Source organism: Eptesicus fuscus, chromosome 4 (genome assembly GCF_027574615.1).
Source record: "Eptesicus fuscus isolate TK198812 chromosome 4, DD_ASM_mEF_20220401, whole genome shotgun sequence".
NCBI classification, from domain to species: domain Eukaryota; kingdom Metazoa; phylum Chordata; class Mammalia; order Chiroptera; family Vespertilionidae; genus Eptesicus; species Eptesicus fuscus.
In genome coordinates this window covers 6,851,009-6,913,263 of record NC_072476.1, presented here as the reverse complement: position 1 = coordinate 6,913,263, position 62,255 = coordinate 6,851,009, and the positions used below count along the sequence as shown (strand labels likewise).

The following is a 62,255-nucleotide window of genomic DNA, read 5'->3' as shown; positions in this document are numbered from 1 at the left end:
CCAACAAAGTACCACACACTTAGTGGCTTAAAACAACACAGATTGGTCATCTTACAATTCTGAGGGTGGGGTCTGACACTTGTCTCGCTGGGCTACCGTTATGGGGTCCTTAGGGCTGTGCTGCTTCCCGGGGGCTCTAAGGGAGAATTCACGTCCTTGCCTTTCCCAGCTTCCAGAGGCCGCGTTTATTCCTGGGCGCCTGGCCCCTTTCCTCCGTCTTCAGATGCATCAACATTGCATCGCTCTGACCCTTTCCTGTCTTCACATCTTCCTCGCTGACCAAAACCAAAAACGGGCTCTCTCCTTGTGGCCACTCCACACGGTGCTGGTTTGCAAATTGGCCTCCATGCAGGGAGCGCAAGGAGAGGCTGAAGAGAGAGGCAGACCACTCCAACCGGGTGGTGGCAGCTTAACAAGCCAGGGAGCTGACATACAAGGCTGGCCTTGGGTGACTGAAAGGAGCAGCTCTCTGTCCCATTCACCCAAATCTTCAACGTTTATGCAGAGGCCCCAGCCGGTTTGGCTCAGTGGATAGAACATCAGCCCGCGGACAGAAGGGTTCTGAGTTCGATTCTGGTCAAGGGCACGTGCCAGGGTTGCGGGCTGGATCCCCAATAGGGGGCGTGCAGGAGGCTTGAACTGGGTTTAGTCACATATACTGTCCAGGTGGTCTCAACAACACATTGCTCTCTCAAGTCTGCATCCTACAAAACCGCTCCCACTGTGGAGCTGGTGGGCAGGACGTACATCCCAGGGACAGGGGAGGGAGTGAGGAGCCTCTGGTTGCCTGCGTCCAGCTCTAAGGCCAGCTGGTGCTCCTGTCCTCTCGGTGACTCCTCCAACACACGTCTCTCCAGCAGGGCAGAGACTTCTTACTGGTGCCCTGGCCAGTTTGGCTCAGTGGATAGAGCGTCGGCCTGCGGACTAAAGGGTCCTGGGTTTGATTCCGGTCAAGGGCCCGTGCCAGAGTTGCGGGCTCGATTCCTAGTGGGGGACATGCAGGAGGCAGCCAATCAATGATTCTCATAATTGATGTTTCTCTCTCTCCCCCTCCTTCTCCTTTCCTCTCTGAAATCAATAAAATAAGTTAAGTAAGTAAGTAAATAAATAAATTAAAATACTTCTTACTGGTGGCTCAGAACTCCAGAGCCCTCCAAAGCAGAAGCTGCCATGCCTTCTGAGGCCTGGGCTGCAAGTGGCACAGCGCCATTTCTGCAGCATTCTGTAGCCCAGATGCAACGAAGGAAGAGACTACAAGGCTGTGAATCCTAGAGGCATGCATGCTTCACTGGGGATCATCTTCGGAGTGGGCTACACAGACTTTAACAGGTGCTTTAACAGGAAGAGCTTGCACAATTGACAATACGCATATGAAAAGTGGGGCAACATCACTTGAGAAAAATGGAATTAAAAAAATCTTCACCAGGGGATATGTTTTCTGATTTTAGACAGAGGGGAAGGGGGAGAGAGAGAGAGAGAGAGAGAGAGAGAGAGAGAGAGAGAAACATCGATCAGCTGCCTCTCGCTGACAAGGATTGAACCCATAACTTAGGTATGTGCCCTGACCAGGAATCAAACCCGCAACCTTTCGATGTACAGGACACTCCAAACCACTGAACAACACTGGCCAGGATGAGAGAAATGGAAATTTAAATCACCAAGAAATACCACGACACACCCACTAGAATGATTAAAGTTCAGAAAGCTGACAACACCACATGTTGATGAAAACGTGGAACACCTGAAATTCTCGTACATTGTTGTGGGGTGGGGAGGGTGGGTAGAAAATTGTTTGGCAGTATTTAAAAAAAATATGTTTTTATTGATTTTTAGAGAGAGAGGAAAGGAGAGGGATAGAGTGATAGAAACATGGATTGGCTGCCTCCTGCACGCCTCCTACTGGGGATGGAGCCCACAACCCGGGGCATGTGCCCTGACAGGAATTGAACTCGGGACCCTTCAGTCTGCAGGCTGAAGCTCCATCCACTGAGCCAAACTGGCTAGGGCTATATTGTTTTAATTCTCACCTGAGCACATCTTAGAGAGAGGAAGGGAGGGAGGGGAAAGAGAGAGAGAGAGAGAGAGAGAGAGAGAGAGAGAGAGAGAGAGAGAGGGACATGGATGTTTTGATTGGTTGTCTTCCACATACTCCTAAAACCTAAGCATGTGCCTTGATGGGGGGTGGAACCAGCAGCCTTTTGGTGCCTGGGCTGATGCTCAACCAGCTGAGCCACTCTGGCTGGGCTGCTCAGCAGTACTGACTAAAGCTGAACATGTACCTTCATTGTGACCCAACAATTGACAGGGGGACTTACAATCTGATAGACAGAGCACCTGAACCAAGCTGAAAAAATAATCACAGTATTTTCAATCTTAGAGCACATACTTATGTGAGTAGGAGGTTAAGTTTCTTATATGTGAATGGGGGGTTAGGTTTTTCTTAAGTTTCCTTTTCAAGGCCTTCGCGAAGCAATTGAGGAGGTGACTCAGCTGTGAATCCAGCAAGCAGAACCGGTAAGCAGGCTCAGATCGACCCACCAGGAGTCAAAACATCATCTCACCCACATCATCTCATCCCCTGAGGACTAGAGGACAATGGCTGACGTCTGCGGACCCCCAGGGCTGCGTGTAGCTGCACTCTGTTCCCAGCCTCACCCCAGCCCCGTCCCCTGTATGACCCTGACCCCTGCACCTGCTGGAAGGCAGGATTTGATGCTTGAAGCGCCCTGTCTTCTTGGCTGGCCTTCCCAATTAACGCCTTATGGGATTCAACCCCGCCTTCCTTATTGGCCACAGCGACAGGCAGCCCTAGCCCAGGGGGTCTCCCGGGAACAGTCATACTTCTGTGACTAGATGCAAGAGAAGTGAGTGCACCCAAAGGCCTGAGCATAGCGGTGCCCTAGCTGCTTATTCACAAGAGCCAAACCCCCAAATGACATAAATGTCCAGGTAATTTTTAAAATATATTTTATTGATTTTACAGAGAGGAAGGGAGAGGGATAGAGAGTCAGAAACATGGATGAGAGAGAAACACCGATCAGCTGCCTCCTGCACACCCCCCACCGGGGATCGAGCTCGCAACCCAGGTACATGGCTTTGACTGGAATCGACCCCAGGACCCTTCTGTCTGCAGGGCAATGCTCTCTCCACTGAGCCAGACTGGTTAGGGCTAGGTAATTTGACAAATAAATCATGAGGGAATACGAGGCAGCAATGAAAAAGATGAATCACTGATATGTGCAACATGGATGACGCTCACAGAAATTATGTTCAATGAATACATGTCATACTGTATGATTTCAATCATATGAAACGCAGGAACAAACAAAACTAATAGCTGGTGATAGATGCAGGGTGGTGGTTGCCTTTGGTGGAAGTGTTGTCTGGCAAAGAGCACAAATGAACTTGCCGAGTGCAGGAAAGTTCCACATCTTGATCGAGGTGGTCGCTACCCAGGTGTATAGAAATGCAAACTTGGATTGAGCGGTACTGTTGCGATTAGTATACTGTACGCACGTTACTGTGTGGTCTTTATACCGGAATAAAAAGAAACAAAACACATTTTGCGGTGAAGTGGATCCCAGGGTCAGTTAAGGAAAAGCTAACTGAACCAGCTCCAAAAATGCTTCCCTAGACCACAAACCTTGGTCAACGGTAGAGCATTACATCAGATACACCAGGGCATGCGTGTTCCGTAGCTTCTGAAATCTAGGCAAAATAATGAAACCCTTTAGCAACTGGAGGAACAATAAAAACACGCCAAAACAGAAGTTGTTGATATCACATTCCCGATAAAAAAGATACTTTATTTTTTACAAATTTGGTACCAGGCTACTTTTTCCTGAATTGGCCTTTTCACTGAAAAGGTGGATTATCACTGGCCTAGAAAAAGGACATTCCTCAGATAATCTTCTAAAAATATTGTTTCTCTTGGCCGAGCTTTTGAAGGTGCTGAACCAGCTGAGCCGGGCGGTCCTGCATCTCCTGGTGGAAAGAGGATGCCCAGAAACCGAAGTCATTGCACTTCTGGGCAGGGCTGTTCTGGGCAGACCTGTGGGCAGGGCCATCTGCCAGCCCAGGTGCCAGCACAGAGCAAGGCTGCAGACACTTCAGCTTGGACAACTTTTAAAGCACATCTAGCCCCGGGTAAGCTCGCCAGGTCTTTAGTTAAATCTGAATTTCCTATAATCAACAAATACACTGAGTGGCCAGATTATTATGATCTCTGAACGCATAATAATCTGGCCACTCAGTGTATATCCTATATAATAAAAGGCTAATATGCAAATTGTCCCCTCGACCAGGAGTTCCACCAGCAGGCAGGCCGGCCAACCGCCCATGTCCCCTCCCCCTGGCCAGGCTGGCCAGACCCCACCCATGCACGAATTCATGCACTGGGCCTCTAATATATATACACACTGAGTGGCCAGATTATTATGCATTCAGAGATCATAATAATCTGGCCACTCAGTGTATATTTTTGGTATAACTATGTACCATGAAATATTCGGGGAATACTTACAGTGAAAATTTATTTGTGTTTATTTGAAATTCAGATTTAATTGGGCATCCTGTGTTTGCATTTGCTAAATTTGCCAACCCTATTGCCTTGGCCATATGTCGTCTTGATGTTACTGTACATTCTCTGGAAGAACAAGACTTTCTGGAATGTGCTCCAAATAACTTGAAGTGGGGTCTAACATGCACACTCCATGTTACCGAATGGAGTGACCCTCTGAATGGGCATATTTGAAAGACCTTTGATAAAAGTTGAGGTCATATTGACTATACTCCGTAGTAGAAGCTAATTAATCGGTGTGATCCAGACCTTCGCACTGGCACTCCCCCTTGTGGCAGGAAGAATAACAGCGGCTCCTTCCATTTCCCGGTGCCGGGCACCCCGACGCCTGCCCGTTATCACCTGGCCTGGCCTCCAGGGACCGGCTGGCACCGTCCCCACCGCCCTTTCCCGCAAGGCAGCCGGACACCGCGCAGGACGCAGCGCTTCGGCCTCAAGCGAGCAGCCCTCCTTCGGGAGAACCTCAGTTCAGTGCGATGCGCCAGCGCCACGTGGAGGCCGGTTCCTAGAAACAGAGGGGAAGGGAGACCTGGGTTGGGGCCGGGGAGACACGGACCCTGCCTCTTGGCCGTGGGGCTCTCCTACACACACTGGACCGGAGAGCCGAGCCCGTGCAGCCCCTGGGGGTGCGGGGGTCCCAGGAGGGGAGGGGGAGTGGTTGGAGGCAGTAAGGCCCTCCCTCGGGGCATGGTGGGTCCTCACACCAGAGCAGACGTTACACAAAAACTTTCTGGACCAAAACCTTTTCTGAAAGAAGGGCTGGCGGAGCCACCTGCCAGCCGGAGAGGGCAGGCCTGGGGCGCGCAGCCCGGCAGCAGGCCCCGCGGAGAAGACAGGCGTGCCTGCAGCTGACCAGCGTTTTTTCCGGCTTTGATAGGTTTTAGCAGAGCAAGATTTCCATGAAAGGTGGCTTTTATTTATAGAACTCAATGCGTGTGCGGACTTGCCAACCCATTTAGACACAAGTGAAGATAACCTGTAAGCTTGTTTATGTATTTTCTCATTTTCAGTTTGTATACAAAGAAGTTATTTGCTTCAGATTCATAAAAACCCCAATATTTAAATGCCAGATAAACCCTCCCTTACCGATCGATCCCTTAATTAAATATAAAGCAGCTGACAAACACTCAGAACTTAGATTGGTTTCATCTTGAAGTGTAATCCAATAAGACTGAAAATGAAACTTTTCAGGTCCTGTACCAAATAGCAGAATACGAGGATCCTTTGACTGATTTACATCAATAAGATAACTTACTTTTTTAAAAATATATTTTTATTGATTTAAGAGAGAGAAAGGGAGGAAGGGAGATAGAAACATCAAGGAGGAGAGAGAATCATTGATTGGCTGCCTCCTGCACGCCCCCTGCTGGGGACTGAGCCTGCAACCCAGGCGTGTGCCCTAACCAGGAATCGAACAGTGACCTGGTTCATGAGTCAACACTCATCACTGAGCCACACCAGCCGGGCAAGGTAACTTATTTTTGATGTAGTAAAAGAAATGTGTTGTCCTAGCCGGTTTGGCTCAGTGGATAGAGCATCGGCCTGGGAACTCAAGGGTCTCAGGTTCGATTCCGGTCAAGGGCATGTAGCTTGGTTGCAGGCACATCCCCAGTAGGGGCTGTGCAGGAGGCAGCTGATCGATGTTTCTCTCTCATCGATGTTTCTAACTCTCTATCCCTCCCTTTCCCTTCCTCTCTGTAAAAAAATCAATAAAATAAGAAAGAAAGAAAGAAATGTGTTCATCTGCAATTACAATTTCAAGCTCCTGTCAGCCAACCCTGTCAGGGGGAGGCCACGGATCATCATTCTTTTTTGTAAGTCTTCTGTCTACACGGCAGGCAGGTGGAAATCACCGGCTATAGCACTTTTGTTCCTCAGTGAGCACTTTTGTACATAGTTTTGGGGAAGGAAGATGTAAGTTGTTTTCAGAGAATTCACGCGGACTACAGGTAAGGGTGACGGCAGTTCTAGGATAGTGCGCAGTCCGCAAGGCAGAAATGCTTCCTATTCTCGGTGAGGTACAGGCGACAGTCCTGAGAGTTCCGGCAGAGTCAGGATGTGGTGGCGGCTGCAGATGCCCGGAGCTTGAGTCCAGGCCTCGCACACCCAGGAAAGCAGCCCGCGGGGCGTCTGCTCGCGGCCCCGCCGTCCTCACTCCCGGGGCCAGCACCGCTGCCCCTGCGCTCCCTCTTCTGCCCACTGTGATCCCACTTAGGACGTCGCAGGATGTTCTTTCTTGTCACAGACATTTCTCCTGCAGCTCGTTTAGAATTTTTCTGAATTCTAAACATCTAAACGAGAGTGTGCGAGGAGGGAAGCTGTCGGTAGCTGTGGGTTTCAGACTAGCTTAATGAAAAATGGGTGCATTATTATAAGGATCTTGAGGATTCCTCATTGAATCCCAAGAGTTCCCCACGGACTAGAGCTGCATGTGCTGGACTTCTAGACCTCCAGTGTCCACTATAGAGGTAGCTAACCACATGTGGCTACTAAAATACAGTTAAAATTAAATAGAATTTAAATTCAGTTCCTTAGTCTCACTAACCGCATTTCAAATGCTCAGTTCCCCACGTGCTAGTGGCTACCACGCTGGACAGCACAATACAGAACATTTCCATCACCCCAGAAGGTCCTGAGCGGGGCTAGCCACCGTTCTAGATGATTTGTCCAGTTTAAGGACAAAACTAAACAAACAATCCTTTTCTATAAATGGTCTTAAATTTCTGATCCCTAGCCCTAGCTGGTTTGGCTCAGTGGTTAGACCGTTGGCCTGCGAGTGGATAGAGCGCTGGCCTTTGGACTGAAGGGTCCCAGGTTCAATTCTGGTCAAGGGCACATGCCCAGGTTGTAGGCTTGATCCCCAGTAGGGGGCGTGCAGGAGGCAGCCTGATCAATGATTCTCTCTCATCATCATTTCTATCTCTCACTCTCCCTTCTTCTCTGAAATCACTAAAAATATATTTGAAAAAAAATTCTGATCACTAAAGGCTACTGTCTTGGTTAGGTCAGGTTACTCTGGGGTATGACAGACCAGCTTGTACTGAGCCCCATTAGCTCATAGAAAAACTGTGTGGCTTTCTGATCCCTTTTTGCTAGGGACCATTCTGCAGAGGGCTACATCTTGGGAGATATGAATACAGCTAGGGTTCTCCGATTTGATTTCTACCTTGCTTTTAGGTTGATTTTTATAATACACCATAGTTTAGTGGCTTTAATGCTAGTTCAGGAGTTGGCAAATTATGCCCCCTGGGGCCAAACCCAACCATCAGCCTGTTTTTGTAAATAAAGTTTTATTGGAACACAGTCACTCCCATTCATTTACGTATTGTCTATGGCTGCCTTTGTGCTATAAAGTCAGAGTTGATTACTTGCAACAGAGACCTTTACAAAGCCTAAAACATTTACCATCTGCCCTTTACAGAAAAAGTTTAATGACCCTTTTCCTAGATAGTCAAATTGTAGACCAAATTCCCGTATAAACCTATTTTAAAAAGCTAAAATGTGATCATTCTAAAGGGATTAGCAATGAATTTAAAAAAAGATCAGCAAAGTTTAAAAAAGCCCTGGCCGGGTGGCTCAGTTGGTTGAGCATCGTCCCACGCACGGAAAGGTTGCTGGTTCCATTCCTGGTCAGGGCACATGCCAGGGTTGTGGGCTTGATCCCCAGTAGGTGGTGTGAGGAGGCAGCTGATCATTGATGTTTCTCTCTCCCTTTCCCTTCCCCTCTCTCTCTCAGTAATAATAATAATAATAATAAATGAAATTAAAAGTTTAAAAAAGAAAAAGGCTGAATGTACTTGCCTGGCAAGGGCACTCACCAGTGCAGAAGAGAGTCACCGGAAGGGATGCTGAGAGGGAGAAGTCAAGAGAGCTTTGAGTACTAGGAGGAGGTTTTCATGGTAATATGCTAATGAATAATTAAAAACTAACACTTTGGAGAGAATGGAATGAATTCATGGGTCTGACCCAATTGGTTAAGACAAGTCCCATTGCTTCTTAGCCAGGAAGGAGTTAGGTCTAGTAAGGGTCTGGTACCCAGGAGTCGCCCGAAGTCCACACCTGTTTATTAGCTTCAGCCGGTTAGAACTAGTTGTGATGAAATACAATATTCAGTTTTGATATCTCTTAGGCAAGTGTTGCTTTGAAGGGAAATCTCCCTTTTAAGAGATACGCCCTAAGTAGGTTTCCTGCTTTTTTCAACAAACTATTTGTGATTACTGGTGTGAGAGCAGACCAAACCAAGAGCGAGAGGGAAAGGCTGTGAAGCCATTTCTTTCCTTCGTTCTTGCTAACTAGGCCCCAATTTTCTTCAGCCATCGGGTGGGCAGCAATATGTTGATGGACGAAGGGCCCCCAACCCCTGCCCAGGGGGTGTGTGGTGATGGGTCTGAGCCTCTTGGGTTAACACTACTTCTCCTTAGCAGCAATTGGTCAAATTCTGGTCCAGGGAAAGTCTGCTGGGGCTTCTAAGAAAGACATTTTTCCCATATTAGGAAGAAAAATCTCTTCAAGGAGAAAGGCTCATTTTCACATACTGTAGGCAGGATTGTGCTTCCCGGCCCCCTGGTGGTAAGGAAGAGCCATCTGACCAGTTCCAGCCAAGAGCTGTGAGTGGCAGTAACATGTACAGCTAGGTGGCCGCCGCTTTCATTCTGAGACATTCTCGCGCTTGCTTTTCCCCTTGACTTAAGAACCAGCCGTGTTCCAGCCTGGCCCGAGAATAAGTGATGCAGAGCCACCCCTCAGTCAGCCCTCAGGGGATATGAAGTCCAAGTAAGAAGTAAACCCATGTGCTAAGCTACTGAGATTCTGGGGTTGTTTATTACCACAGCATAACAATCTCGCTCAGCAGTTCTCAAAGTGAGGCTTGGGACCTCTGTGGGTTCCCAAACTCATGTAGAGGATCTGCAATATTAAAACTATCTAAACTGATAAAAGGGTAATATGCTAATTAGACCAGACGTCTTCTGGACAACCATCCAGATGTCCTTCTGGACAAAACCATGGTGGTGGGGGCCAAGGCAGAGGCAGTTAGGGGCGACCAGGCTGGCAGGGGAGGGCAGTTAGGGGTGACTTGGCCAGCAGGGGAGGGCAGTTAGGGGTGACTTGGCCAGCAGGGGAGGGCAGTTAGGGGGATCAGACCTGTATTGAAGGGCAGTTAGGGGTGACCAGGCCAACAGGGGAGGGCAGTTAGGGGTGACTTGGCCTGCAGGGGAGGGCAGTTAGGGGTTTCAGGCCGGCAGGGGAGAGCAGTTAGGGGGATAAGGCTGGCAGGGGAGGGCAGTTAGGGGGATCAGGCAGGCATGCAGAGTGGTTAGGGCAGGCAGGCAGGTGAGCAGTTAGGAGCCAGAGGTCCCGGATTGTGAGAGGGATGTCCAACTGCCAGTTTAGGCCCAATCCCTGAGGGGTCCCAGATTGGAGAAGGTGCAGGTTGGGCTGAGGGACCCCCCCCCCACCCTGTGCATGAATTTTATGCACTGGGCCTCTAGTTTTCATAATAATATTAACCTTTGCACTCGGATGTCAAGTGTGACTCGACACGGTTAGCATTAGAATAAAGGAATCGAGGAAAAAGCAAGCGAGTGCAAAGGGTTAAGAGGTCATTTGCCTTTTTCATTCTCTGGAGTTTTCCAGAGACTACATAGCATGTGATGATGCTATTGCTCTGATGGCTAATGAAATGTGTGCTTGTGTGTTTTATTTATTTATTTTTAAAATATATTTTTATTGATTTTAGAGAGGAAGAGAGATAGAAACATCAGTGTTGGGAGAGAATCATTGATTGGCTGCCTCCTGCATGCCCCTTCTGGGGACTGAGCCTGAAACCCAGGCATGTGCCCTGACTGGGGAATTGAACCCTGACCTTCTGTTTCATAGGTTGACACTCAACCACTGAGCTACACTGGCTGGGCTGTGCTTGTGTGCTTTAAAAAAATTACTAGTTTTACGCCGAAACCGGTTTGGCTCAGTGGATAGAGCGTCGGTCTGCGGACTGAAAGGTCCCAGGTTCGATTCCGGTCAAGGGCATGTACCTTGGTTGCAGGCACATCCCCGGTGGGGGGTGTGCAGGAGGCAGCTGGTCGATGTATCTCTCTCATCGATGTTTCTAGCTCTCTATCCCTCTCCCTTTCTCTCTGTGAAAAAATCAATAAAAAAAATATATTAAAAAAATTACTAGTTTTAGGAGAAACCAAGATGGCGGCATAGGTAAACACCTGAAATTGCTGCCTCGCACAACCACTTCAAAACTACTATTAAGCCGAAACCAGTTTGGCTCAGTGGATAGAGCGTCAGCCTGTGGACTGAAAGGGACAGGTTCGATTCCGGTCAAGGGCATGTACCTTGGTTGCGGGCACATCCCCAGTAGGGAGGTGTGCAGGAGGCAGCTGATCGATGTTTCTCTATCATCGATGTTTCTAACTCTCTACCCCTCTCACTTCCTCTCTGTAAAAAATCAATAAAATTGCCATAACCGGTTTGGCTCAGTGGATAGAGCGTCGGCCTGCGGACTCAAGAGTCCCGGGTTCGATTCCGGTCAAGGGCATGTACCTTGGTTGCGGGCACATCCCCAGTAGGGGGTGTGCAGGAGGCAGCTGATCGATGTTCCTCTCTCATCGATGTTTCTAACTCTCTATCCCTCTCTCTTTCTCTCTGTAAAAAAAAATCAATAAAATATATTAAAAAAAAACAATAAAAATATTAAAAACAAAAACAAACTACAACTAAAAGACAAAACAGACATCATCCAGAACCACAGGAAGGCTGGCTGAGTGGAAATTCTACAACTAGAAGGAAAGAGAAAAGCACACTGAGACTCAGAGGAGCTGCGGAAGTGCAGAGGTATGGAGGCACACGAGTGGAAAGGGCTGGCAACTGAGTACATGGTTGTCTTTTTCAATCGGGAGGGAGACACAAGCTCCTGACTGCTCTGAACTCCAGTTCTGGGCGAGATTCTGGGGACCCAGACTCATACAGGAGAGAAACTGGACTGTCTGGCATCGGGCAGAACTTGAGGGCGGCTTTCTCTCAGAGGTGCTTGCAGCGATTACCGTGGGACACTGAGACCCGGGGGCCTCTTAGGGCAGGGCTGAGGATCAGCTATAGCTGTTTGCTCCACCCTGTTGATTCCCTGAGACCCCACCCCACCCAAGCTGTGCACAGAGGCTTTTGCATATGAATGGCCTGGCCCTTTGCAATCTAAAATTACCTAACAAACTGCAGCTGGGTCAGAGAGCCCCAGAGCCGCCAAAAGAAGGCCCAAGGCCCCACAGCAGCTTGCATTGTTTCACAGCTGGGCATCATCTGGGCACCTCCAAACCCCAAACAAAGAAGAGGAATCTGCAGATCTCTCCATAGCTCCTGCTGGGTGGCCTCAGGCAGAGGCTAAATTTGCACCTCCTTGGAGATCCAAGAGCCAGTGTACCCAGGGGTCAGAGTGGGACCATCCAGATTATAACTCCTCAGATCCATAAGGGACACACTCAGGGGGCAGACCCAGTAAGCACCAAAGCCCCACTGAAGCAAGTATTGCCCCATAAGGGTGTCTCCAGCACAGAAGTTCTCCCATTGTAGACACAGCTGATCCTCACAGCCAAATGGCCTGGAGGTCAATTCCTTCCAGTGATACCAACAACAATCAAGGCTTAACTACAACAAGACTGTGCACATAGCCCACACAGGGGTGCAACTAGAGTGTCCACCTCAGGTAATTGGGGAGGATGAGCTACTGGGCCCTATAGGACACGTAACACACAAAGCCACTCTATCAACACAGGGAAGCAGCCAAAATGCTGAGACAAAGAAACAGGTCACAAATGAAAGAAATGGAGGAAAGCAAACAACTGGATATAGAGTTCAAAACCACGGTTATAAGGTTTTTCAAGAATTTTCTAGAAAAGGCCGATAAATTTAGTGAGACCCTCAAGGATATGAAAAAGGACCAACTAGAAATTAAGCACACACTGACTGGAATAAAGAATAATATACAGAGATCCAACAGCAGACTAGAGAATCGCAAGAATCAAGTCAAAGATTTGAAACATGAAGAAGCAAAAAACACCCAACCAGAAAAGCAAAAAAAAAAAAAAAAAAAAAAAAAAAAGAGTCCAAAAATATGAAGATAGTGTAAGGAGCCTCTGGGACAACTTCAAGTGTACCAACATCCGAATTATGGGGGTGCCAGAAGAAGAGAGAGAGCAAGATACTGAAAACCTATTTGAAGAAATAATGACAGAAAACTTCCCCCACCTGGTGAAAGAAATAGACTTACAAGTCCAGGAAGTGCAGAGAACCCCAAACAAAAGGAATCCAAAGAGGACCACACTAAGACACATCATAATTAAAATGCCAAGGGCAAAAGACAAAGAGAGAATATTAAAAGCAGCAAGAGAAAAACAGTTAGTTATCTACAAGGGAGCACCCATAGAATTGTCAGCTGATTTCTCAACAGAAACTATGCAGGCCAGACGGGAGTGGCAAGAAATATTCAAAGTGATGAATAGCAAGAACCTACAACCAAGATTACTCTACCCAGCAAAGCTATCATTCAGAATGGAAGGTCAGATAAAGAGCTTCACAGATAAGAAAAAGCTAAAAGAGTTCATCACCTCCAAACCAGTATTATATGAAATGCTGAAAGGCATTCTTTAAGAAGAGGAAGAAGAAGAAAAGGATAAAGATAAAAATTATGAACAACAAATACATATCTATCAACAAGTAATCTAAAAATCAAGTGAATAAAAAATCTGATGAGCCCTAATCAGTTTTGCTCAGTAGATAGAGCATCGGCCTGCGGACTGAAGGGTCCCAGGTTCGATTCCGGTCAAGGGCATGTACCTTGGTTGCGGGCACATCCCCGGTGGGGGGTGTGCAGGAGGCAGCTGGTTGATGTTTCTCTCTCATCGACGTTTCTAGCTCTCTATCCCTCTCCCTTCCTCCCTGTAAAAATCAATAAAATATATTTTTTAAAAAAGGGCATGTACCTTGGTTGTGGGCACATCCCCAGTAGGGGGTGTGCAGGAGGCAGCTGATCGATATTTCTCTCTCATCGATGTTTCTAACTTTCTATCCCTCTCCCTTCCTCTCTGTAAAAAATCAATAATATATATAAAAAAAAAAATCTGATGAACAGAATAAACTGGTGAATATAATAGAATCAGGGTCATAGAAAGGGAGTGGACTGACAATTCTCGGGGGGAAAGGGGTGTGGGGGTGCAGGAAGAGACTGGACAAAAATTGTACACCTATGGATGAGGAGAGTGGGGGTGAGGGTAAGGGCAGAGGGTGGGGTGGGAACTGGGTGGAGGGGAGCTATGGGGGAAAAAAAGAGGAACAACTGTAATAATCTGAACAATAAAGATTTATTTTAAAAATTACTAGTTTTAATTGTAATATGATAACTATACATAGATGTAATTTACCTAAATGAAAGCTTTTTTTCTTCTTCCTTCCTTTCCTTTCTTTTCATACATATACATGTTTTCCCCAAATATTTGTTTTATGATGTGTACATTGTCCTTCCTTATCTGTGGGGATACATTCCAAGACCCCCAGTGGATGCCTGAAACCGCAGGCAGTATCGAATCCTGTATATACTATGTGTTTTCCTATACATGCAAATTTGTGATAAAGCTTAAATTATAAATCAGCACAGTAAGAGATGGAGAACAATAACAATGAAATAGAACACTTATAACAACACACTGTGACAAAGGTCATGTGGATGTGGCGTCTTTGGTAACAGACAGCTACCCAGTGACTAAAGGGAGCGCATGTAGCTCAGGTAGGCTGGACCGAGGGCGACTGCGCAGGACAGAGCCAGGGCCGGAGACGGAGTGAGATTTCATCATGCTGCTCAGAGCCGCCCGCAACTTAAAACTCATGAATTGGGCTGGCTGGTGTGGCTCAGTGATTGAGCGTTGACCTATGAACTAGGAGGTCGAGGTTCGATTCCCTGTCGGGGCACACACCCTGATTGTGGGCTTGATCTCCAGTGTGGGGGGTGCAGGCGGCAGTTGATCAATGATTTGCTCTCATCATTGATGTTTCTATCTCTCTCTTCCTCTCTCTTCCTCTCTAAAAAAAAAAAAAAACACTTATGAATTGTTTATTTCTGGAATTTTCTAGCTAACATTTTCAGACTACAGTTGATTGCAGTAACAAACTGTGAAAAGCAACACTGCGGATAAGAAGGGATGACTGACCTGGCCGGCTGCCCAGTGGTTAGAGCGTGGGCCAGCGCACCGAAGGGTCTCCAGTTTGATTCCCGGTCAAGGGCATGTACCTGGGGTGCAGGTTTGATCCCCAGCCCCATTCGGGAATCCCTTCCGCTCTCTCTACCGATCAATGGAAAAAATATCCTTGGGTGAGGATTAAAAAAGGGGGGGGGGATGACTGTATAAGAAGTATATTATTTTATTTTTTCCTTTTTATTGAATTTATTGGGGTAACATTGGTTAATAAAGTTATATAGGTTTCAGGTGTACAATTCTATGACATATCGTCTGTGTATTGTATTGTGTGTTCACAACTCTAAGTCAAGTCTCTTTCTATCACTATTTATCTCCCCTCTACCCTCTTCTACCTCCCCCTTTCCCTTTGGCAGTCGCCATACTGTTGTGTCTACGAGTTGTTTTTCTTCTTATTCCCTTCACCTTTTTCACCCAGCCCTGCAACCTCCCTCCCCTCTGACCCCTGTCAATCTGATCTTTATCTATGAGTCTGTTTTTATGTTGTTTGTTCATTTATTTTGTTCTTTAGATTCCACATATAAGTGAAATCATATGGTATTTATCTTTCTCTGCCTGGCTTATTTTACTGAGCATAATACTCTCCAGGTCCCTCCATGCTGTCACAAAGGGTAAGATTGTCTTTTTCTTCTCCCTCCCTCCCTCCCTCCCTCCCTCCCTCCCTCCCTCCCTCCCTCCCTCCCTCCTTCCCTCCTTCCTTTTCTTTCTTCCTTCCTCCCTCCCTTCCTTCCTTCCTTCCTTCCTTCCTTCCTTCCTTCCTTCCTTCCTTCCTTCCCCTCCCCTCCCCTCCCCTCCCCTCCCCTCCCCTCCTTCTTCTTCTTCTTCTTCTTCTTCTTCTTCTTCTTCTTCTTCTTCTTCTTCTTCTTCTTCTTCTTCTTCTTCTTCTCCTTCTCCTCCTCCTCCTCCTCCTCCTCCTCCTCCTCTCTTCTTCTTCTTCTTCTTCTTCTTCTTCTTCTTCTTCTTCTTCTTCTTCTTCTTCTCCTTCTCCCTCCTCCTCCTCCTCCTCCTCCTCCTCCTCCTCCTCCTCCTCCTCCTCCTCCTGATTAGTATTCCATTGTGTAAATGTACCACAGCTTAAAAAAAATTTTTTTTAAATCCTCACCCAAGGAGTGAGGATATTTTTCCCATTGATTTTTAGAGAGAGTGGAAGGGAAGGGAAGGGGAAGGAAGGGAGGGAGGGAGAGAGAGAGAGAGAGAGAGAGAGAGAGAGAGAGAGAGAGAGAGGAGAAACATTGATGTGAGAGAAACACATAGGTTGGTTGCCTCCCGCACGCACCACACCGCCACCTAGACTGTAGGAACCTGCAACCTAGGTACGTGCCCTTGACCGGACTCAAACCCAAGACCCTCTGGTTCAAAGGTTGACACTCTAAACACTGGGCAACACTGTTTTTTATCTACTGATGGACACTTGGGCTGCTTCCAAATCTTGGCTATTATTAATAACACTTCATTGGACACAGGGGTGCATATATTCTTTCTAATTAGTGTTTTGGGTTTCTTCAGACATATTCCCAGAAGCGGAGTCCCTGGGTCATAAGGCGGTTTCATTTTGAGGAAACTCCATACTGCTCTCCACAGTGGCTGCACCAGTCTGCATTCCCACCAGCAGTGCACAGGGTTCCCTTTTCTCCTCATCCTCATAAACACTTGTTTGTTGGTTTATTGATGACAGCCATTCTGGCAGGAGGGAAGTGATATCTCATTGTGGTTTTAATTTGCATTCCTTTGATGCAATTGGTCATCTGTATGTCCTGTTTGGAGAAGTGTCTATTCAGATCCTTTGCTCATTTTGTAATTCAGTTGTCTTTTTGGTGTTGAGCTGTATGACTTCTTTATAAATTTTGAATATTAACCCCTTATCAGATGTATCATTGGCAAATATGTTCTCCCATTCAGTGGGTTGTCTTTTCATTTTGTCGATGGTTTTCTTTGCTGTACAAAAACTTTTTAGTTTGATGTAGTTCCATTTGTTTATATTTTTATTTTGTTTCCCTTGCCTGAGATGATATATCAGAAAAAAATATTGCTATGAGAAATGTCAGAGGTTTTACTGCCAATGATTTCTTCTAGTATTTTTATAGTTTCAAGTCTTACATTTAAATCTTTAAATCATTTTGAGTTTATTCTTGAGTATTGTATAAGAAGGTGGGTTAGTTTAATATTTTTGCATGTATTTGTCCAATTTTCCCATCACTATCTATTGAATAGTCTGTCTTTACCCCATTGTATGTTTTTGCTTCTTTTGTCAAATATTAATTGACTATGAAGGTGTGGGTTTATTTCTGGGCTCTCTATTTTATCCCATTGATCTGTATGCCAATACCATGCTGTCTTCTTTTTTTTTTTTTAAGTTACTGTTTTTTAAAAAATATTTTTTTTATTGATTTCAGAGAGGAAGGAAGAGGGAGAGAGAGATAAAAACATCAATGATGAGAGAGAATCATTGAGCTGCTTCCTGCACGTCCCCTACTGGGGATCAAGTCCGCAACCCAGGATGTGCCCTTGGCTGGAATCAAACACGGAACTCTTCATTCCGCAGGTCAACGCTCTATCCACTGAGCCACACCAGCTAGGGCCATGATGTCTTGATTACTATGACCTTGTAATGTAATTTGATATCAGGTACTGTGATTCCTCCTACTAAAGTATCTTTTTTAATTACAGTACTACCCGGAGCTTTATATTTTACTCATTGGGGAGCATTTTTTTTTTTTAAATCTTCACCCAAGGACATGCTTAGAGAGAGGAAGAGACAGAGATGTGAGAGAAAAACATCGATTGGTTACCTTTCGTATGTGCCCCAATCGGGGATCAAATCCAAAACCCAGCTATGTGCCCTGACCAGGACTCGAACCAGCAACCTTTAGGTGCACAGAAAAATGTTCAACCAACTGAGCCACTCTTTCCAGACGTTGGAGAGCATCTTTGCCCACCCCACTTTGGGCCTCAAGAACACTAATATCCCATATAATAAAAGCCCAGCGACCGTAACGGCATAATGACCAGAACAAGTGCTCAACCAGACACTATGAGGTGCATTGACCACCTCTGGGTCCCTCCCTCCCCCCGCCGCCCGCAGGCTCCAATCGCCGGATGGTGAATGGGGAACTGGGGTGGGTGGCGGCGGGGCAGGACTGGGCCTTGATCGCAGGCGAGGCATAGGGACCCTCCCTGCGCACGAGTTCGTGTGCTGGGCCTCTAGTAGTTTATAAGCAGAGCAGCCAGCCGGTGCCGCTGTTGAAACAGCACAGCAGTTCCTCCCTGCCAGTCCCTTCTTGCTCTTCTACGCTTTGCCTCACCCTGAAGTCCATGTATCCCAACCAGCCTCCCGGTGTGCAGTTCCCAGGGGTTCTCCCAGCACACCAGACACTTACTGCTGTTGGGACCTATTTTTCTATGATCCCATTTATAAAATCATAAGCTCCCTCTGTTATTGGAAGTTTCTTTGTTGTTCATTTCCTTTTGTTGCGGGGGGGGGGGATGTATATTATTTTATTTTACTATCTTTATGTAAAGATTTTCTAGGTTTCATCCACTTTTTTTTTTTACAGGCAAAAGTTTAGAAAGGCACAGAGGTAGAAGAAGTGATCCCTGGAAGACGTGAGCCAGCTGGGCTGTGTGGGCGCAGGAAACAAGTTACAGAGGCAAAAGGAGGGCCCTTGGAGCTTAGGAGAAAGAAAGGCAAAGAAACACACCCCGCGGAAGAAGAGCTGGGAAAGGCGAGGGGTGCTCGAGAGAGAGGAAGAGCATGCCGGTTTCATCCACTTTTTGACATCAGAACATGTTTTATCTTTAAATATTTTTAAAAATATGTTTTTATTGATTTCAGAGAGGGAGAGAGATAGAAATATCAATGATGAGAGCGAATCATTGATTAGTTGCCTCCTGCCCCCGCCTGGGAATTGAACCCGGAAACTGGGCATGTGCCCTGACAGGAATGGAACTGTGACCTCCAGGTTCATAGGTCAGTGCTCAACCACTGAGCAACACCGTCTGGGCAGAATATGTTTTGTCTTTAGGCCTGCTTAGAGAGAGGAAGAGACAGAGATGTGAGAGATGTCTATTTTCCATCTGGTCTCTCTCTCTTTTTTAAAATTTTTATTTTAGAGAGAGAGAGAGAGGGAGGTTGATTTGCTGTTCCACTTATTTATGTATTCATCGATTGATTCTTGTATGTGTCCAGACCGGGGATCGAACTCCACAACCTTGGGGTATTGGGCGATGCTCTAACCAACTGAGCTACCCGGCCAGGGCTCTCCCTCTGGTCTCTTTTTGAGAGTTATGTTTTCAGGGTACAGAGGTTAAAAGTTAAAGATTTTGCCCTAGCTGGTTTGGCTCAGTGGATAGAGTGTCAGCCTGTGGATTGAAGGGTCCCAGGTTTGATTCTGGTCAAGGGCACATGCCCAGGTTGTGGGCTCGATCCCCAGTGGGGGGCCTGCAGGAGGCAGCCGATCAATGATTCTCTCTCATCATTTATGTTTCTATCTTTCTCTCCCTCTCCCTTACTCTCTGAAATCAATAAAAATGTATTTTAAAAAAGTTAAAGATTTTATTCCTCAGAAATTTTAGAGGTTAAAATAAAAGTCTATACGATTGAGAATTAATAGGTAAAGCAGGTACTGCACATCTATTTGATTTTGGTAATAACTGCTTAGACCAAGCTGGAACAAAGGTATTCTAAATTATCCTGAGGTTTTTCTGATCAATTCCAATTACTCTGTGGTTCTTGGGTGTAGATGCTTATTACATAGTAAATACTTATGTTCCTTAAAGAACACCACTGAATAAGAGTTTCAGAAATTAATTGAAGATTCAGGAAAGCTCATCAAGAGAGATTATTTTAACCATTTCAGTGTAAATACTACTTGTCTTGCACCAGTAAAAGAAAGTACTGAAATACGAAAACCCTTGTGAATTGTGACCCTGTAATTTTATTAAATTTAAATATATTTTGATAAATTATCAGCAAATTTTTATACAATTTTGGTCTTGGTCTAGAAGGTTTTCTCTATTGTTGTAACTGGAACCCAAATTCGGCTGCCTGCTGCCACAAAAACCAAACTTGTGAGACAGATGCTAGAGAAAAAGGAAAGAGGTTTATTTGAGTGCCAGGCACCTGAGGAGATGGGGGACTCTTGTCACAAAGCCCATCTCCACATCTCAGTGCAGGTAGAGGTTTTTATAAGGAGGGAAAGGCAAAGCAGAACAAAGAGATCAAGAGGAGGGGGTTGAAAAGTTCTCTACCTGCTGGCCAGCACAGTCTATTCCAATAAGGACATTGAAACTGGTCAAGTGATGGTCTGGTGTGTGTCATCCTGGTTCTACATCATCTGGGTTCTATGGTTAAAATTCAGCAAATCTCCTGGAACTGGGAGGACTGGGGGTCGGAGTCTGTATCTTCTGAAGTTCATTCCTAGGAGTCTTATACAAACATGCTGATTATCTACAAGCCACATATCAGTCAGAGTCAGCATTTACAGAAACAAGGTAAAAAGAATGGTGGTGGTGGTGGGTTATAATTCCCCACTGTTACATTGGCATAGAAAAAGTAGCAGATAACAATTATGCTGAACAGAGCTGCTGTGTTATTTTTTCCCTGTGGAGTAAAATACACCATGCCTGTATCTTTACTTTTAGACTGTTTTCTTGAGGTCTTTTTCATCTCAATACAGGCCATGTCTTGCAAGTCTATGTTTGGGTTCATTTTTCTTTCTTTTCCTTTTTTTAAAATGTTTATCTTAATTTTTGTTGTTGTTGTTGGTTTCAGAGAGGGAGAGAGAGAGAGAGAGAGAGAGAGAGAGAGAGAGAGAGAGAGAGAGAGAGAGATTAATGATGAGAGAGAATTATTGATTGGCTGCCTCCTGCATGCCCTTCACTGGGGATCAAGCCGGCAACCCAAGCATGTGCCTTGACTGGAATCAAACCTGGGACCCTTTAGTCCGCAGGCCAATGCTCTATCCACTGAGCCAAACTAGGGCTGGGTTCATTTTTCTTCGCATAATCCAAGGAATCATAAATCATGCCAAAGCATGTTGTTTTGAAGCCACCTCAGAAAGGGTTCTGAATTCAAAGACAAAGATGACATCTGGTGTGATCATACACTTGGGCTAGTTTTTCCTGAATTTCTCTTAGGTACCATTGCCTCCCCAGGGTAAAGGATGTCAGTGACCATTTGTTTCCACTGAAATAATCTGCTGGTAATGAACTTCCTGGTCCGGATAGTTACTGTGTCGTTCATGGTGGAAACTGATGGACAAGCAGCCGGGGAGAAAAAGCCAAAGCAAAACTTTCTTCAGTTATTTCATATGAACCTTTCCCTGGAGAAAGGGGTTGCAGGTCAGAGGGAGTGGCAAGAAATATTCAAAGTGATGAATAGCAAGGACCTACAAGCAAGATTGCTCTGCCCAGCAAAGCTCTCATTTAAAAAATGTATATTTTTTTAATTGATTTCAGAGAGGAAGGAGAGGGAGAGAGAGAGAGAGATAGAAACATCCATGATGAGAGAGAATCATGGATCAGCCACCTCCTGCATGCCCCCTACTGGGGATCAAGCCCGCAACCCGTGCATGAGCCCTGACTGGGAATCGAGCCAGCGACTTCTTGGTTCATAGGTCGATGCTTATGCTGGCTGGGCAAAGCTCTCATTTTGAATTGACGGTCAGATAAAGAACTTCACAGATAAGAAAAAGCTAAATGAGTTCATAACCACCAAACCAGTATTACATGAAATGTTGAAGAGTATTCTTGAAGAAGAAGGAGGAGGAGGAGGAGGAGGAGGAAATGTGAGCAATAAAATGGCAACAAATACTTACCTATCAACAATTGAATCTAAAAATGAAAATAAATGAACAAGAAATCTAATGAACAAAATAAACTTGTGAATAAAATAGAATCAGAGGCATGGAGCCCAGCCAGCATGCTCAGTGGTTGAGCGTTGACCTATGAACCAGAAGGTCATGGTTTGATTCCCGGTCAGGGCACATGCCAGGGTTGGGGGCTTGATCCCTAGGGGGAAATGCAGGAGGCAGCCAATCAATGATTCTCTCTCATCATTGATGTTTCTCTCTCTCCCTTTCCCTTCCTCTCTGAAATTAAAAAAAAGGAATATATATATATATATATATATATATATATATATATATAGATATATATATATATACACACACACATATATATATGAATCAGAGGCATGGAAGCATGGAACATACTGATGAACCTCAGGGGGAAGGGGGGAGGGAGGTGGGAAGAGATTAACCAAAGATTTTACCTACGGATACAGACAGTAGGGTGGTAAAGGCCTAGGGCGGGGTGGGAACTGGGTGGAGGAGGGCAATGGGGGGGGGATGGGGGGGGACATCAGTAATAATCTCAACAATAAATATTTTTAAAAATAAAAATAAAAATAAACTGCACACACACAAAAAGCTAGAAAAATTCCAGGACAAGCGGAATGGGAAACTGAGACAGACGGTTGAATAGCAGTTTGCAGCCACCTGGTGAAGCCCATCTTCCTAAACCAAGGACACTTCAGAGTAAATGGTTTGCACCTTCCCCCAGCCAGAGGGTAAACAGCTTAAACCACTCTACTCAGAAATCCACTTAGCGCCATTTGCCAGCCTCACCCAAGGACAGACATTAAAAACAAAAACAAACACAAGAAACTGTTTAGTTAGAAACAGAAAGGTCCATCATGGAAGTTAGAATAGATGCCCTTATAGATGTGTGCATCTGTCTGTCGTCTGTCTGTCTGTCTGTCTATGTGTTCTCAGTGTGTGCAGCCTGGTTGGCTCATCATGCTCACCAACCAGGTTTTGAAGACTTAGTATGAAAAAATAGTATGAAATATCTCACTGATTTTACTTTTTAAAACGATGCTCCTAAATTTAAAAGTACATAAGCGAATCTTGCTACTCTAGATAGCTCTCTTGAGACATCACTTAAAATGTTTTTTATAAGTGTAGTTTTCATTTTAGTTGCCACACAGAAAAAGCCAGAACGTTTCTCAGTAGTGGTACCTGTCAAAATATGCAAATAAGTAAAAATACTGTGTATATATTTGGCATGTTGGGGCTCAGATCTCCTCTGCATCAACGAGTCAAGCAAAAACAAGTTTCTTCAGATTCTTTTGCATATTTGTCAGGAAGCCCCTGTACGTTCCTCTTCCTTGGCCTTTCTCCTTTCTCCTTTCTCCTTCCTTTCTCCGTTGTCCTTGGTGTTTAGAGCTGTACCCTAAAGCCCTGGGCCCTTGGGAAAGGCAATGACGTGAAAATGCTTTCATGGCCTTTGTGTGTGTGTGTGTGTGTGTGTGTGTGTGTGTGTGTGCGCGCGCGCGCTCTTTGGTGTCACGATGATCGATGATCACCAAACTCCTCATCCTGTGTGCCATTTCACCTCCTGGCCCTGTCCCCCGGGAGGCTTTCTGCCATTCTTGTTGAGACCCAGTCAGTGACCCGTGCGTCCCTTTCCCCGCTGCTCCAAGCAGGTTTTCTCTTAGCACAGCCCAGTTACCTGCCCAGCATTTACTTTCCTAATTCAGTTTCCGTGACAACCTCTCTTAGAGACACAAAACCCAGGACACACTTCCTGTCCTGGGTACTTCGAAGGAAAGAATAGAGCAATAGTGCTTGCTTGAAGCTGTGCATTTTGAAGGAAGCATGAAAGAGAAAGGAACGTTGATTCCTGTTGACTGTGGTTAAGAAAAGGGGTTCCATGGAAAGTAACCTCAAAGGGTGATCTCATCCTAAATCCCCGACTGAGTCATGCCCCAGACATGTAACTTTTTTTTTTTAAAATATATTTTATTGATTTTTTACAGAGAGGAAGGGAGAAGGACAGAGAGCTAGAAACATCGATGAGAAAGAAACATCGACCAGCTGCCTCCTGCACACCCCCCACGGGGGATGTGCCCGCAACCAATGTACATGCCCTTGACCGGAATCGAACCTGGGACCCCTCAGTCCGCAGACCGACGCTCTATCCACTGAGCCAAACCGGTTTCGGCGACATGTAACTTTTTAGTAAAAGATGTATCTTTGCCTTAAGCAAGCCCTGTCCATTGTGTCTGTGCCTCTAGGTTAATACACCTTTGAAATAAGCAGTGACCACCCTCAAGAGAGCACATAACCGTGTTAACTATCCCGTAATCCAATCCTGGCCTTGCTTTCTCCCACCTCCATGTAATCTTACCTACATTCCCTCAATTTCAAGTGCATGAAAGAAACTGCAAAACTCATTATTTTTTCAGAGCATTTGGGATCTTGCTCCCTGGCATATGTCATCAGTTTGATTCAAATAAACTCATAAAAATTCTCGACAGGTTTGGACATTTCTTGTGTTAACAGAGTCAAGCCTGGATACTTCCCAGCCGGTCATACACACCAGGCCGAGGGTCCAACAACCCAGAACTTTCCTAGTGGAAATTCCAGCGCTGTTGCCTCCTGCCACAGAATTGTAGACGTAAGAAGCTTGCACACCTGTAGAGACTTACAAGAGTGTATTTGAGCCAAACTGACGACACTGCCGGGAAGCAAGATCTCAAAATGCTCCATGAACAACAGCCCAGTTTTGTCAAGAAAATGCTTTGGAGGCAGCAACCATTTGTGGAAAGTTCAGATGTTCTGGACGGCACAGCAGCCCAAGCCTTTAGTCTTCCAGGACTAGCTCTCCTGAAGGTCATAATATCTGTTTAACAGATTCTTAGTATCATTAAAGGGACCTACATAATACATCTGACTAATTCACAGAGTCAAGCAGGTTTTCTCTTAGCCTAGCCCAGTGGTCGGCAAGCTCATTAGTCAACAGAGCCAAATATCAACAGTACAACGATTGAAATCTCTTTTGAGAGCCAAATTTTTTAAACTTAAACTTCTTCTAACGCCACTTCTTCAAATTAGACTCGCCCAGGCTGTGGTATTTTGTGGAAGAGCCACACTCAAGGGGCCAAAGAGCCGCATGTGGCTCGCGAGCCGCAGTTTGCCGACCACGGGCCTAGCCCAACAAAGATGACTGAGAGAGAGGCATGGCACTCAGGAGGGTCCTGGCTGGACACACATCAGGGGGCTGTAGGCATGATGTAGATGAGATTGCCTAGAGCCAGTTTTTAACCTGGAATCCCTAGGGGTTAGAGGATAACATTCAGGGGATCACAGATTTGGAGAAGAAACCATTATAGTAGTCTCACCTTTTTCATGCTTTAAAAAAAATGTATTTTTATTGATTTCAGAGAGGAAGGGAGAGGGAGTGAGAGATAGATACATCAATGATGAGAGAGAATCATTGATCGGCTGCCTCCTGCACTTCCCCTACTGGGGATCGAGCCTGCAACCCAGGCATGTGCCCTGAATGGGAATCAAACTGTGACCTCCTGGTTCATAGGTCGATAACGCTCAACCACTGAACCAAACGTATTGAACAAAAAATTCCAGAAGTAAACAATTCGTAAACTGTGTGCCATTCTGAGTAGTGTGATGACTTCTTGCGCTGTCCCTGTTCCATCTCTCTGTCGAGTGAATCATCCCTTTGCTCAGTGTACCCACACTGTATGTTACCCAATGGTTAGCCACCAAGTAGCCGACTCATTATCAGATCAACTGTTGTGGTATCACAGTGCTTGTGTTCAACTAATCCTTATTTTACTTAATAATGGCCCCAAAGTGCAAAAGCAGTGATGCTGGCAATTTGGATATGCCACAGAGAAGCCATAGTGTTTCCTTCAGGTGAAAAGGTATGTACAGTGTTAAAAAACAAAATTCAACCGAGTAAATTTGAAGATGTAATTGGCTTTATTAAGCAGTTCATGAATCGGGTGTGTGTGAGTGGGGAGCATCCCAACTAGCAAATAGAAAGGTGCTCGGTGGGGCTGTGCAAACGGAAGGTTTTTATAGAAGGAAGGACATCTTTTTAGGGGGTGGTGGAGAATGGAAGGGTTACTTCTTTCTATGGGGGTAGGGGTGGGGCCCATGTGACAGATTACCTCCAGAAAATCCCATTCTGGTTGATTAATATAATGTTTCTGGGAGAGGGTGAAACTTCAGCTAGATGAGATATTAAGCCTAGGTTTGGTATCATTGACTTTAGCATGAGTGATACCATTTGGGGCCTCTGGTTTTCTCTTTAAGAACTGTAGAAAGAGGGAAAAGCATAGGATATATAGGGTTCAGTACTATCTGCGGTTTCAGGCATCCACTGTAGCGTATCTCCTGTGAATCAGGGGGACTATGCACTATCTTATTTTCACTAACCTCCAACTGAAAGTCAGCATTTTCCCCAATACGGTATCTGTAGGCAATGAATCACAGTGGTTTCTGGGTCTCTGTCACCAACAGAAAATTTCATCACATCGCAGTTGTTGCAGGTATCGATTTTCTGCCCTAGCCGGTTTGGCTCAGTGGATAGAGCATCAGCCTGCGGACTGAAGAGTCCTAAGTTCAATTCCAGTCAAGGACGCTTGCACAGGTTGAGGGCTCAATCCGTGGTGGGGGGTGTGCAGGAAGCAGCCAATCCATGATCCTCTCATCATTGATGTTTCTATCTCTCTCGCCCTCTCCCTTCCTCTCTGAAATAAATAAAAACATATTAAAAAAAAAATCCCAGATCTGGGAATTAAAAATAACAAAAAACACACACCTAAAAAAAAAAAAAAAAGAATTAAAAACATAAATGAATAAAAAGAACCCTGGATCTGGGAACTGATAAACCCAAGTGCTACCAAGGGCCAGCTGGCGGCTGAAAACCAGGGCCTCCTTTTTCTTTCCTGTGTCTGAGGGAAGAATTGTCTCCCTTGCTTTTACTAGTAGCTCTGCTCTAAGAAAAACTGCATTAAACACCTGACATAAATGGCAATTGACACTGGCTTCCATGTCAGAAGTAGGGAGGAAGGAGGATGTGGTGAACTGCAGGCTGGTGGCCAGCTGCTTCTGGCTGCAGCTGACCTTGTGATGTGGGAAAGTGGGCCCAGGATGGCCAGACTTCAATTTTCAAGAAAAACAAGAAGTTTGGATTTTTGCACTATTTCTAGTGTCAGCAACTGGTTAAAAAAATTAAAAACAAAATTTTAGCTACACAGAACCTGTCTGCAGGGTGCGTTTCACATGAGGCCACCACAGCTGGGGCCTTGGGTCTCAAGGGAGAAGCACTGAAGGCTGAAGACAGAACTTTGGAAGGCACGGCTACCTAAAGGGCTACCTAACGGGGAGACAGAGTGACAGTGTGCCGGGGGTCTTGTCCAGCATCTAGAAGCGTTCAGGAATCTGGAGAAGGAGCTGCTGTAAATTATTAAAGAGTCTGGAGATGAAACATAATTTTGGAAGGCATTTTGGGGGGCCAGAGGAACTTGGCTGTAGGAACCAAGTTCTCCTCTCTCTCTGGACCCCTTGCTTTTTATTAACACAAATTGTCCTAAAGCAAGGTAGATATACATATCAAAGGCAAGGTTTAGTATACAGAATCCATTGTCAGATTGGGGGAACTGCCTACGGCTGTTCAGGTGTTTGGCCAGTAGGAGGCAATAATATGTAGATTGAAATGCCCTCAGCTGTCTGGCAGCAAGCAATCATTTATGCATCCTTTTCAGGTTTGGGGAAATGCCCTTAGCCATTTCCAACAGGCAATAATATGTATTTTCCAGCGCTTGCTGAAGGCTCAAGGTTCACTAACCTTTTGATGAACTTCTTGCATTTATGACCTGCTGGAATTAGCTTCCGGCAACAGTGGAAAAGGTGGGAGGGCCAGTAGCCGGGATGTCATGTAAGGAGACTTTAAAAGAAGACTTTTAAGGAGAAGTGAGAGGCCCTGTGTTATGTGACCCGGGAAAGGCCACTGAGAGATAAGCCTGGAGAAAACCTTTCCGAGGTCATGATTTGAGCCTGTTATTTCCTGCCACTCTGCCCCATTTGTGCCTTTCCTCACCCATGCCTTTCTCTTATCATTTCGTCTATCTATTACACCCTTTCCTCTCACTGCTGAGTGAACTCCTATTTATCCTGTATGGCCTGGCTTCAGTGTTACCACCTCTCTTGACACTTCTGTGCTTGCTTATCTGATGACCCTGCTGGGTTTTCAGAGTCCTTGATTCCACGTTACAGAACTTACCACATTTGATTCAAGTACCCTATGGGGTCTGTGGGTCTTGCCCACATTTCACCCACTGGCCATAAGGTCCTGTGGTTCAGGGACTGGATTTTTAAAAAAAATCCTCACCTGAGGATAGATTCCATTTATTTTTAGAGAGAGGCAGGGGGAGGGAGAGAGAGAGAAACATTGATATGCTGCCTCCTGTATGCACCCCAACCGGGGATCAAACCTGAAACCCAGGTATGTGCCCTGACCAGGAATTGAACCCCAGACCTTTTGGGACAACACTCCAACCAACTGAGCCACCCAACCAGGGCCAGGATCTTTTTATTTTTTTAAATGTATTTTTATTGATCTCAGAGAGGAAGGGAGAGGGAGAGAGAGAAACATCAATGATGAGAGAGAATCATTGATTGGCTGCCTCCTGCATGCCTCCTACTGGGGACCGAGCCTGCAACCCAGGCATATGGCCTTGACCAGAATAAAACCCGGGACCCTTCAGTCCGCAGGCAAACCAACCAGGGCTGGGCTGGATCTTTCTTATCTTTCTCGCCAGGAATGCTGCAGGCTTGGTACAATTTATGTAGTGCTCAAGTGATGTTTGTGGAAGCATAGGGATGAAGAGCAGGAACTCTGAGCCAGGCTGCCTGGGTTGGGAATCTGGCTTTGCCACTATCTGTCTGCAGAAGGCCCAGGGCACAGCTTTTTTTTTTTTGACATTTCTGTGCCTATTTGCTCATCTGTAAAGTGTAATCCTCACATCAACCTTTTATTGTGAGGAATGAGATTAAACAAGTTATACTCAAAGCACTCAGAAGAGTGCCTGACACTTGGCAAGATTTATCAAAGTGTTACCCTATTACAAATGTTATATATTTAATACTAGGGGCCCAGTGCACGAATTTGTGCACCTTGAAAGGAACTGTGGGCTGCGAGGCTGTGGTGGGCACAGGGGAAGATGGAGAAGCCCTCAGGGGCAATCAGTGCTGGCAGCTGCCGCTTGCACCCACTGAGGATGCCAAGCAATTGGGACCAGCACTGGGCGCCCACAGCAGGTGTGAGTGCTGGACGGGACTGCAGCTCGGGGGAGCCAAGAATTTTCAGTAATCACCTGAGGCTTGCGCCGATGACAGTGTCTGGCGCCCTGCCTTGGTCTGGTGACCCTGCTCACCTGCTCCACCATCCCGCCGCGGCCGATACCTGCCATGTTCTGCGCCATGCACACCCCCTGGTGGTCAGTTCATATTTTAGCAACTGGTTGTTCGGCCATTCGGTCTATTTGCATATTAGCCTTTTATTATATAGGATATAAATATTTCACTATTAAATGTTAGCTTTGTTACTAAATTGCTTCATTTATTTTGTACACTAGTTCCTCCTCAGGTCCCAGAACAGTGCCTGGACACTGTAGATACTTATTAAATATGTGTAGAATGAATGGATGAGTGATAGACTTCCTTTCCCCTCACTCCAGAGTCACGCTGCCCTCCCAATCTGGGTGGGTGACAGGGTGTTCAAAGGCCATCAGGGCCTCAATCAGGGGGTTAGTAGAAGTTTGTGGGCAGGCCTAGGGAATACCTCTCAATTTTTCTCCAGGAAAACGTGTCTAACCTAAAAAGGAACTTCTGGAACCCAGGTCAAAGGTACGTTGGGAAGGAAAATCTGCATGTGTACCAGGAACAATTTCCTTTGTCTTGTTTTATTCGATACATTCAAGTCTCCTTCTCTAGGCTAGGCTGATTAGAGTGCAAGTTGCCAAGTTAATTTGAATTTCACTTTTTGTCTTCGGTCTCACAGGGAGTCAACAGGCTTCAGAACACTGCAAAGTGTCCCTGGAACCAACAAAAGGAGTGTTTTTCAGCCACACAGACCTGGATTGGAATCAGGCCCTCGGAGCCTTAGCTGCACTTGGACTCTGAGTCTCACTTTTCTTACCCATGAGATGGAGATACCCTTACTTTCTTCACAAGATTGTGATGGAAAATAATTAACTGCATTTTGAAACCACTTAAGCCCTATTCAAGTATCAGTTATTGTGGATCTTCACATTGGTTCCTTGGTAGGGCTAAGGAAAATAAACAGAGATCCCTACTCTAATCTCGATGCAAGGGTCCAGAGGGACCGGGCTTTCTTGTCCCAAGGGTAGTCAGGGGCAAAGCTGAGACAGTTTGGGTGGGCGATCAGTGCTGGACCAGAGTAGGATCCAGGGGTCCTGGCTACATCTTATGCTTTCTTGCAGGTCAAAAAATTACAATCAGCCTGGCCGGTGTGAACCTATTAACCAGGAGGTCACGGTTGGATTCCAGTCTGGCACATGCCCAAATTGTGGGTTAGATCCCCAGTGTGTGTGTGTGTGTAGTGGTGGGGGTGTGTGGGGGGGTGCAGAAGGCCTATGGACGATTCTCTCTCTTCATTGATGTTTCTCTCTATCCCTCTCCCTTCTTCTCTCTCTAAAAATCAATAAAAATATTTTTAGCCCTTGCTGGTTTGGCTCAGTGGATAGAGTGTCGGCCTGTGGACTGTTGCCCGGGTTTGATTACGGACAAGGACACATGCCTGAGTTGCAGGTTTGATCACCAGTAGGGGACATGCAGGAGGCAGCCGATCAATGATTCTCTCTCATCATTGATATTTCTATATATATATATATATATATTATTTAATTTTTATTGATTTTTATTGATTTTTTTACAGAGAGGAAGGGAGAGGGATAAGAGAGCTAGAAACATCGATGAGAGAGAAACATCAATCAGCTGCCTCCTGCACACCCTCTACTGGGGATGTGCCCACAACCAAGGTACATGCCCTTGACCGGAATCGAACCTGGGACCCTTCAGTCCACAGGCCGACACTCTATCCACTGAGCCAAAACGGTTAGGGCTCATCATTGATATTTCTCACTCTCTCTCCCCTCTCCCTTCCTCTCTGAAATCAATAAAGATATATTACAAAAAATAAAAATATTTTTAAAAAGTCACAATCCACAAATCCTGGTAAGGACTAAAGAAACGCAACCCCTAAAGGCGGTGAAGTGGCCCGGCCAGTGTGGCTCAGTGGTGGACCTATGAACCAGGAGGTCACCGTTAGATTCCTGGTCAGGGCACAAGCCCGGGTTGCGGGCTCAATCCCGTGTGGGGCGTGCAGAAGGCAGCCGACCAACGATTCTCTCTCATCATTGATGTTTCTATCTCCCTCTCCCTTCCTCTCTGAAATCAATTAAAAAATATATATATATATACATGAAAGACGGTGAAGTGAAAACCGGTCGGAGTGTGCTGTCAGGGAGAAACCTTTGAGCAATGGGCACAGGAGCTCGCCATCCAGAGTGAAATTAGGGCCCAAGCGAAAAGCGCCCGCCGAAGGAATTTCGGTTCCGCCCGGCGACTCTCGCTTTGACTACAGTTCAGTCCACAGAAGCCCTGGCCCCTCGCCCCGCCCCCGAGGGTAATTAGACTATACCATTATGCCTTGTTAGGGGTGAAGGAAATCGTGGGCTATCCTCCAGAGCGAATCGGAGTTCTTTGTTAGAAAAAACATGATTATATATATTATTTGAAGATTCTTAGGTTCTTAGTTAATATGCTTCCCTTCTGCCTGCTCGGCCCTCTATACTTTCTGAAGAGTGTTAGGAGTGCGGCCTTACCACCCCCTTGGCTTTCCGCATTTGGTACATTCCTCCGCGGTACGTAGGCGGGAGGCATACATAAACCTCGACGCAGGCGGCGGGGCGCTCAGTCCTCGAGGCGTCGGCGCTGTGTGGTGTGGGAGTTTTGTGGCGTGTCGGCCTGTGTGCGCGTGCGCCGACATGGCCTCAAACGGTATGTAAGAGCGCGAGGCGGTGGCGGCGCGCCGAGCCGGGCTCGTTTCCTCCCAGCTCGGCTTATGTTTTTCGGTGGGACCGGGGCGGTGATCCCGTGTAGGATCTGGTACCTCTGTGGCGGGAAGCAGCATAGAAGGGTGGAGGGGGAAGCCGAGGTCGCCATCTTGTTTCTCTGCTCCGATGCCTTGCGCGGGGCGGGAGGTCTTCCATTCGCAGTCCTGTTCCTTGAGGTGAGGGTTGGGAGGCACGATTCTTGGTGACATGAAATGTGAGATACGGATGGAAATGCTCGGCCCCTGTAGCCCCTCTTCCCCCCGCTTCCCAGCCCTGCGCTCGGGCCGCTTTGTCGCAGTGCTGCATCCGGGCACTCGGTGCGCGCACGCGCTCTGCCGGCCCCTCCCCCCCATTTCGCGGCGCGAAGCCCCCTCCCGCCTCTTTTTGGCCCTTTTTGTCGCGAGACCCTCTCGGCTAAAGACTGCGCGGTGCCCGTCCCGCATGGACCTCGGTCCCCCCCACCCTCCCACGGGTCCCTCGGGAAGGGGCGGGACCACCCCACTCCCTCTTGGGTTGCCACGCGGCGCGGGGCCGAGGTTCGGGATCCCGGGCCGCGTGCCCGCCTAACGGCTGGCGGGTGGTGGTGGTTCCTGAGGGTCGTCCTACGGACCTGGGGACCGGGTCCGAGCGTGTTCCCGCCCAAATTCCCTCTTTCTGGGGTGGGAACGGAAAGGAGCGACCGCCCCAGGCTAGGCCACACCCTCTCCCGGTTCTTGTGCCCTTTCCTGCGGGGGAAGCGCCTCGTGTACTGTGCGGAGGAGAGGAGTTGGTCCGGCCGGTGCGCCTTCATACCGGCGTCTTAAAAGCGCTTTCACTACTTTTGGTTCCCCGATCCCCCCTCAGCTGCGGGGCAGGCAGGGCGATGAGAAAGCGGATTCAGTTGGAGCCACGGGGCTGGGCACTTGAGTACCAATGGACTTGTCTCCCGAGGCGAGCACTTGGTGATGGTCTCTGTCATGTGGGGTCAGAGTTCTCTTGGTCACCTGTCTTTGCATTAAAAGTCCACTTGCTAGTCTCCAAATTGTGCGAAGGGTGGATGGCCTCTTTGGAGACATGCTTGTTCTTTTAGTTCTTTGGTTGAGAGAGTGGCCACATCCCGAACACTGGTGCCGCCTGCTTCCAGCTGTAATTAAAACCCACCCCACTTACACAGCCCCGACTTCAGCTTAACTCTTGGTGATACCTTCCTCCTGGAGTGGGCATGGAAAGGAGATGTGTGTAGATTTGTGCGGTTCCTGAGGCCAGTTGAATTTGTGGAAAATTGTGGCTGTCCACCAAAACTCTCGGTATTTCCATCCAAAAAGATCTCTAGAAATTTGCTTTTTCTTTATTGTGTTCTACTTTCTTAGGGATGGCTGAAAGTGATGTAATTGTATTTTTCTTTTGCAGACTATACCCAGCAAGCAACCCAAAGGTGAGTGTCATTTCTGGGCTTCCAAAGTTTGCAGAGGGCAGGAGTTGCCGTTTTCCTGATTGCTGATTTTTTTTTTTTTTTCCTTCCCCACGCCCTTCTCCAGCTATGGGGCCTACCCCACCCAGCCTGGGCAGGGTTATTCCCAGCAGAGCAACCAGCCCTATGGACAGCAGAGTTACGGTGGCTACAGCCAGTCTGGGGACACTTCAGGCTATGGCCAGAGCACCTACGGTTCTTACGGGCAGACCCAGAACAGTGAGTCCTTTTAAGTGGGTCACCCGCCTCTTCCTACTCGTTCTGAATGTTGCTTTTCTTAACCCCTAAGCAGTGCTGAAATGCTGAAACTGTCCCGTGTTTCTTTTCCCTTATCCAACCCTTCAGACTCTGGAGTCTGAGTCCTTTCAAACAAAAATGCTTACTGGTTTGTAATTCTGTTTTGTTTTCTTTTTTTACTTTCTATTTATACTGCACTTTTCCCTATTTCACCTCAGCATGAAAGTGAAATGTGGGGGGGAAGTAGTCACTAAAGGGGAGAAAGTTTTAGGCTTTTAATACTTATAGGGAGAAAGTGATTTGCCTTGAAGATGTTTGAAGTTAGACTATTAAATGTCATATGCTACAGTGAGAGGTGGAATTTTCCCTGAAGTATAAATAATATGGGTTGTAGTGCAAACACATGAGCAGGTTGAAATGATGTTAATGAAAAGGGGTATCGGGCTGTGGTTAGTGGTAGTCCTGGAGACTGGCTTGGGGATGGGTGGGATGAGATTGGAACTCTGAAGTTGCTAGAAGTTGGAACATTAGCCTTAAGGTAGAAGAGAAGGGTAACATCTTTGACTATAATTTGCACAATTTCTAAGTAGCTTCTAAGAGGCTGACTTTTTAAATAAGGTAGCATTAGGTAATATGTAAGGTTTTTCCCCATCATTCTTTGCCTTTTCTTTTTCCTCTTAGCTTGTGTGACTTCCTTTCTCTTTTCCTTGTAGCAGGCTATGGCACCCAGTCAGCTCCCCAGGGATATGGCTCAACCGGTGGCTATGGTGGTGGCCAGAGTTCTCAGTCATCTTATGGGCAGCAGTCCTACCCTGGCTATGGCCAGCAGCCAGCTCCTAGCAGCACCTCGGGAAGGTAAGAAGTTGTGGAGAGTGTTGAATTGATAAGGAATGATGTGACCCCAATAGGAGTAATGGGGAGAGTGTCTTTGTTGGATTTAGAGAATGGGGATGTACCAAAAGGGAAAGGAAGTAGTGGACATGTTGGCATTATAATTCTGTCTTTTTCCTTTTTTTTAGTTACGGTAGCAGTTCTCAGAGCAGCAACTATGGGCAGCCCCCGAGTGGGGGCTATGGTCAGCAGTCTGGCTATGGTGGACAGCAGCCTAGCTATGGACAGCAGCAAAGCTCCTATAATCCTCCTCAGGGCTATGGACAGCAGAACCAGTACAACAGTAGCAGTGGAGGTGGCGGAGGGGGTGGAGGAGGTGAGAAGGTGTCTTCAGTTTTGTCTCATATCTGTTTTCTATAAAGATTGATATTCTGCCTGGTCCTTGCCCTGAAAGGGTTCTTAAAAGTCTTGATTTCTTATTTCCTGACTGTCTCTTTTTTTAAGTATGTTTTTATTGATTACAGAGAAGGAGGGAGAGGGAGAAAGAGAGAAACATCAATGAGAGAATCATTGATCGGCTGCTTCCTCACACCCTCAACTGGGTATTGATCCCACAACCTGGGCATGTGCCCTGAGCGGGAATGGAACTGTGACCTCCTGGTTCATAGGTTGATGCTCAACCACTGAGCTACACCGGCCGGGCTGTCTCTTTATTTCTAGTCACTTATTCCCTGGTTGGTTGAACTGTTTTATGTCATTTCACAGTGTGTTTTTTCCCTCTTAAGGTATCTTTTCTTTCTGACAGGTAACTATGGCCAAGATCAGTCCTCCATGAGTGGTGGCGGCGGTTATGGCAATCAGGACCAAAGTGGTGGTGGTGGCGGTGGCTACGGGGGAGGCCAGCAGGACCGTGGGGGACGAGGCCGGGGCGGTGGCGGTGGTTACAACCGCAGCTGTGGTGGCTATGAACCCAGAGGTCGTGGAGGTGGCCGTGGAGGCAGAGGCGGCATGGGGTAGGTGTCTTGTGAGCCAGGGAGTAACATCACTGGGGGGGTGTGGTGGGTTTGCATGAATTCAGTACCTTAGAGCATGGTTAGTCTTACAGGGATTTGTCATGGCTTTGATATAGGGGGGCATAGACTGTTTATTCCTCCATCCCATTTTTGTGAGAGCTTGGGAGCCTGAACCCACACCTGAGTATTGACACATTTCCAAAGGAAAAGAAAAAACATATGGGTGTGTATGGATTGGAGTCATTGATATCCTAGGCAGGAAACATGGAAGTAAAGGCTTCTTTCTCTGCAAGGGAAACCGATGATCCCACTCCTGGTAATAGGGAAACTTGTTACTTGTGTTCCCATGTGTCCTTTAAGGGAGTTGTTAACGGTGAATCTGACTTCAGCTTCCAGGATTTGACTACTCTTCCCATATTCTGTAGTCATTTGAATCCACGAGCTTTATTTGCAGTAATTTGACTGACAGCGATGATTTTGTTTCTGACTTGCTTTGTGGGGCTATTGAAATGTGCAGGCCATTTGGACAAAACACACTGGACAGTTGTATCCCACATATTTGCTCCACTGTCCCCCTCCCCCTGGTTACCTGTCCAACTGGACCTTCCCTTCCCGCTGTAGTTGATTTGAAGTAAAACCTTCGATTTGATGTTAAGCATGCGTCAAATCTGTTGGTAAATATTATTAGAAGGACCATACTCTTGTCTCCCTTGAAAAGGGGAGGGATGTCATCAGTGTGTTACTCTTTTTTTTTTTTAAAGTAGGGTTTTAAAGTGAAAGTTTATATATGGTAAGTATTCAGAGGGTGGGTGGGGGCAATCTCAAAAACCGTACAGAAATGAGGAAAACTATTGTGTGCGTGTGTTTAATGCAAAACTTTAAAAAGAAAAAACAACTGTTATGTGACTGTTAACTTGCTCTGCATTTTATGTGCCACAGGTATGAAAGGTGACATTGCAAAATACTCCGCTCTTCTCGCAGTGTAGAAGGGGTGACCCCGGTGGTTGGGGGAAATAAAAAACGGCTCAGTAGTTAGGATAGGGTTTAGTTAGCTAAGTTTGTCTCGCTTTAAGGGGAAATTGCCTTTGGTTTTGACTTTTTATGGAATGGGGTTGGGTCTGCTTGCTGCTTTCAAAGCAAAAACCACAAAAATGTGTTCAGGGCTACCCCAGCCTGGTGTGAAATGTCTTCTGGGTAAATTGGGGGTAGGGTTTTTAAACCAACTATTGGGTTGTCAACCACTTGCGTGCAACAAGAGGAAAAAACATCTGCTACGTCGGAAGACCAACCAAGGAAAATGGGTCATTTTTTTTCCAGAGGAAATAGATATATAACCTTTTAAAGCAAAATTCTTAAAAAAAACTGTGTCTAAGAAATTTGCACACATGTGTGTGACATGCTCAAAGGTCAGACAAGGGGTGGTCAGGAAGAGGAATGTATTTTAGTAGCCACTTGTATCTTTTTCCCAAAACACAATACCCTTGTTTGGGGAATACTAAAACAAAAACACACACAAAAAAACGCCCGTTTGTAGCTGTTGGAAGCTTCATGTCCTTTCTTCTAACTTGTCTTCTCCAGCGGAAGTGATCGTGGTGGCTTCAATAAATTTGGTGGTAAGTGAACAGAGTTTCCAAAATTCCCAACTCTCCCAGCAATGCTTTGTCTGATTGTTCATTTGCCAGATGTCTTAGCGTGTTTTAAGTGTCAAAGGTTTTGAAGTGTCCAGAACCACCTCCAGAAAGGGGTGGGGTAGAATGCCACCTGCTGCCAGATGTGTGCTAACGATGCAGGCAGGGGTAAGACTCAGCAGTCGTCTTTCACCAAATTGGTTTGACTCCGGTCAATAGGTGTTTAATGAGTGTTGCCACACCTGGTACTTATGACCATGGCATTATGAAAAACTGGAGAGTGTGCTGGAACACGAACAAACTTGGCTCTAGGGTCCTTTTTGATAATTGTGTTCAGGGTGTGTGTGTGTGTGTGTGTGTGTGTGTGTATGTATGTATTTGTATGTGTATGTGTAAAAGTGTAACAACCTCTAAGTGTTTTAATTCTGGAAGAGGGATGTGAAATACTGCCCTGAGAATGGTGAAGTTGGTATATACAGTATTTATATATTAAATACTGAATGGTGTCAATTCAATTCTACATATATGTATTTAAACAACTCAGATGGGCAAATAGAAACTAGCTGCGGAAAGGAAGGTGTGGACCACAAGAAAGGTTGGGAGCATGTGTGGCTCATGGGAAATAACAGCACAAACTGAATTCATGAAAAATGGCAAATTTGAGAAGTCTGCCAGTAAGCTGGAACTTTTCTGGTTTGGTTAACAAAAGGTTTCTTGATTTGTCTCACCATTTAAAACCAAAGGCCCGGGTTCATGATTTTGGTGTCATTGAATGTGGGTACAGTGTGTATATATGGTGAATTCAGAGAAACTTTGGTCAAAGGTGGTCTCTGGAAAAAAATAGGCTGCATTATGGAAATAAAGCTATTATATATGTTTTTAATTTTTTAAATTTTCATATGTGGTTTTGGGGAAACAACATGGTTTTAAGAATGGTTTCTAAAGAAGAAATTAAAAATTGTTCCACAAGGGATAAGTGTCTTTGGTGTTAAAAGTATGGAGAAACTGGATGGATGCATATCACATTGCTGGTGGTGAGCCCGTTTCTCTCGGGGGTGAGAGAACAGGGCCAAGTTATGAGTTGGTTTGTTAAGTTCAATGAGTTTCCCTTTTGGCCCCCCACCTCCCCCCAATCTGTGCTGAGGACATTTCCCAGCCTGAGCTGGGGGAGGCAGCATTTTCTGAAGTGCGGAGTTGTCCCTGTGGGGACTCAAGTTACATACAGATCTTAAGAAAAGGGGCCTGTGTCGTCTTCCCCAGCCATGCCTAGGATTTTCTCTGGGGTTTGGAGTGAGACTGTGAGCACTTAACTGATACTTTGCGAGTTTGGATTTGGTTTTAAGTTTTTGCCTTGTCAGTCTTTACCTGTTGACTAACGACTCCTCTTTCCTTGTTTTTTTCTTTCCCCCCCATGTTACTTAAGGCCCTCGGGACCAAGGATCTCGTCATGACTCTGGTGAGTCCACAGGTGGCTAACATGGGACCTTTTCTGGATGTTTTTTGAGAAAGAGCAGGGGTAGAGAAGGAAAAAGGAAAGGGAAGGAGGGAGTTTAGGTGTAGCTGTAGTTAGTGATTTATAAACAAACATGTATCAGAAATAACTGATGTAGTGTACTCCACCAGCAGTTTAGTAGATTGGCATTTCTAACAAGTCTCAAGAGGGCTGATACATCTGTATGGTCCATGCACCAGAACTGCTGGTTTAAAGTATAGGTTTTTAAGATGTGAATCATGACCAAATTAGTGAACACAAAAGACTCATACAGGGAAGCATTTAGTGTATCTTTGTTTTGATGATGCTTGTACTGGATTTTAGTATCAAATAGGTTTCTTACCTTGAGGTCTTCAATTAAGAGTTTTACAAAACACTGGTGTACTTAATTGTGTGATCTTTGGCAGTTAATTTGAGCCCTGGTTTCTGTAATTGGTATTAACGTGTGAAAGGATAGTTGTAGAACTAATTTTAAATTTGTGAAATGGGTACCATATAGACATTCAAATAAAAAATAGAGATGTGTTTTGTGTGTTTTTTGTTTGTCTGTTGTAAACCAAATTATATTGGTTATTTTAGAATTTTTTCCTTTGAAAGTTTAGTATCAGGTATTAGGTGAAGAGTCACTGACTTATTTTAGCTTTGCTTGTTTTCTAATTCATGTTTTCTTCTGCATTACACAAACAGAACAGGATAACTCAGACAACAACACTATCTTCGTGCAAGGACTGGGCGAGAATGTTACAATTGAGTCTGTGGCTGATTATTTCAAGCAGATTGGTATTATTAAGGTACTTGTGGAGCAGGGTGGGTGCTTTCTATCTGTTTCAGACTTTTGGATTTCACACATTAGTAAAAATAAATGTCTTAATGGTTATAAACTTAATTTGATGAGGAAGGAGCATTTGCTGTTGCTATTTTCTAAAAGAAATAACACAAAGACAATTGATAAAAGGACTATCCTAGACTTTTGAATTTGTAAGGTACAACCATTAGTTTTATCTTTTTAACTAGAGGCCCAGTGCATGAATTCGTGCACCAGTGGGATCCCTCAGCCTGGCCTGTGGTATCGATCCGAAACCGGCTCTCCGACATCCCCCAAGGGATCCCGAATTGCAAGAGGGTACAGGCCAGATTGAGGGACCCCACCGGTACATGTCGGGGCCGGGGAGAGACGAGGGAGGTTGGCCAGCTGGGGAGGGACTGCAGGAGGGCTCCAGGGCGTGTCCGGCTGGTCTTGCTCAGTCCCGATTAGCTAGATCCCAGCAGCAAGATAACCTACCAGTCAGAGCATCTGCCCCCTGGTGGTCAGTGCATGTCATTCCAAGCGGTTGAGCAGCCTTAGCATATCATTAGCATATTATGCTTTGATTGGTTGTCCATTCAGACACTTAGCATACATATTAGGCTTTTATTATATAGGATATGATGTGAGAGACCATGGGAGCCATTGATTTTCATTCAAATTACATGTGAGATGGGAACTAGTAACTGGGAAGAGAGGAGCTGATGTGTGGTTACGATCAACCTCAGGTTCTGGAGGAGGAAGTTAGAAGGTGGGTAGAACTATTATGTCCTGTAAGCCTAATGTTATGTTGCCTTTTTCAGACAAATAAGAAAACAGGACAACCCATGATTAATCTGTACACAGACAGGGAAACGGGCAAGCTGAAGGGAGAGGCAACGGTATCATTTGATGACCCACCTTCTGCTAAAGCAGCTATTGACTGGTTTGATGGTATGTATGAGGAGGCTGGTGTCAGGTGGGGAGATCCGGGCAATCAAGCCTTGGGAAACTGACTACATTTTGAGGGTTTCTTTGAGTCTTTCAACATTTGCTCTATGTGCTACTTCAAGTAGTCTTTATTTTTGCTTATATCTCTAGATTATAAACCTTTTCAGGAAGGCAGAGTCTTACCTTGTTGATTGTATCTAGTGTTCTTTTCCAAGCATGTCAAATGAGGCATCTGTTTTAGACATGCTTGTTTTAGACCCTTGGGTCATAATAAAAAGCCTCCCCCTTTTTTTTTGGGATATGTTTTTATTGATTTTACAGAGAGGAAGGGAGAGTGATAGAGAAAATCATTGATTGGCTGCTTCCTGCACACCCCCTTTTGGGATCAAGCCCACAACCCGGCATGTGTACTGCCTGGGGAATCGAACTGTGACCTGGTTCATTGGTTTGAAGCTCAACCATTTAGCCACACCAGTCAGGCAAAAGCCTCCTTTTTATACCTTTTTTATTTCTTTAGGTAAAGAATTCTCTGGGAATCCTATCAAGGTCTCATTTGCTACTCGGCGTGCAGATTTCAATCGAGGTGGTGGCAATGGTCGTGGAGGCCGAGGGCGAGGAGGTGAGGAGCTATTTCCTGATGTTAGTGTAAAGAGGTGATGGGAAGAGGGGGGAGCATTGTGAGGGCTTTCGTAGAAAAGAAGGTTAGGTTAACTAACCATGGAAAGGGGCTGGACCCATATTTGTATCTACACTAGGACCCATGGGCCGTGGAGGCTATGGAGGTGGTGGCAGTGGTGGCGGTGGCCGAGGAGGATTCCCAAGTGGAGGTGGTGGCGGTGGAGGACAGCAGCGAGCTGGGGACTGGAAGTGTCCTAATCCGTGAGTGAAACTTTTTTCTCAGTCTTACATGTGTGCCCTTTGATGTTATGGTAGAGTTGTGTGTTTTCCAAACTAGTAAAGTCAAGGCTGCAGTGATAGAGACAGACGTGGCCAAGAGCTTACCTCCTAGGTAAGGTAACTGTAGTGGGAAAGGTATTGGACTGGGTTCACTAATTTGCAGTTTTTGTTCCTGTCTTTGAGAAGCAAGCCTTCTTACCTTTCTTGAGGCCTGAGGGCTCAATTTTCTCTCTGTAAGGTCACTGGAGTCTGAGTCTATTTCTAATTCTAGGTCTTGCCCTACTCTCCACCCCTACAAGTTAATTTTTACTTTTCCTCAGTACATGCGAGAACATGAACTTCTCTTGGAGGAATGAATGCAACCAGTGTAAGGCCCCTAAACCAGATGGCCCAGGAGGGGGACCAGGAGGCTCTCATATGGGTAAGGAAAAGGCAGAGCTGGTAATAAGAATTTGGCATCAAAAAGCCCTTAATTTTTGGGGGGTTAGGGGTGGGCTAGAAGGGATCTGTGGGGGAGAAAAGGGAGGCATATGTAATACTTTTGATAATATTTAATTTTTTAAAAAGCCCTTAATTTTAAGCAGAGGTTAGAGGGAAGGTGTAGGGGTTGATTTTGGGATATGATATATCATATTTCTTTTGTCCTAGGGGGTAGCTATGGAGATGATCGTCGTGGAGGCAGAGGAGGCTATGATCGGGGCGGCTACCGAGGCCGAGGCGGGGACCGTGGGGGCTTCCGAGGGGGCCGGGGTGGTGGGGACAGAGGTGGCTTTGGCCCTGGCAAGATGGACTCCAGGTAAGACTAAATTGAAATAAAAGTAATTGAACAGGTCATGGGGTTGCAAGTTTTTTTTAAAATACATATTTTATTGATTTCAGAGAGGAAGGGAGAGGGAGAGAGAGAGAAACATCAATGATGAGAGAATCATTGATCGGCTGCCTCTTACACGCCCCCTACTGGGGATTGAGCCTTGTAATGCAGACATGTGCCCTTGACTGGAATCAAATCTGGGACCCTTCAGTCTGCAGGCATACGCTCTATCCACCGAGCCAAACCAGCTAGGGCGGGATTGCAAGGTTTTGTTGAGAAAGTTGTTTCATTTTGAGGGTTAGATTGTTAAACTGAGATTGTGACCATAGGGGGAAGGAATGAAGGAAGGAGGGGATGAAAGTTATCTCTGGAAACTAATCTGTATACTCAATACTTAGATTTCTTGGGCTAGGATTTTGGGGGTGGGATGAGAGGTTGGTAACTCGGACCTTAATGGATACTCTTTTTTGCAGGGGTGACCACAGACAGGATCGCAGGGAGAGGCCATATTAGCCTGCCTCCTGAAGTTCTGGAACAGCTTTTCTTCTATACCCAGTGTGACCCTCGTTGTTTTGTAACTTTCCAACTCCTGACCCACCCATGGGTTTTTGTGTCGGACTATGTAATTGTAACCATATGTCTGGTTCCCATTAAAAACCATCGTTTTAGTTAAATTTTCTATCTCTACCCCCTTTTCAGAGGATTGATGTCCAGGTCAGGAATGTGGGGTGTTTTCCTCTCTCAGATAATCCTGCCCAGCAGGAACTGGAATAAAGTGTTTGATACTTGGTCCTGGGGAGAAAAAGTCAAGTGGTCTCCTTAAAAATAGAGATTAAACGCATCACAAAGTTGGGTGTATGAATGGGGTAAATGAATATGTGATGTCATGAGTGTTTGCCCCAAATATGCCCAACTCTGTGAACAACTCTTAGCACATTTATTTACATGCTGGTCTTAGTGCATTTACTGTTTACAGCAGCCTTACCCTCTTTAAGGACTCTTGGGTCTTTTTACACTTTTTAAAATGTGGGGCTCAAATCAGAATTGCCTTTAGGGGCAGTATTCAAATTTGACCACCATGGGAGGTGGTGCAATCAGGTCTTTTGTACAAAGGAGAGTAACTGAGCACCTCACTGCAGGGGTTTGTGTGGCCTCACTATAGACAGAAAAAGTATATGGGGCATATGACAGAATCAGAATGATTGAGCCCTAGTGTTCTGACTTCATTTTCAGTCTGAAGCCATTTTTCTGAAGGGAACAAACTCAAATGTTCATTTGCTTAGACCTTTTTTATGTGAGAGGATTCTAAATTTGAGGGAAGAGGTTTGTGGAAGGTTGAGAGTGGGCCAGGGTCATGCACCTATGACTTGAGGCCATAATGTATCAAAGGAACTTATTTCAGGCACCTGGGTGCAGGTGGGCTGAGTCCAAAAAAGGAATCAGCAGTGACTGAAGGGGGAGGCAGGTTTTTATTAACTTACTCTAGAGGACAAGTGCATGAATTTGTGCATGGGTGGGGTCCCTCAGCCTGGCTGGCGATTGGGCTGTCCTGCTGAGGTGGGGTGGGGAGGGGACCTCTGGAGGTTGGCTGTGGGAATGCACTGACCACCAGGGGGCAGCTCCTGTGTTGAGTGTCTGCCCCCTGGTGGTCAGTGTGCATCATGGCGACTGGTCCTTCAGTCACTTAGGCTATTATATACTAGTCTATAGGTATATATAGATAGCTGCTGGCTGCAAACAGTTCTGCTGATATAAGGGTCCGGTCCATCCTTGGTTTCTCCCAGCGCCAGATGTCTAGTGATTATCTAGGCTATGCTGAGCTCAAGGCTGCAAGCTTTCTGCAAGATAACTGCTAAGCACAATAAGTTTCCTCTGCCCTGTTTTATTCTGTTTACGATGAAGAGATGGTAATAAGGGGAAAGGTTAGTTGGGAAAGGAAGTTTAGAGGCATTACATTTCAAGGTGCACCTCTAGTTTTCCTAAAGATGGGGCTTGGATAGATGTAGGGAGGCAGTGGTCTACCTGGCTCTCACATCCTGCCTGTACCCAGAAGGCTGAGGTCATTGCTATTATGAGATATTAGGCTTGTATGAGCTTTAGTGATTGTGGGTGGTAGGTCCTCCCTTTCAACGTGGTGGTGGAGATGGGGAAAGTGTGGGACCAATGAGTTCTAAATCTCAGAACAATGCCCCTCAAACTTGAATGCCTTTCCTGACCCTCAGAGACCCCACTTTCCCCCCAATTCTCAAATTGAGAAAACTTGGCTGTACCTGCAATCAATCGTTGAGCGTGCATTTTAGTTATATAGAACTGAAAATTAGAGCCAGCAGCAAAAAGGTGCCTGGGAGCCCTGGTGAAAAAGTGCTTTCCTCTGTTGAAATGGTCAAAAATGCTCTTTGCTGTCTGTTTTCTAAAGAGTTGATTGGTTCATCGTGAGGTCTCCCCTGACCAGGCAGAAGCTCTGGCTTTACCCTCCCTACTGGGTGGGGGTGCTCAAAAACCAAGAGTAGGGTGAGTGGCTGAGCTCCCAGGCAATGATCTGAATTGGCTAATTGGACTTGGTCCATGTGAGAAGCCCTTGGATTTAGAGCCAAGATTATAGCAGTTCTCTCCTTGGTGTGGCCAGGCTGTTTGATCTCTCAAATGATGGGTTTGAGTGGCCTGATCTGGGTCTCAGAAGTTTGTTTCTGCCTCACCGAGTAGGGTTCTGGGGCTGTGGTTTCTTGGTCCCTGCTCCTAGGGGTAAAGGTTGAAGATCTTTGTGAAACCTGAATACTGAGTGGGACTGTTGGTATTAAGTTCTTAATGTCCTTTAATGGGCTTCAGTGATATTGGCTAGCTCTTACATAAAAGGCATCAGATTAGTGGGTAGATCCATTGTGAGGACCTTTCTAGGATGGATGTAGACAAAAATAGCAGAAAATGTTGGTTTTGAGGAGCTGGTTCTGCTGCCAGTTCATTATTATTGAAAAAATCTTAAAGCACTATGTGCCTGACTTTTCTTTTAATTATTACTTTAATTAAATCTATTGAATTGCTTGGCTTTTTTGAATTAGGATTGGTATTGGGACAGGCTGAATAAAGGTTGTGGGTGGGAAGAGGTATACTATAGGTCTGCTTGTCCCCTTTGATTTAGTTTAGTCTTTTTAGCTTTCTATCACATGCTGGGCCTGGCCAATTTTTTTTTTTTTTAATACTGATTTCAGAGAAGAAGGGAGAGAAACATCAATGATAAGAGAAAATCATTGATAGGCTGCCTCTTGCATGCCCCCACTGGGGATTGAGCCTGTAACCCAGACATGTGATTGGATCTTAACCTCCTGGTTCATAGGTTGATGCTCCCAGGCCCAGCCAGGTTTTATTGATTTGAATATAGGGCTGAGGTTAAGTCGTTGATGGGTAGACTAACCAGGAGTTAAGGTGTAGGGTCCAGCCCCTATGAGACTCTACTTCATCCAGGTATGTTTGCTCCTACTTGGTCTCTGTCTCTTAATGATCCACCATGGGCTGTGACCTCACTTCCTATACTGCCATGCATGGGAACGAGGCTAAATTCGGTGGGGTCTCATCTGCAGCCATTCCTCCCCAGTCTTTACAGAAATCAGGCTCTCTTTACTTTCGGGCCCTCAATATGTAGAAAACCTTTAATTTTTAACTTTTCGGAAATAATTTGACAGTTTCCACAAAAATTGTTCTTGGTGTTGGCATATAAAAACTGAGGAACTGTCCAGTGGATCTTGCCAGGAGGTTTGGCTTTAGGGCTTGTAGAAATTGTTGGACTGTCAATGCTATGGTTTTAGAGGGGCTTTTGGAGACCATTTTGAATCTAAAATTCCTATTGTTTGCCCGATTGGCATTCTCAGTGGCTGAGCATTGACCTATCAACCGGGAGCTCATTGTTCGATTCCTGGTCAGGGCACATGCCCAGTGTTGTGTGGTTGGCTTGCAGGCTCAGTCCTCAGTGTGGGGAGTGCAGGAGGCAGCCAACCAGTGATTCATCATTGATGTTTCTATCTCCCTCTCCTTTCCTCTCTGAAATAAAAAATAAAATACTCATTGTTCGAGGCCAGGAACAGGCAGGAAAAGTGTGTTCCTCGTGAGCAGGAATTTGCTGATGGATAGTGCTCTCAGCTCCTTGGGTTGTAATGTGGCTTTAGCCTTGGTGCTAGAGAAAGGGCTTCTTTAGCGAAGAATAGTTGAGAGCCACCAGTGTGGGAACTGGAGACAGGGAAGGAACTTGGACTGTTGGCTTGAAGGTTGGGGATTCCTTGTGCTCTAATAGGGGACCAAATTTAGGCGGCTTTATGTGGGGGAATTCCAAGGTTGGGGGTGGTGAGTGTGGTGCAGTGGGAAAATAAATCCTTGAAGGGAGCTGGAGTCCAGCTTTTCCACCCACTACCGCACACACTTCAGGCTGGCAGTGTTGCTCAGTTGCCTGGATTCCCTGTAGCTGTTCAGTGTAGTGTCCTTAGAGCTTTGCAGCCTCTTTAGGGTGGGGGCGCTCTGTTAGATCTAGGCTTTTTTACCTGCCCCACCCCCTTAGATTTTGAAGGAAAGCTGGCCCATCCTGTGTACTGTCTCCTCCAGTAGAAAGGCAAATCCCTGTGTGGGAAGGCCTCTGCAAACCTGACTCCAGTCTGAGATGGCAGGGCCGAATCCTCTAGGCAGCTGTGTGTCTAAGTTGAAGACGCGTGTGAACCGCTGGACAATTTTGTTGGCATTTGGGTTCTAATTCAGTATGTAGGTCCAGGTCGGGTGCAAGCTCTGGTGCTGCTGCTGCTGATTCAGTAGCGTACTTAAAGCCACGCATTCAAGTTCTGCAGAGACTCCTTTTCTGCTAATTCCCTCCACCTTTCCTGTGACGGGGAGCTTGATTGTACAGGACTTCTTAAATATATTTTTTTATTGATTTCAGAGAGGAAGGGAGAGGGAGAGAGAAACATCAATGAAGAGAGAATCATTGATTGGCTGCCTCTTGCACGCCCCACACTGGGGATCGAGCCTGCAACCCGGACATGGGCCCTGACCAGGAATTGTACCTTGACCTGGTTCATAGGTCAATGCTCAACCACTGAGCCACCCAGGCCAGGCTGTACAAAACTTTTAACAAACAATGCTACCTAGGAGTTAAGGAAAAGGTAGGGAGGGTGGGATCTGCATGTGAGTTTTTTCCTAATTAGCATAGGCCAGCCAAAGCTATCTTTTCTGCTTTTTCCCCCAGTTATGTGATGCTTAAAGATGTGAGCAAAAAATTAGATTATTTCAGATCATATTCTAAACCATTGGGGAGCTAGAGACATACATCTCAGAGATAATTGCTAAAATTAATGTACTTGCTTTGGGTCAGTTGGTGTAAATGATGAATTAAGCCCTAGTTTCCCTGCTTATAGGTGAGGATGTTGAAGCACAAACTGGCCATGAGTCTCAACTGTGAGAGGTGGAGCAGGGATTTGAATCTGGATCCTTTGGCTGTGGATTTTGTGTCCTTCACCACTATGTGGTGCTGTGTGGAGAGTGGCTAGTGTTCGGACAGATTCAAGCCTCGGACCGACTTGTGGCAAAGCCACATACAAGTCCCAGCTTGGAGGGCAAAGCTCTCCCAGCACAATTATAGCCAAAAGGCTATGGTTGTAAGCTTGACATTATAGTCAAACACTGCAGTCCTAGGTAGCTAAGGGATGTGGGCTGCAGGGGTGTGCAGTGAGTGCTGACAAAACAAGGCTTGATAGAGTTCAGAGAATGGCAACAACAGGAAAGAAGCAGATCTGAAACTTGCAAGAACATTGCAAACATCGTGCCCTTGTTTTGCTTTGTGTGATCTGACTAAAATAAAGATCCTGCTTACAGGCAGGGTCACTGTTTCCTCATCCAGGCCCAGTGATCCACCTGGTCCCAACTGTATTCTGTTTTCTTTAATACTTCACCGCCCCCCCTCAGGTTCACCCGTGGCCGTGCTGGATGTGGTTCAATGCTGTGTTTAAAGACTGGTAGAACTCAGTTCTGCTGTGTCCATCCTCGCCCCCCCTCAACCCCCCCCAAAAAAGGAAAAGGGAAGCTCCCAAGAAAAAAATTTTTAAAAAATGTATTTTATTGATTTTTTACAGAGGAAGGGAGAGATAGAGACTTAGAAACATCGATGAGAGAGATTCATTGATCAGCTGCCTCCTGCACACCCCCCACTGGGGATGTGCCCGCAACCAAGGTACATGCCCTTGATTGGAATTGAACCTGGGACCCTTCAGTCTGCAGGCCGATGCTCTATCCACTAAGCCAAACCGGTCAGGGCCCAAGAAAGATTTTAAACTTAGTTTCTCTTTTTTTCTCAGGCCTGCACTGGTTTTTGTAGCCTCTGTCTTGTACAAGGAAGTGTTAGCTATGGCCCCATCTCATGAGAATCGTAAGGTTTCTGTGAAGTTTAAAAAATATATACTGTTAGACACTAGGGGTACACAGTAGCTGTCATTCATCGATTATTTTTTATATGCAAGGCACTTGCACAGAGGTTGGGAAGATTTTTTTTTTTTTAAATCACATAATATGTGTTTTTTAAGAGCATGGAAGGGAGAGAGCCATTGATGTGAGAAACATTGATCAGCTGCCTCCCGTACTCTGTACGCCCCAGCCGGGGATCCAGCCTGCAACCTAGGTATGTGTCCTGACCGGGAATTGAACCCACAACCTTTTTGGTGTATGGGATGATACTCCAATCAACTGAGCCACCTTGTTGCGGAAGATGTCTTTTTATGGGGCTCAGTCTCATTACAGTCCTGTGTGAAAATATACCATGACAATATGGTTTGCTTTACACAGAGATCCTATAGGAAATGCCCTGGGGCCCAGAGGAAGGCATCCAACACCTATGGGCACACTAGGACAGGTAGATTTCAGGATGTTCAGAAGCATGTGCTAGGGCACAGGGTGTGAACAAATAGGGATGCTGGACCATGGGGTAGGTGGAGAGGAAGATGGGAGAGGTTGGGTAGGTTCTTACAGGCTGGGCTGGAATGAGAGTTTAGGTATCCTAATGTTAAAATTGAGAGTCCATTTCCATGATCAGTTTTGATCACTCAGGCCCTTGAAAGTGATAGATTAGAAACAGGTAAGGCATGAGGCATAAACCAGGTGGGACCAGTGAAGTTGAAAGCAAGGCAATTGCAAGACTGACTAAATCTAGGCTTTATGGAGCATGATAGGATTTCTGGTTAGGCTGCTGCTGTTGCCACATGTACCGGTTAATGTTGCGGATTATTTTTCAGTAGATGGATGTTGATATATATGCAATCTGATATGTATGCTATTTTGTTTTGACAACAAGCTTCAAAACTTCGTATGTCAAATTTGCTGAAGGTGTTAACATCATAGATATTTTTACACTTAAAAATGTTGAATTTTGTGCCAGAAAAAGAACATTTGCGGGAAGTTTTAATTCATTATTTTGAAGAAAAGTGCTGCTGAGTACTTAGGGAAGCTTATGGTGAACATGTTCCATCTCAAGATACTTGTGAACGCTGGCTTAAATGCTTTAAAAGTGATGATTTTGATGTGAAAGACAAAGTCCAGGTCAACCGAAAAAGTTTGAAGACCAACAATTACAAGCATTATTGGATGAAGATGCCTGTCAAACTGAAAAACAACATGCAGAAAGATTAAACGTTGCTCAGCAAACAATTTCCGATCGCTTACAAGCAATGGGAAAGATTTTAAAGGAAGGAAAATGGGTGCCATGTCAACTGAATGAAAGACAAGTGGAAAACGGAAAAGTCATCAGTAAAATGTTGCTTCAATGGCATGGAAGAAAGTCTATTTTGGATCGAATTGTGACTGGCAATGAAAAATGGATTTATTTTGAGACTCCCAAATGCACAAAATCATGGGTTGATCCAGGTCAACCATCAATATCCACTGCAAGGTCTAATCGCTTTGGAAAGAAGACGATGCTCTGCATTTGGTGGGATCAGGAAGGTGTGTGGTGTATTATGAACTTCTAAAACCAGGTGAAACCGTTAATACTGATCGCTACCGACAACAAATAATCAATTTGAACCATGCTTTGATTGTGAAACAACCAGAATGTGCCAGAAGACACGGCAAAATAATTTTGCTTCATGATGACACACCATCACACACTTCAAAACCAGTTAAAGACACGTTAAAAGATCTCGCCTAGGAAGTATTAACCCACCCGCCGTATTCACCAGATCTTGCTCCTTCATATTACCAGTTGTCCCAATCAATGGCACAGGCATTTTCTGAGCAGCACTTCAAAACGTACGAAGAAGTGGAAAATTGGGTCTCTGAATGGTTTGCCTCAAAATAAGAATTCTATTGGGATGGTATGAACAAATTACCTAAAAGATGGGGAAATGTGTAGCTAGCGATGGACATTACTTTGAATAAAGCACTTTTGATGTTTCTCTTGAAATTATCGTGTGTTTTATTACAAAATCTGCTATTATTAACTGGTACACCTAGTACAGGGTCGGTAAAAGGAAGACAGATTCACTCTTGGAAATGGTAAGGTCCTTATAGAACATGTGATTGAACATATCTCGGATTGAATAAGGCTCGAGAAGAGGGTTAAGGGTGGATCAGCATTTTATGGGTAGCTGGCCAAAGAAAGGACTAGGGCATGGGGTTCTGAGGTGTTGGGGCTGATTCCCACCTTTTGGGAAGCTTACGTTTTCTGGAGTCCTAGGTAGCATTAGCTATCCCTTTTGACAGGCCACATTGTCCCTTCTTGGTAGATTCCTCCTATAGCTAACCACTTGTTTTTCCTATTGCTCTGGTGACCCAGGTCAGAATAGGGAAATGTTGCACAGACTCAGTGAGATCCTACATACATCCCTAAAGGAGTGTGTGTGGAGAATAAACACTGCATTTGTGTCATCTAGGTGAGGGTATAGAAATGAAATCTTGTAGCTTTGTTCATTGTGGGTTAGTGTATCATTTTGAGTGGCACAGAACCAATCACCTTATACTCTCATACCTGGATCCCTGTTTGATTAACTCCCAAGGCTCCTCCTTAGTGTCTCCTGTTTTGCATACTGGTTACCCCAGCACTTCACTGCTCTATGACTAGAAATAATTTTGGTGCAAAGTGTATGCAGGTTGTCGTCCTAGGACCCTGGTTCCCTAACAGGCTCTGGAAAGGCTCGTTAAGTGCTTTTTCTGAAGAGAGATAGTTGGCCCTTGAACAACATGGGTTTGAACTGTGCAGGTCCAGTTAATAAGTGGAGTTTTTTCAGATGACCTGCACAGTTCAAATGCAAGTTGTACAAGGGTGGACTCCATGCTTTGGAATATCTGTATGTGGAGGGCTGACTTTTTTTTTAACCTTTTCATTGCATTTATTGGGTGACATTTATCTATATGAAAGGCTAATATGCTCATTGTCCCGCCACCTGTCTGACCTGTTGCTATGACGCACACTGACCACCAGGGGGCAGACGCTCAACACAGGAGCTGCTGAGCTGCAGTGACTCGGCAGTGGTGGTTCTCGGGTGATGTACCCCGAAACCAGAGAGGAGGGAACCCGATTCCTCACGGGGCCACATGATTCCACCTTCAGCTGTGGGTTTGTTGCTGGGGGACTGTCGGCCCTGAATCTGGTTTACTGCACACTTGCATTTGTGTTCCACACCCTGTACACCCTGTACTATGATAGCAACTTTGCAGAGTGCTCTCTCACACTTCAAGACCCCTTAGGGAATGTCAGAGAGCCAGTTTTGGCCCAATCCCTGCAGGCCAGGTAAGGGACCCCCCACCTGCTGGAGAGATCCCTGCTCATTCCACAGATGCTGGGGAGGGACCACGGGAGGTTGGCTCCAGGGTGTGTCTGACCAGTCTTGCCCAGTTCTACCCCACTGGCCACCTTCTAATTCCCTTTCAATGTGCACAAATCCATGCACTGGGTCACTAGTTGGTTAATCCTACCTAACAATAGACAAATATGCAAATTGACCGCACCTTCGCTACGCCCAAACCATGCCCACCAGCCAAAGCCACGCCCACCAGCCAATCAGGACGAGTATGCAAATTACCCCAACAAAGATGGTGGCTAATTTGCATATCAAGACAGCTTAGAAGCCAAGAGATGCTGAAGGGAGCAAAGCTGTGGAGAAGCAAGCAAGCCTGGGGGAGAAGGGAGGAGCCGAGGCGGGGCCGGGGGAGAAGGAAGGAGAGCGGGGCGGGCTGGCGGAGAAGGTGGAGCGGAGGCGTGGCGGGGTAGAGTGCAGCAGGAAACCCTACTGCAGGAATTTTCGGTGCACAAAATTTGTGCACATCAAAAGGGGGACCCAGAGTCAAGTCCCCACCCACCCACATGTGCCTCAAAATCGCGTGAGACCCAGACCCGCCCCCCCCCACCCACACCATTGGGCTAGATTCAGACCCGGCCAGTCCCACCCTTGTCAAGCCCCACCGGGCAGGGGGCGTACCCTCAGGTCCCCTGACCTGGCGCCAGGATGGGGGGCATGCCATGAGGTCCACCGTCAAGCCCCGTCAGGTGGGGGACATGGCCTGAGATCCCCTGTCAAGCCCCACTGGGTGGGGGGCGTGGCCTGAGGTCCCCCGGCCTGGTGCCAAGGCAGGAGGCGCAGCCTGAGACCCTCCAGCCTGATGCCAGGGCGGGGGGCATGGCCTGAGGTCCCCTGTCAAGCCCCACCTGGTGGGGGGTGCAGCCTGAGGTTCCCCGCCTGGTGCTGGGGTAGGGGGCACGGTCTGTGTTCCCCCAACCCAGCACTGGGGGTGCACCTTGAGGTCCCCTGTCAAGCCCCGCTGGGTGGAGGGTACGGCCTGAGGTCCCCTGTCAAGCCCAGCCAGGCAGGGGGGCGTAGCCTCAGGTCCCCTGGTCTGGTGCTGGGGCGGGGGGTGCTACCTGAAGTCCCCTGTCAAGCCCCACCTGTTGGGGGGCGCGGCCTGAGGTCCCCCAGCCTGGCCCTGGGGCAGGGGGAGCAGCCTGAGGTTCCCTAGCCCAGCACTAGGATAGGAAGCGCACCTTGAGGTCCCCCAGCAAGGCCCACTGGGCGGGGGGTCTCGGCCTGAGGTTCCCTGTCAAGCCCTATGGGGGCGGAGGGGTGGGTGTAGCCTCAGGTCCCTGCTGATTGCTCATTAAGGCTTCTTAGGGGAACTTGGCTTCAGCTGTGGGTGCAGCCATCTTTGTGATGGAGTGATGGTCAATTAGCATATTCCCTTTTTATTAGATAGGATTGTGTGTTTACCAGCCCAAATCAAATCTTTTTCCATCACCATTCATCCCCCTTGACCCTCCTCTACCCCCTCATACCCTGTGGTTATCACCATACTGTTTTCTGTGTCAGATTTTTGTTTGTTTTTTTAATCCTCACCCCAGGATGTTTTTTCCACTGATTTTAAAAATATATATATTTTATTGATTTTTTTACAAAGAGGAAGGGAGAGGGATAGAGTGAAACATTGATCAACAGCTTCCTGCACACCCCCTACTGGGAATGTGCCCATAACCAAGGTACATGCCCTTGACTGGAATAGAACCTGGAACCCTTCAGCCTGCAGGCCGATGCTCTATCCACTGAGCCAAACTGGTCAGGGTTGATTACTTTTTTTTTTTTAGAGAGTGAAAGGGAGGGAGGGAGGAGGAGGAGAGACAGAGAGAGAGAAGCATTGACTGGTTGCCTCTTGTATGTGCCCCAACCAGGGGCAGGGAGGGAACCTGCAACCAAGATACCTGCCCTTGACCGGAATTGAACCCAAGACCCTTTGGTCCGAGGGCCGACACTTGAACTGGAGCCAAACGGGCCAGGGCTGATGTGCTTTTTTGTATTTTTTGGGGGGGCTTAATCTCTTCACTTTTTCCCTCAGCCCCGCAGTTCCCCGCCCCTCTGGCAGCTGGCAGACTGTGAGTCTATTTGGTTTTTGTGAGGGCTGACGAGTTTTATGTGGGGATTTTAGACTTCGTAGGAGGCCAGCACCCCTAACCCCCATGTTCAAGGGTCAACTGTATGTACTTCTATTTCCTTTAATTCCACCACAAGAAGAAATATCTATTAGAATTCATAAAGTTTTGCTTTTGTGATTAGCATGTTTTCTGGGCTTAGTGTAACCTATATCCCCTCCTCCAGGGGGTGGCAGGGAGTCATTTAGCCTGCTGCTGTCAGTGCCAGAAGGAACCCTAGGATTTAATTGGTCGCTTGTGGTCTTCCATGTTTAGATGCTACTGTCTCCCCCTGAAAATTGCTCTAATTGTACAAGTACTCTCTCCCATGGAAGAGGCAAAAGAGAAGCTCTGCCAGCTAGCAGAGTGCCTAGGTTCAATGCCTCTGCCACACCTGCTCCCGCAGTCCAGACCCTTTGTGCACGCCCCTATAACACACTGCAGGGCTAGCTGGAGTCTCCAGGGCGGACCCTCTCGGATAGCACCGGAGGAGCCACTGAATGGCGAATGAAGGAATATTCGCCTTGGTGACAGGCAGGCAGGGTGACAGTTTGGGGAGCCTGCTGCCCAACCCTTGAAAGGCAGTGAGCGGCACCTGAGCCTCCGCAGCGTTTAGCTGTGTAGCTGAGCTCTGCATGTGCGGCCAGGCTGGAAGCAGGAAAACCCACACAAGTACAAGCTGACTTTTTATTTAAAAAATCACTCATTCTGCACGTCCAACCCCTGGTAGTTCCAGCTGCTGCCTCAGCTCTTTTCCAGGTCGTCCACCAAGTAGGGCTGGGTGTCCTTCAAGGCCTGAAGGAACAGATCCTTGCAGGTCAGGTTCCAGGCTGGAGCGAAGCTGAAGAGCTTCCTCATCTTGTCTGGATTGGTGGCCTCTGCCCGCACTGCCTGGTACTGCTCCTCCGTCAGGACCCTCTCGTACAGAGCATCCAGCACGCCGTTCACGTCTGTGACCCGCTTAATGAGGGCTTCCCGGTGCCGTTCCATAAAGTGCGGGGCTGGGGGGAGGAGAGGTAGAGCAGGTGAGCTGGCACCCAGGGTGGGAACTGGGGCGTGTTGCTGCAGAACCCTGCTTGCTTCAGAATGGCTCTAAATGCACCCGAAGGGGGTGGGGCTCAAGGTGGGCAGCCTCTCCCCAGCTAGGCTCCGCCCAAGGTGTGTGGGCAGGTAGGTGGGTGGGAAGGGTTGGCCCAACCTTGCTCTCTCCCAATGCAAGTGTTTTGGTGACAGACAGGCTGTGCAGGGCGCGGTGGTGAGGCTGATGAGGTGCCCAGGCAGGTGAGTTTGGGCGTGAAGCCTCACCTGATCTGGCTGCCGGCTGGAGAGCAGAGGCACTGATCCCTGCTGTAATGGCTCCAGAGCCTGTAAGGAAACAGAGGCCTAAGTGGTCCTCTCCCTTCCTGTGGTGTCTCCAGGCGCTCGGGGTCAGGGGCCCTTGGGTGGGGAGGCCAGGAAGAGCTTTCTTAGGGGGTAGGAGGAACAGAAAGCGAAAGAGCCCGGGGGGGCAAACGGGGGTTGGGTTAGGCGAGGGGCCCACGAGGACATGGAGGCTGGCTCACCCCGGGCCCGGCCGCGGGCCTGCAGCTGCTCCGAGGTCTCCTGCATGCCCATGTCGCGCAGCACCTGGGCGGTGAGCTCGGCGGCGTACGCCTCCAGGTAGTAGCTGACCAGCTTGTCGGCGAGGTCCACGGCGTCCATGGGCAGCAGGGCCCCCCGCGGGATGCGCCCGTAGCCGTCGCGCAGGGGCACGGAGAGCAGCTTCAGCTTGAACTTCTTGAGCTCATCAGCGGTCAGCTCCTCCAGCGCCTCCAGGATGGCGTCCCGCGTGCCCGCCATGGCGCCGGGGTCCCCCGCCGCCGCGGCTGCGGCTCACCGGGGTATCCGCCGACCAGGAAGTCTCCTCTGGGGCGGGACCTGCAGCTTCCCGCCTTCTCCCGACACCGCCCCTGCCCCAGCCCATTGCCCTCGGGTGGGAGTTAGGTCGCCCCAGACTGTCCCTGGTGTCCCTTCTCCCGCCCCGCCCCCATCCCTACCCCTACCCCTACCCTCAAGGCCTCCGGTGTCAGTCCCTTGGCCATGGAGAGGGGCGCCAGGAACCGATCCTCCAGCTGGTCCGCAAGGTAGGACGCGGGAGACCAGACGGGAGAGGGAGGCGCTCACGGGTGGTGCCCGCGACTCCAGGCTTGCACTAGCTAGCGCGGGCCAGGAATCCAGTTTACTGGAGTGCCAAGGCTTAGAATCCCCGAAATCTCCACCTCCCCCTGAACCTCAGCATCCCCTCCCACATGCCAGAGGATGTTAGAATCAGAATCCTAACAGCCAGGACCTTGTAGCTCCCCATTGCACATACTGGGGGAAATGAGGCATTAAAAAAAGGGAGGAGAATAGCTGTGTGCGCTTTATCTCTCAGCCTCAGTTTCCTTACCTGTCAAATGGAGGCAACACGCGCTTATCCACTTAGTAAACATTCCAACATGACCGGGGCTACCCAGTGGCTCCTGAAACCTTGTCAGAACTTCCCGGGAGAGCCAGGCTTTGGTCCCAGGAGCCGAGGTTCTGGGGACGCAATGACAAGAGACACTTGTGATAGTTGAGAAGATTCTGGACGGGAGGGAAAGTCACGGGTGGGAGTCACTCTGGGTGGTTTGCCCCAGATGAGCAGGTGAAAGCTGGGGGTTGGAGCCCACGCTGTGCCCAGAATCCTTAGCTTGCTCTTCACACGGCTGGTCTGGCCGTGTGGATCTCACCAGCCTTGTCTTGCACCACATCCTGTTCTCCCTCCATCTCAGTTCCAACCACGCTGGCCTCAGTTCCTCAAACGTGCCAGGCTCCTTCGCTGCCGTTCAGTCTTTGCACATGCTGCTCCCTCAACCTGGAAATCTGTCCCCTCACTCTTGCCTGATAAACTCTTGAGACTTTAGGTCTCAAGTTAAATGTCACCCTCTCAGGGAGGCCAGGTTTAGAATCCCTCCCAGAGCAGTTCATAACACCTGCTACTTGCCTGTCGCTCTCACAGCATTGTGAGTGCTTGTTTAGTACCAGTCTTCCCAGCCTGCACATCCTGCCTGTCCACATCACTGTCACAGCGACAGCACCCAGAACAGGTCCTGGCCTGTAGTAAGTGCTCAATGAATCTTCATGGAACCAATAATGACAAACGGGTCTCATGGCTCAAGGGAGGATACCAGTAACCGGAAGGTGCGCCTCTCTTCCAAGAGGCAGCTTCCAGGAGCTGACGGACTGTGGCCTTGAAGCCGTGCAGTTCCTGGTTTGAATTCTGGCTCTCGTTCCTCATTGGGTACTGGGACTCCATGTATCCCTTTCAGCTGGGCTGTAACAAGCACCATTCCTTCTAGTGATGTGATCCTGACGTATTACACCTCCATTTATTTATTTATTTATTTGGCATTCATCTCAATTCATCAGAATGTGAGTTTCATGAGTCCTGAGCCTTAAGAGAATGCTGGTACACAGTAGATGCTCAGTGAAGATTTACTGAGTGAAGGGGTGAATGAAGCTGGGTTACCTGCAGCATGTTGTATGTAAGAGCTTCCAGAAGGGTAGCAGGGCCCTGCTCCCCATCCTTATATGTGTTGTACTATGTGCCAACACCGTCACCATGGGTGGCATTTGTGGTCCAACTGGCAATGTTCCCTGGCTCATGGCTGTTTATTATTTATTTATTTATTTAATATATTTTTATTGATTTTTACAGAGGAAGAGAGAGGATAGAGAGCTAGAAACATCGATGAGAGAGAAACATTGATCAGCTGCCTCCTGCACACACCCTACCGAGGATGTGCTCGAAACCAAGGTACATGCCCCTGACCGGAATCGAACCCGGGACCTTTCAGTCCGCAGGCCGACGCTGTATCCACTGAGCCAAACCGGTTTCGGCTCATGGCTGTTAATTATTGTGCCCCTTCATTGGTCTTCTAGAATCTTCAATGCCCCTTTTAGAATCTTCAACTCATTTTGTGCCCTGTGGCCAGAAGGCTGCACCTTCCTAGCCCACACCATGATCCTGTCCCCCACCTGCTCAGAAACCTGCTATGCCTCTCAGTGCCCAGAATCAAGTCCAAGCTCCAGGGCTTGGCCTGGAGGCCTTTGCCAACCTCCTCAGCAGCACCTTCCACCATATTGGCCTCTGGACCTCTGCACATGAGATACTTGCTCTCTGTCTGGCTTTTTTTTCTTCCTGATCTGCTTGGTGGGTTCCTGCCTGTCCTCCAGCATTTGTCAATTAAAAAAAATATATATTTTTTATTGATTTCAGAGAGGAAGGGAGAGAGAGATAGAAACATCAATGATGAGAAAGAATCATTGATTGGCTGCCTCCTTCACGCCCCACAACCCGGGCATGTGCCCTGACCGGGAATTGAGTTGTGACCTCCAAGTTCATAGGTCGATGCTCAACCACTGAGCCATGTTGGTGGCACAAGAGTCACTTCTTGTAAGAAATAATAAACATTGGCCGAAACCGGTTTGGCTCAGTGGATAGAGCGTCGGTCTGCGGACTGAGAGGTCCCAGGTTCGATTCCGGTCAAGGGCATGTACATTGGTGGCGGGCACATCCCCAGTGGGGGGTGTGCAGGAGGCAGCTGGTCGATGTTTCTCTCATCGATGTTTCTAGCTCTCTGTCCCTCTCCTTTCCTCTCTGTAAAAAATCAATAAAATATATTAAAAGAAGAAAAGAAATAATAAACATTGGAGCCCCTCTTTAGGCTGTGATCCTCCATGTGTCTTGTTTCTAAGCCTTTCAGCAATCCCTTTGGAATAGGAATAGTAGCCCCATTTTGTAGATGAGAAGATTGAAGCTCAGAGAGGTCGAAGGACTTGCCCAAGGTCATCTAGCTGAGGGGACCATAAAGCTTGTCTGTCTAGTATCTGCGTCTGTCCCCTGTCTGCTCTTTGCCATTGACTCCTTTGTCCTCTCTGTGCAAAATGAATTATTGCTTGGCCATGTTCACAGGATGCCCTTACTGTGCCCCCACTGCAGTGTTTATCGAGTCTGTTTTCCCCACCAGGCTGAGCTCCACAGCACCCAGCACAGGGCTTGGCACAGACTTTGCCTGGAGAAGCCTTTAAGCAGTGACGAAAGAATCCTAGAATCTAGAATCCTAGAAACCTGCTCTTTCACATTTGGTAGAATCTTAGAAGCTGTGTGTGTTTGAGCCATGGAATTTAAAGAACTTGTCCAATCCAACCCCTTCTCAGCGCGGAGATCTCGGCCACATGGCCACTGACGGTATCACTTGAACCCTAGTTTGGATGGGGTGGCCTTGGCTCTAAGTAAAATCAATATAACGCGTTTCAACGGAACCTTTGGGGCTGAGGAAATTGCACCTGGGGGAGTGTGTATCCTGACTCGGAGGAGAAGGTGGGCTTCTCACCCCTGGCTTCCTGGGCGTGAGGGCGCTGAGGACTTCCTCCCGCCTATCCCCGCCCAGGATCCTTCTTTCTGGGCCCAACTTGCTCCTGGCATCCAACCCCAGTCACATTCCTGCTCAGACACAGAGGAGAACCTGGCTGTGTTTTCACCGGACATCGCCTCAGAGCAAGTGCCAGCACTTTGGTGTGATGTCCCAGGGAGACGAAGGGCCCAGGGGCCCGGGACACACAGCCATTCCTCCCCTGGAACTGGATGCCTCGCTCCTGCAGGGGTTTCAGGCTGGAACTCAGTGGGAACAAGTGGCACTGCGTGACAGGTGCCTGTGCTCTGTGAGAACATTGTAGACACTGAACTCAGGAGGACACAAGGTTTGGGAAGAATCTATGTTATTCTAAAAGCAGGAATTAGGATCTACTAGAACCCAAACCCATGATAAGTGCTGGTGAAAGACAAATAATAGTAACGACAACTTTCATTCTTTTAATGGACTATGTTCCAGGCACTGTGCTAAGCACCTAACATTCATAATCTCATTGAATTCTCCCAATAGCCCTATGAGGCATGTGTATTTATCCCACCTTACAGAGGAGAAAACCGAGGTTTTCAGAAATTACTCTGGAAGCCTACACTGGTAACATCTGAGAAAACAGGTTGAACCCATGTCCGCCTGACTCCTAGGCCCAGATGCCAACCACCATTTTAAAGTGCCACGTCTGTCCTCAAACGTGGAGAGTTATGTATAAGGAAACTTATGCCTCCTCCAGACTGTCCACAAACACCCTCAGGAGGGCAGGCGTTGCAATAACAGTAATGCTAATAGTAACTTCCTCCTCTTGGAAGACTGCTCTAGGGCTTTTAAAGCACATTCAGAAGACTGTGGAATAGTGGGACACGCAGGAGATAAGGGGTGTCAGACCCTCTCACATTTGATTCCCAGGCCCTGTGCCTCTTAGCTGGGTGACGGAGGGAGGTCACAGCCGCTCTCTGGGGTCTGCATGATGTGTCATGAATGAAAAGGACTGTAAGTGGCCCAGGGTCCCCCCGGAGGTAGAGGCAGAGCCTGCTCATTCCTGGAGACTGCCAGGGTGGTTTGCCCTGGGAAGGGGGGAACTAGGGGCCTTGGGCAGCTCTCTGGGAATCCATGGTAATCACTTCTGCCTTGACCCCCTTTGCTGGGGGAAGTCTCAGAGCTCTGAGCTTTGACCCCTGGCAGAAAAGAACCTCCTAGTCTTACCTCTTGGCCCACCCTTGCCCCCTGGATTAGAGCCAGAGCAGTTGGTGGTAAATTGGTTCCTGGGTGTGACCCTCTACCCAACAAAGTAACCCTTTGATTGCTGGAGCCAGATTGCGCCTCCTGGGTCCAGAGGGCCCACAGACTGCCAGGAATTGGGCAAGTCACTTAATCTCTTTGAGTCTCAAGGCCTCCCTGTCAGATAGGAATAATGATGAGGTTATTGTAAGGTTACAAATGGATTTAAGAGATTATAAATGGATTAAGAATTGTGAAGTGTTTGGAACAGGCCTGACACATAGTAGGTGCCTTTGTCATTATTGAAGTTTCTGAGCCTCAGTTTCTCAATTTGGGGATGATGCAGGGAAGATTCATTGGGACAGTTAGTAATAATAATTGTAATGATATCAACTGCCGACATTTAGTGAACATTTTCTATGGGTCTGGCATTGTTCTAAGTGCTTTACACGAATTAGCTTGTTGAATCTTCATAACAATCCAATGCTCTGATCCTAAACCTTAAATAATCCTCATTTTACAGGTGAGTAAATCACCTTAAATAACTTGCCCAAGGTCACACAACAAGGAAAGAGCAGAGTCAAGTTTTAACCTAGCACTTCCTAAGCCAGTGATGGAGAACCTATGACACGTGTGTCAGCACTGACACGAGTAGCCATTTCTGATGACACGCGGCCGCATGCCGAGGATGAACATTTGCTGCTCCTGAGGATGAAACATTTTGCGACTAGAGTCTTGGAGTTAGTTTTTTCCTCAAAGTGACACACTACCCGAGTTATGCTCAGTTTTTGGGCGAAGTTTGACACACCAAGCTCAAAAGGTTGCCCATCACTGTCCTAAGCCCTTTGGTGCCAGCACACCACCCTGGTGTTTACTCATATTGTCTAGTTAAATCCCCGTGACAAGGCTGCAGGGCTGTGTTATCATCCTCCTTATCCTTCTGTTGGAGCTGAAGATGCTGAAGCCCAGAGAGGGAGGCGATCTTCCTGAGCTCATGATGTCAGCATCAGGACCTGCTTCTGCAGTGGTCCTGATGGGGGGTTCTGGTTTCCGTTGCATGGATCCAGCACAAGGGGCTCTCATCCCCCGAGGCACTTACCACTCCAGCTCTGGGGATGCTCTCCCTTAGGACAAGCTAAAACCTGCAGCCGCTGAGCTCTGGGCCCCAGCTCTGTCTTAGGGTCAGCGACACTTGTCCTCCTCCCCTAGACATGATCTCTGGCCCCTTCTCGTCCTCGAATCTGTTGTAGACAATCCATGTCCCTTCCAATGGTCAGAGGTCAGACCTGGCTCATCTACAGAAAGGGAATGAGTCGACTGTCTCCTCCCTGTCCTGGGTTCCCACTCTTATTGACTAAACCCTTCAGCCCCAGCCTGGCAGTGATGAGAACTCCAGGTGAGATCTACCTTCGGGATGTTGACTTTTCTGAGCCAAACTGAAGTGGCTTGTGGTTTCAGAGAACAGCTCCAGGTACGCTCTTACCTCTACCCCCTTCCCGTTTGCCAACCCCAGGCCAAGTCGGAGCCATCAAAAGTGGCAGAGAGCCGAAACCGGTTTGGCTCAGTGGATAGAGCATCGGCCTGCGGACTCAAGGGTCCCAGGTTCGATTCCGGTCAGGGGCATGTGCCTTGGTTGCGGGCACATCCCCAGTGGGGGGGTGTGCAGGAGGCAGCTGATCGATGTTTCTCTCTCATCGATGTTTCTGGCTCTCTATCCCTCTCTCTTCCTCTCTGTGAAAAATCAATAAAATATATTAAAAAAAAAAAGTGGCAGAGAGAAAATCAGAGACTTAGAGATACAGTAGGGAAATCAAACTTCTCTGGATTCTGGG

General features: G+C 47.1%; 2 protein-coding genes across 4 annotated transcripts; one reads left to right on the top strand and one right to left on the bottom strand.

Annotated features, from left to right (window-relative positions):
• Window positions 1-31,615: 31,615 nt before the first annotated feature.
• On the top strand, window positions 31,616-42,542 carry FUS (FUS RNA binding protein). 3 transcript variants are annotated; one of them, XM_028127452.2, is made up of 15 exons: window positions 31,616-31,718; window positions 33,164-33,188; window positions 33,292-33,443; window positions 34,178-34,316; window positions 34,481-34,668; window positions 35,098-35,305; window positions 36,884-36,918; window positions 38,357-38,389; window positions 39,113-39,216; window positions 40,034-40,163; window positions 40,678-40,779; window positions 40,916-41,039; window positions 41,378-41,478; window positions 41,706-41,853; window positions 42,342-42,542. In XM_028127452.2, the coding sequence occupies exons 1-15, from the start codon at window positions 31,706-31,708 to the stop codon at window positions 42,379-42,381; spliced, it is 1,542 nt and encodes a 513-aa protein (XP_027983253.2). In that variant the 5' UTR covers window positions 31,616-31,705; the 3' UTR covers window positions 42,382-42,542. The 3 variants fall into 3 exon arrangements, with proteins under 3 accessions (XP_027983253.2, XP_008151005.2, XP_054570431.1); XM_008152783.3 differs by having other exon boundaries at window positions 34,175-34,316; XM_054714456.1 differs by lacking the exons at window positions 35,098-35,305; window positions 36,884-36,918 and having other exon boundaries at window positions 34,175-34,316.
• An 11,910-nt stretch (window positions 42,543-54,452) lies between these two features.
• On the bottom strand, window positions 54,453-55,773 carry PYCARD (PYD and CARD domain containing). The gene is made up of 3 exons (XM_008152781.3): window positions 55,342-55,773; window positions 55,085-55,144; window positions 54,453-54,780 (listed from the first exon to the last, which is right to left on the bottom strand). Exons 1-3 carry the CDS (start codon window positions 55,616-55,618, stop codon window positions 54,524-54,526), a joined length of 594 nt encoding a protein of 197 aa, XP_008151003.2. The 5' UTR covers window positions 55,619-55,773; the 3' UTR covers window positions 54,453-54,523.
• Window positions 55,774-62,255: the final 6,482 nt, after the last annotated feature.

Coding starts and splice junctions, on each gene's coding strand:
- FUS (XM_008152783.3), top strand. Junction 34,669..35,097: donor TGGCGGAGGGGGTGGAGGAG/GTGAGAAGGTGT, acceptor TCTTTCTGACAG/GTAACTATGGCCAAGATCAG. Junction 40,780..40,915: donor TGGAGGCCGAGGGCGAGGAG/GTGAGGAGCTAT, acceptor TATCTACACTAG/GACCCATGGGCCGTGGAGGC.
- PYCARD (XM_008152781.3), bottom strand. CDS start 55,618: ATGGCGGGCACGCGGGACGCCATCCTGGAGGCGCTGGAGGAGCTGACC. Junction 55,145..55,341: donor GGCCCGCGGCCGGGCCCGGG/GTGAGCCAGCCT, acceptor GTTTCCTTACAG/GCTCTGGAGCCATTACAGCA. Junction 54,781..55,084: donor CCAGCCGGCAGCCAGATCAG/GTGAGGCTTCAC, acceptor TCCTCCCCCCAG/CCCCGCACTTTATGGAACGG.